This window comes from Eulemur rufifrons, chromosome 5, assembly GCF_041146395.1.
Source record: "Eulemur rufifrons isolate Redbay chromosome 5, OSU_ERuf_1, whole genome shotgun sequence".
NCBI classification, from domain to species: Eukaryota; Metazoa; Chordata; class Mammalia; order Primates; family Lemuridae; genus Eulemur; species Eulemur rufifrons.
The window spans coordinates 33,956,822-34,028,910 of NC_090987.1; the positions used below are offsets into that span (position 1 = coordinate 33,956,822).

General features: G+C 35.8%; 1 protein-coding gene across 1 annotated transcript; it reads right to left on the bottom strand.

Moving 5' to 3' along the window:
* Positions 1-2,108: 2,108 nt before the first annotated feature.
* DSG1 (desmoglein 1) lies at positions 2,109-31,827 on the bottom strand. The gene is made up of 15 exons (XM_069468145.1): positions 31,780-31,827; positions 23,091-23,126; positions 22,690-22,821; positions 21,357-21,512; positions 19,732-19,876; positions 17,917-18,083; positions 16,048-16,182; positions 15,562-15,747; positions 13,205-13,464; positions 11,729-11,868; positions 10,127-10,444; positions 7,491-7,624; positions 7,086-7,158; positions 5,147-5,355; positions 2,109-3,167 (listed from the first exon to the last, which is right to left on the bottom strand). Exons 1-15 carry the CDS (start codon positions 31,825-31,827, stop codon positions 2,109-2,111), a joined length of 3,198 nt encoding a protein of 1,065 aa, XP_069324246.1.
* Positions 31,828-72,089: the final 40,262 nt, after the last annotated feature.

Sequence of the window (72,089 nt, forward strand, 5' to 3'; positions counted from 1 at the left end):
TAATTCACAACTCCAGGGCAAAATTTTTTTTAGTTTTCTTTTGTTATACCCAGTCTCACTTTAGTAAGCTTATAGTAACATTGGATTTTAAAAAGAGAAAAAAATTTCTCTACCATGCAATAGTAAATTTACCTTTTTCTTACAGTGCTTTGATTCTTTTTAGAGATTTTAAATCAGGTAACACTGTATAGCAAACACACAGAAATGGTAAATCATAAATAAGATATTACTAAATTTTGAAGCTAGAAAAAGATACTATGTAATTTGGAAACTATCTATAAATCAGAGCATATATAAGCCAAGAACATATTGACAAATAAAATCAGAAACTTAAAATTTATGCTAGTGGGAAAATTTAGTTAGGGGTAGAATAGACTAAGGAAATAGGTTTATCTAGTATCATTTCATTCTTGTCAGCACAATATCATCAACTCTGTTAAAGGTTCCTGGTTGAACTCTTCAAAATGTCAGCAGAAGGTTGTTAAAAGAAAGTACTGAACTCAAAGCTAATAATTAGTACAGTATTATTTAATAAAAGAATTCTTTTCTAATGCTCCCCATTAAACATTTCACATGTTCTAAAAACATTTTTTAGATCCCCTTAAAAAAATTTCTCCAAAGCTTAACCATACTGCGAGCTTTTTTTTTTTTTTCCTCCATAGCTCAGCTTGAGTAAATCATTTTAACTTAGGAGCTATGTAATAAAGAACTGGATATGCATGAATAATACATACTAAAAACAAAATCTGAAAACACAATACAGTTCGCATCTGCTTACTTGGAAGGAAATTTACCACTAGTGATGACAACCATGTCAAGCGTCACTTGCTTCAATCTGAGATGTACATTTGGCAAGTTTTCCTTTATTCAGGCAGAACCACAGTGGTAAAGAGAAAAATGAGTGTGTTGTTCCTCAACCTTCCCAGTAAGTGATATTTGTCAAGTTACATCTACCACTAAGCACAAACTAGTATGAGAAAAGTCCTTGACTCCACTGGAAATTTAACTGAGGCCCCATCTTGAGATTCGGGCTTAGACATTGTCAGTTTACCCTGAATAAATCTCACCCTGTTGCTACTCTCTAATGGAATTTCTCTCCTAGGAAACATTTTCTAATTTCAAGTTTATTTTATCTAGTGCAACTATTAAGGGTAGGTGTGCTTGGCGGCTTGTGGACTTGACTATGCAGTCAAATTGTTTTTTAGTGGCTAACCTTGATCTTTCCATTTTTATTTACATTATCTGTGAAATCGACAGGGTATTTGTTTTTTTTTTTTTTTTTTTTTGAAGTTTAAACAAGTATTTTATTGTGAAGTTTAATTATGGTTCAGAAAAAATTGAGTGAATAACTTTCTCTGAAAAAATATATTGACTCTGTAGACTGCAGTTATCGGGGGGATGGGAGCTGGTAAGTTAAATTACCACATTTTCTATTCTGAAAATGATAAAAAGTCCCATTTCCAGTCTGATTATAAAGATACATATGCCCAAAATGGCTGAGAATAAATACAACAAGAAAAGCAAAAGCTGTAAAGCTAAGGGCATGCAACAGGCTCTAAGAGAAAATCTCAGAAATACCCAAAGTGGCAACAAGGAACGCTTGGCTGGAAGCTGAAGTTCTTTTCAGTCATCTTTCGACAGGGTATTTGGCATATATTTTAGATTGTCCCCCCATACATGAGCACATATTGCATGTTTTTTGTTCTTTTTGTATTTTGTCTGAGCTACATGGCAAATCAAAACAGAGCAAGGAGAATTATGCCAATTGCCATCTGAAGGACAGTGTTTTTATGTGACCAAATAGTATTTATCAACATGCTGGAAATATACTATAGGCCACGCAGATGCAAAGAAGACCCTGCCTCAAGTTTTAGTTCACTGTCATGATTTCATTAGTCCTGATACATAAGAAAAAGGTTTACAAATGCTAAGGAGAGCTCTTCCTCTACAGGAATATTTCCATTTATTTTTCTCATTGGGGTTTCTCACCTTGCTCCACAATGATTTGAGCACCGAGTTGCGTGTCACAAATCATGTCGTTAGTTTTTTTGGTGGTGGGAATTAGCTCTAAATCACAAAGATTATGAATGAGTGTGCTGGGATCTGAACTACTTGGTGTACTGCACTGTACTGTACTTTGTGATTCGACTTCGAGCTGTGCTAGGGGAGGCGGCTCCGAGGGTCTGGCTAAAGTGATGGTCAGAGGAGCTCCTCATGTGGCCGATGGTGGCTGCCCCCCCCATGCTGCTCAGGCCCCCACCTCCACCCAGGCTGCTCAGCCCAATGCCACCACCACTTACTCCAGCTCCACCCAGGCCCCCGGCCCCGGCACCCATGCTGCCTATGCCACCTCCTCCACTGATTCCAGCTGTGCCAGTTACGCCAGCACCAGAAACTACCCTCTCTGTCACGATCACATTGTGGGCATTGGCTAACTCAGGGTGCATGCTCAGATTGCCTATCATGCCAGAAGCTGGTTGGATTACTCTTTCTGTCACTACCACATTTGAGGACTCTCTAGGATTAGGGATAGTCAGAGAGGTGGGTAGACTTGAGCTTGGTGCTATTACCCTTTCCGTCACTATAACATTCGATCCATCTCTGAGGTCAGGCATCTCTAACATTCCATGCAAATCAGCGCCAGAGATTGGGCCGACCACCCTCTCTGTCACCACCACATTTGATGCATGTCGATTATCGTGAACGTGGACAGAGGGCTTCAGCGTGCCAGAGGTAGTGTAAGACTCGGTCATAGTGACATTACCATAGCCCAGAGGATCAGGAATAGGCATAGGATGCTGTACACCAGGTCCCGAGGGATGGGCACTCTCAGAAATTACTGTGGTTGTACCGAAACGTGGGGACATTGGTGGGTGTCCCCTAGCAATGGCCTCTGTTTCCTGATGAAGGCATACTGGTTCAGTGCTCTGAGGTGGCCAAGAAGGATCAGGGTCTGGATATGATTCGGTGTCTTTTCCCAGGCTGATATCTGCCAACTTCTTAAATTTAGGCCCTAGTGTATCCAAGAAGCTGTCATCCAAGTCTTCTCCAATGAAGCTACAGCAACCCACGGAGCCAGCGGGGGAACCTACACCTTCAATATCATATATGAGCAAACAGTCATTGGATGGGCGTCCTTCATCTTCATCTGCATAAGCATATGCTTTCTGAATATGTAGAGGAAAGAGGAAATGCAACTATGAATACATATTTAATAATAATAGAACAGTTTTTACCATTAGATTTCCTTCCAGAGCATTACGAAAGAGGAATGTACGAAACACATTCTAACATCTACTAGAGATGCTTTAAAAATCATTTTATAACTTCTTGAAAGAATTTAGTTAGAAATTATTTTAACTATAATTCCAATAATACATTTGGATTTTTAAAATTTACTTAGATAGACTTGCTTATAATTGTGCACTTTGGACACAAATATCACAAAAAAACCCAAATGAATTATTTTATAGCCAAGTTTAGAAGGAGGTACATAAAAATGCTGCATTTGAAATACACAAAACTGTGTATTTTTTTTGTCTAAAACAGATAGTTAATTTGAGCTCATTCAAAATAGTGTTTTCTTTCCAACAGACTGAGTGAATATGATGGTTCTGGGATAGTTTATTGCAATGTGGCTTTTTCAGCCCAGCAACAGGAACATTTGACTTTGGCTCTGTGCCACTTTTGGATTCAAAATTGAAGGTGATCCAAGACAATTTTTAAAAATAGTGTCTTTCTCAATTTAAAGTAAAAGCCCATAGATGTGTGCACTTTTATTTCATCTTTGCTGTTCATAATACTGGACGGCGAATTTTCAGCTAAATATCAGAAATACCTGGGAGGAAACCAACTCATTGTGTCATTTCATTAAAAAAAATATTTATTGAGTCCTTGCTATTTGCCAGGCACTCTGTTCAGAACTATGCAGTGATAAACTATACCAGCTGAAGTCCTTCTGTTGTAGGGTGAGACCAACAGTACATAAACCTATGTCAGGCGGTGGTAATTGCAGGGTAGAGGGATAGAGGGTGGTGGGGTTGCCCTTTTAGATTGGATGGACAAGGAAAGGATCTCTGATAAAGGGGTGTTTGATCAGAGATTGGAATGAAGTGACAGGGTGAGTGAAGTAGGTGGAGTGTTCTGGGCAGATGGAGTTGTAAATGCAAAAGTTCTGAGACAGAATTTTACTTTTCATGAGACCAATTTCATATGTAGGGATATGGATAGGAAGTATTCCTGTGGATTTCAATAAGCCTCATTATTATCCATTGCTATGTGAAAGGCTTTTACTAATATTTTATTTGAAAATATCAGCCACCCTCTAAACCATTAGGGGAGTCGATGAAGGGATTTTAGGCCAGAATGTAGAAGGACAGAAATGTATTTCCAGTCAGTATCAGAGACAGGGACTTCCTGAAGGTTTAGTATCCCCTAGTGTGTAACCATGGGCAATTGTGTCTCTGCCTGGGGATGGCCAAGTTAATTCTCCTTCTGCTGCTTCTCCAGGCTTCACACTCTTCCCATCACCTGCAGCTGGTTCCTAGAATACTCTGGAGGTGTACTATGGTTCTTGAACCTACTCTTATTGAATGTTTACTATGTGCCTGGAACTGAGCTAGGTACTGACAATATAATGCTGAAAACATAGGGATGAGACACTAAAAAATGGTCATAGACATATAAATGGACAGATTTTAGCAATGACAGTTTCTACAAAATGTATACAGAAATACAGATGAGGAAGCATTAATCCTATTTTGGATAAGAGGGTTAACTGTAAAAATGTCAGAGGAGCAGTGATATTTGAACTTGGTCTTGAAAGATGGGTAGGAGTTTGTGAGAGATGTGAGAGAGGGTACCATTTTGTCAACAATCTTATCGCCATATTAAGGACTTTGGACTTCATGCCACAGACAAAATAGAGCTGGGAGCCATTGGCCATTTTTAAATGGGGGAGTAAAGTGCTCAGGTAAGAGCTTTAGATATATTATTTAGCAACAATATAGATTGTTGGGTGTAAAGACTAAAGGCTGAGAACCTAGTTAGGAGACTCCTGCTAAAGCCCCTTTGGGAATCAGGGAAAGCTTGGAGTAGAGCAGCGGGCACATGGATGGTAAGGAAGGTATGTGGTTAAAGAGCTTACCTGACAGAAATAACTTTCCATGAAATTCATATTCAGACCTCCTTCTCTACATTCCCTCATAGAATTTCTTCTTAATGTTCCAGAATATTCTTGACATATCTCAGGCATTCCTGGCATTTTAACTCCATCTGTTAGTTCGAATCCTGTTGTTCTTTCTCCTCCTCCCAGATCTTGCATTTCTCTGCCAGAATACTCATTTGTGTAAACTCCTAAAAGTGTCAATGGAATTAAGTTTACTTTCTGTAGTGTATTGTAAACTGAAAGTTAACAACTTACTACAACGTATGGTTTCTTCATTTAGGTATGCATTTGTGAGCAAAGAAATAAAAAGAAGATAAGACGTAAAGAAAGGAGATATAAACATGATATTGAGGTAAAAATAATATTATTAATTTGTTAATTTGGTAAGTATCTGTTGAGAGACTACTATCTGCTGTGCTGGAAGAGGGGGCTGTACAGAAGTTACAAAAACCTAGAGTTTGATTTCAACTTGAGAGAGATTGGGGGAAAATACTCAAATTCTAAAAGTTAAAAAACAGTATAAGAATACCCCATTGAATTATTAGAAGCACAGGGCATCCAGAAGAAGGCATGAGAACAACTGGCTTTTAGAGAGGAGGCCATGGTTATGGGTTATGAGAAGAAGGGTTTTCATGGAGAATCTTGGGTTTGTACTTGCATATGTGGTGAGTAGAAGCCTGTTACAATATTTCAGGTAGGAGAGAGAAAATGATGTCCTGGAGTATGGAACTGTGATGGAAGGGACAATGTTGACATGATTTGTGCAAAGGTTTGTAGACCTAATGAGGGAACAAATGGCTTTGATAATTTGACAAGTCTTGAGAACTGATTGGGTGTCAATAGGGACATAAGGGTCAACAATGAGTTTCCACTTTTGAGATGGGGACGCATTGTTGTTATTAATGAAAACCGACAAATCAGGTTATGTAACTGACAGATCAGATGGAGAAATACATTTAAAGAGGAGTTCTTTGAATAAAGTCCAGCTCTATAAGTTATACAATTCCCATGTCTGTTATAATTTAAAGAGTTCAAAATAGAAAAGTAATGATTACTGTTTTAAAAAGACTAAGAGAAAACTCATCGATAACATTTATTTACCTTGAAAAAGGTAAGAAGGTACACCTATTTTCATAGATATGAGAAGTTATTTTAATTGTTCTTTTTATTAGAGTGGTAGTTATCTACTTTCTATGAAATTCTGATTGTTCCCTGGTTTCTGCTTGTCAACTGATCTAGACTCCTCTAGTAAGGTAAGTTGTATTGACACAGTCTTACCCATGTGCAAGAAGGAACTCCACAACATGCATACTACCTCACCCGAGAGCCTTGAAAAATTTTGATAGTGTTTCATCTACTTTCAATTTAAGTATTGATCAAATTTTTATATAACATTTATGCTGATGCTGAGAATGGATGTAGTTATTTTCTTTGTCATAATAAGCAGTCCAAATCGGAGCAATTTTGAATCATTAAACCAATTGTGCAAGAAGATTTTAGCTTCAATAAATGGGCACAGATGTATTTTAATTGGGTTGTGCTTTAATTTTAATTAATGTATGAGTACATGTATGTATGTATTTTTTTGGGTAAATGACATTTGCTCTAGCCGATAAAAAATTTTGACCAAAATTGACTCACGGCTACAATTCATTACTTCTGTTTATAGAGGTCCAAATTAGATCATCTCCTAAGTACTCTTTGATGATTGAGGAAGATTTTAAAAATACAGCCTATGAGAATAATAATTACAGTAGGTTTTACTTACTACTTAATTTACAAATTAGTTATTTTAAAAGAAATTATATAAACATTTTTAAAGAAAAATAAGATCATTGAAAAATAGTAAGGTATATAAAGAGAGAAAACAGAGTTCCTTCTTAGTCATTTGAAGTGTTAAAAAAATTTTTTTTCTTACCTGAGTTGTCAATGCATTCAATTATATTTGCATTATCAGGTGGTATTTGTGTTACAGGGATGGTAGTCAAACCCTAAAAGACAGGAAACAACATTTTTGCATTTGTAATGACTTTTCTTCTTATAGTCATACATTTGCTTTATTCTCAAATCACCCTGGATTTCCAAAAAGAATACTATTTAGGAAACTTCTGAAATCCATTTAGAACTTGAACCTCATTTAGAAAGACTTCCTAGTTACTGCTATCTAATTTCGATGTACTTTGGATTCCTCTTCATTTTCCCCATTAGTTTTCCCAGGACAAAGAATAGCATAGACTGTGAGTGATTACCGACATCTTGGTTCATGGATAAAGATTGAGTTTAGGTGACCACCAAAGACCATTTCTTACAGATTAGCACTTACCCTGGGTTCAGGCTGTGGTCCTTCTACTGCCCATGAATGAATTGCTCCATCTGAACATTCAGGAACAGGCTCAAAGCCAGCTCCAACACCTGGGGCACCTCCACAATCACAACAGAGCAACAAAAATGGGACCACTGATAAGAGAAGAGTAGGAATACTGGAGTTAGCAGTGGGCTCATATGAAAACAAAACAAGCTGCTTTTTTATGCTTAAATTTGAGTTCCTCATAAAACTCCCATTGGACTCTAAAATTTTTATAAAAGCTTCAGAAAACAAACTGAATAATGGTCAGACACTGAAATAAGTGTGAGCTTCAGTGTAGTAGACTGCAATCAATTTTAATTTATTTAATTGTATTAAAATTACAAGCAGTATTATACTATTAAAACTGATGAGTCTTTTCCTTGTCATTACTCGGGAAAATATTAAAGGAGAGAGGAAAGGTGGAGAGGTCAGGCAATATGTTCGATTCTTTGTGTTCTTGCTTCCATGTCTTTATTTATTTTCCTCCTCTCACATGTGCTTGCCTTTCTTTATTTCATCAATAAAATCTTACTTATGCGTCCAGCAATTATTCTCTATGACACTATTATTTCCCCCTACCCAGATGGCTTTTCATTAAATTATTCTTGTACAAATAGAGAACATCACACTGCTTAGCAATGTCTCTTGCTGTTAATCAATTGGGGTTTTCTTATTCCTCTATTTATTATCAGCCTTTATATAATGTAATCTTGATAAAGGGTTTTGATGAATGGATGAAAGAAAAAATTTGTAAATAAAATTGTGAGGAAGGAAGGAAGGAAGGATATAAGAAAGAAGGAAAGGAGGGAAGAAGGAAGATAGTAAGGATAGAAATAAGGGAAAGGGAGAGAAGAAAGAAGGGGAGAAAAGAGGAAAGGAATCCTATTTGTTGCTTTTCTGAAAATCTACTAGCCTGAGAGAAAACTTGGAATCTAGAGGTAATGACTCTAAGGCCTATATATAATTTGTAAATCTTTTATTAACTACACTAACCAAAGGTAGCCATCAATATGAAACAAATCAGCACCTGTGTAATTAAGTTACTCTTATAATGTATTGAATTTTAAAGTTTTATAATGTTGGTTGATAATCAATATAGCTGAAAAATTAGAGAATTCTCTCATATATATTTTATGTTACATTCTGTAAATTTGCTAGCATTTTTGCTTTTTTTTTTTTTTTTTTTGCCTTGGCTTATTTTGATGAAAATGCTTTCTTTTCTAAAACTTGTTCCATCTTTCATAGAACTTTTCTAGTTCTTACTTCAATTTATTGTGATTATGAGCCAATAAAAATGAACTCCTAATTGTTAAAGTAGAAATTTCATTTTGGGGGGAAATATATTTCAAATTATGGAGAAAGAGCCACAACCTCAAGCTGTGTTAGTAGCATGTCCAAACTCACTGTGGTTTAGATGAACCCAATGGTGATTAAAAAGTTCAAAAGGGTAAGTTATTTAAAATTAGAGAAAATCCAGTTTACGAATAAATGCCATAAAAAGTGTCTATTGATGGCTGTACGTATATTAAGAGAAATGAAGGTAGAAACGATATTTTGTATGTAAATGCGTGACTTCACATTTTGTATGTGTGTTTTAAATTAAATATTCGAGGTGTCTTTTGACAGTAAGATTTTATGATTCTACACTCGAAAATGGCAATATTTGCATTAATGTAATTATAATGTGCAGATTTCAACTTCCTTACTTCAGAGCTTCCCTTCTCATTTCTCAGAGACTTTAGCGTGTCTCTCATCTCTACTCTAATATTTATCAACATCCAAGGTCATGTTAAAGGTCGCCTGGACAATCCAGTAGAGTCTACCCTTACAGCTGGATCCTTGACTAGGGCTACTCTAGTGGCTATAGAATGTGCTAAATGCTTCATGTCTGGCACTTCTTTTTCATCATCAAAGCAATGTTGTGAAGTACTATTATTTCACAGATGACCAAAGCAAGGCTCAGAAAGGTTACGTAATCTTTGAAAGATCCAGGCAATTAAGCTTAGAAACTGGAGTTTAATCCTAGGTCGATTTGACTCCCCTTTTACTATGCTATGCAGCATTAGCATAGCATAAAATCTCTTCCAGGTCTAGGCCCTGCCTATATTTGCATACTCGACTCTCATCGTGCTGTCACGCACATCCTTAATGTCGCTCACGTTGGAATTCTTTATTTCAGTACTTTGCATTCTCATTCTTTTGGATTTTTGCACATAGATATTTTTTTTTCTCCTTGTATTGTGTTCCCTTTCTCTTGTCCATTGGGCTAACTCCTATTCATCTGTTAAAACCCCACTCAGAGTTTACTTTCTCTGTGTTGCCTTTTCTGATTGTCTTCGCCACCCAACTACCCATTTGAGCCTGCTTGTTATAGCACTTTCCCATTACATTGAGACTGACTGCAAACAAGATTTTATCCTCCACAGTCCCATAAGGGGTCAAGAAGTTTAATATTTTCATCTTATAAACCCAGCACCAAGCACAGAAATTTCTTGATAATTGCACAAAATGAGAATTTATGAAATATATTTTATCAAAGAATCAGAAAACTTATCTCCCCCCCACCATTTTTTTAGGAGAGCACATATAGATAGGATTGTTAAAGTACTTACATCCTAAGACCAAGAATCCCATGATGAGCAGTCCAATGCCAGCAGGACCAAAATGTACATTATCTGACATTCCTGAGTTTGAAGTGTCATCTCTAGCACCATTAGGTGTTGGGTTAATGTATTGTGGGTTGGTAGTAACGCTACCAGACCAAGTATCGTAGTCTGAACTGGTACTACCACCTCCATTTATATTGTTTCCATTGCCAGTGGTATCAATGGTACCTGTACTACTAGTACCTGTACTGACATTATTGTCACGGTCTTCCCAGCCTTGAAGGTCGATATTAATAGTACCAGTGCAAGTTCTTTGAAGAGCATCTGTAATAAGGTTCAAAATGGGAGAAATATTTTAGTACATTTGGTATAATAATTGTTGAACAATATAGAACTATGTTCTTTTTACATCAATATCTATTTCTATGTGTTCATTCCCAACAATTCAGTAATTTCACAAATATTTGGTCTGTGACTCGCTTTTTAAATCAATTAAATTACTGTAATATTATTTTTATAATTAACCTTATTGTTACTAGCAATACTATTTATTGGATTATTTCTTTATATTATAAATAGTTGGATATTATATATAATTGGAAAAGTATACAGTTATTGAAAGAAGCAAAACCAAAACCTACCAAAACAAACTCACAGCAGCAGTACTCAAGGATAAGCCCTGTTGATATATTTTTTAATGATCTTTTGTCTTTAATTATAATGCTTAAAAGTTGCTTATTATTTATATTACGTTGAGATGATCATATGGTTCATTCTATTTTATTTATTTTTTACTTTAAACTATAAGCATTCTTTCATGTTTTAATAAACTTTTCATTAACATAGTTCCTGATGGCTACATAATTTTATATCAAGAAGATCATGGTTTACCTACCCAGTTGCCTATTATTGATATTGCCTTCAATATTTAATTATTAAAGATATGCTGTAATTAACATCATGTATTCAGCCTTTTATATTTAGAACTTTTCCTAAGATTAATGAAAGTGAAATTATTGGGTAAAAATAAAGAAATACTTTGTTTGAGGTGATTTTATGTTATCTCTATTTTATATATGTGAGCTCAGTTATCTTACTTTGTTCACTGATGTAACCCTAGAACCTGGCAGTTATATATACTTTCTAAATAAATAAATAAAACACCTCTGGACATATATAACAGAAATAGGTTTAAATCTAGTTTATCTGATACCAAAGCCCATGCCCTTTCAGCTCAACTATGTTAATTCTATTGTTAATTGTTTTTGTTATTTTTATCATCATCATCACATTTTTCTAGATTCATATTGTTATTGTCCCATTTTAAAGAACAGAAGACTGAGGTATAGATAGGCTAAATAACTTCTCTATGATCCTGTAGCTAGTAAGTGATGGTACAAGATAGCAATTCAGTCTTACATCAAAGCTCCTGGTCTTAGCCACAAAATTATACTGTCTCATATCATTAAAGATTTGAGTCTGTAATACCCAACTTGACAACTTTTTTTGGAACAGGGATTACTTCAAAATATAATAATTAAAATTTTAATAGCTGAAGGTATATATAGGTTCCCCTATAAGAGAAAAAAAGTTAAATTGCGTTCTTACCATCTATAGATAGAATTGTTCCTTGGTATTTCCCCCCAAGCATCCTCCATTGTTCCATGGTAATTTTATTTCTCAAAGTGATTATGCCTGTTTTTGAGTCAATAGACAGCAGATCAACTGGATTATTTCCCATTACATATCTGTAATTGAAAGAAAATGATACAAATTAAAGTGAGTTATCTTACTAAAGGAGACATTTTAATTATAAAATGTATTTTTCCAGTCAGTAGTTATAACCCCTGGACATAGTTACAATTATGAGAAACTTCAGTTTTTTTTTCAGGGCCACCCCAGCTGTATCTGGCCATTCAGAAGTAGGCAAAGACTTAAATTTAAAAAAAAAGAAATTACCAAGCAGCCATTACTTATGGAATATCTTTTTATGCCATTTGGATGTCAGAATAATCCTTTGATGCTTGCAGTCTCATTTCATGGGATTTCCTGGGCTTCTCCTAATTCTAAACTATTCTCTTACCAAAGTTCCTTCTCCTTCATCAGCCTGCACTTTTCCCCTGTTTTCACTCCGCCTCCCCACATGCATGATGGATGACTTTATAAGACTTCTGAATTTGGAACAATGTCCTTGCCTTGGGCCTCTATCCTATTCTCCTTCCCTCTTCAGCTTTGACCTCAACATTTTCCTTCTAATTTACATATTTTGTGAAACACACAGTGGGCAGATAACACTCTCTCTCAGGTATTTTGCTAAGCTCAGGGAACAGACTTTTGGAGAGGGGGAGTCTGCCCTCAGTGAACTCACTGCTGTGGGGTATAAGAGCGATCATCAGCTATGGGGGCACAGTGTGGGAAGACCTGTCCCAGAACTACTCACATCACGTGATGAGAGCATGGAGAAAGAACTTTTAACATGCATTTGTGATATCTTTCTTCCACAATTCTTCTCGATCACAGTCACATGTGCAAATACATGTACACATACATTTTCCATGATTAAGTAGAAATATTTGGCTCTACAGAGTTTTTAAAAATGGCGTAGCATAGTTTTTCCTTAATATAACTAATTTTTCATACCAGAGTTACTGACCAATACTAAGTACTGATTAAAGTGAAGAATGTAATTGAAATGAGCTAACTAAATCTCATTGATTTCAAGCTGGGGAGACTTGCAATGGGAAAATCTGATCCTTAAAATCTTCCGAGGGACTAACCTCGATCTGTTATAATCAGCTAATTGATCAATGAGATATATAAACACAGGAGTGGCAAAACTTTCAAGATGTATTAATATTATTTTCACATACTATGTCTTTACAGTTTAACATCTTACATTTTGCACAAATTTTTATATTTTCTTAAGTTAAACACTCGAAGTAACCATTTAGTAGTGAGTACTTTTTACGATTGAATGATGGTTTCAAAAATAATGAAAAATATTTAAATTCAGATACTTAGCATTTCTAAGAAGAATGTATGTTTACTATGTGGCAAAAATTAGTTGGAAAATGTCATTCTTACCTAACCGTTGTTGAAGCTTGATTTGTGTCCAGGTCAGTAGCTATGAAATCTCCCACTTTCTGATTTACTTCCATATTAGGAGTTACGGCATATGTCTTTGAACCTGGACGAAACACTGAGCCTTCAATTACATTTAACACAATCACAGAGATTGCAGTTGCTGTGAGTTTATATTGAGACATAATTGATTGATGAAACTCGGCTTTATTTCTAACACCAATACTAAGTTGCAGGCTCTGCATAGCTTCATAATCTAGGGGCTAGAAAATAGAGCAAAATAGTTTTAGTATAAGAAAAGAAAACATTCTAGATAAAAGAAGAGTCCTTTGAGAATAGTAAAAAAAAGTTCTTATATTTCTTTCTTTAATTAAACATAAATACATACAAATATACAGTCTATTCTTACTTTTTTATCTTTAATTCAATGTAAATGTGCGCAAATAAAGAAAAAATCTAATTGTCCTAGATTCATTGTTGAAAAGTTGAAAACGTGTAACATGAGCTCTAATTGTTCACCAAATTAAAATCATAAAATAATACAGATGGTCAAAAGTGATGTATTTTTTAGTGCAAAGACAACTTATGTTACCTTCAATCATTTCATATTTCTCAGAAGGTAGCTCTATTTATTACAAGGTATGTGTCAAATGTATTAGAAGTTCAATCATTTTACTGGTTTTATCCATAAAGAACTATTCAGAAGAAATTTTACTTCTGTAATTGTGACTCTTTAGTAAGTCAGGTAATAGAACGTAATATATACATAATATAAAGAAATCCTTATTTTCTTCAATATATTCTAGAAAAAGTTTACTTCTTTTTATAAAATAATCAAATAGTGATTTTCATTGTAAAAAATTATGTCAACATTCACAGCACATGAATTCCACAACTATGCCATTATACCCATACATACCAAGTATATTTTTCTAAATTTTCACAAGAGTAATTTAGATAAATACAGAGATTCACACATTGAGCTCTCCTATTTAGCTAACATTTTGAATCTTCATTCTAATGTTGATTTTATTTGCAGTTCAAAGAATGGCTATAAAAATCATATATATTATACACATAACATATATGTTTATAATTATAGCAAAGGATTTAATACATGGTTTCCTGTCTGGGAAAAAAAATCATCATCTCTATTTTACAAATAGGTGTACTGAGGACAGATAGGCTGAATAATTTTCTGAAGTAATATAATAGCTCGAGGTGAAATACAGTAGGACCCAATTGCCCCAGTATTGAATCCTAGATAGTATCGTGGAAAGAATGTGAATTTTACAAGTAGAGAAAACTAGGTTTGAATGTTGGCTGTACCACTCACTAGGTATGAGAACTTGTGCAGGTTATATGCTCTCTGCCTCAATGTCTTTATCTGCATTATGGGCCCACTATAACCTAATTAGCAGGGATGCTGTGAGGTATAAACTAAAGCATCTGCACATAGTTTCAAGTTAAATAGAAACTTTAGGCGTGGTAACACTTTATGAAGACCTAGGAGGCAAAAAAAACATCATTCCTATAGGGACAGAGTTCCTTAGGAGTCTGTTTCCCAGGGCTATTCTGAAAGAAATAGTTGAAAAGAGACTACATTTTACCATGAAGAAAACATATTGCATGCATCACATATAATCCATGTACGGCTACCACAGATTTAAAAAATTGACTCTATAAGTCTTGTAGCTCAGGGAGAGACTTTCACTATCAGCACCCTAGGAGGCAGAAATTTTTTTCTCATGTCTCAGAGGAAATTGTAAGTGCAGGTAAGTGTGGTAGACCCTTAACATGTGGAGGACGTAGGACAACACTGTTGACTTGGACCTGAATCTCCAGTATATCTGTGTTCCTAATAAATCTTGGTCAGCAGCCAGTGAGATGGGAGCATGATAATTTTACAGTTACAGTAATTTGATTTTAGGAAAATTCATTGGAGGAATAAACACATTTTAATTTACATGATAAATATTCTTGGTGCCTAATAATTGACTTACGATGTTGACATGGGCACAATTTTTTAAGCCCATGTTAAATCTGCTTTAAAAATTATTCTTAAAACATTAACCTTAAGGATTAATCATAAGATTCGTGTTTAAAAATGCTTTCAACTTATATGATCTCTTGGGGAATACTGTATTGATAAAATGTTTCAAGTTAAAGTTGAATGCATGCTTTCCTGAAATGCTATAAAGACTCTATATTAAAAAAAGTGTCATATGTCATTTTAAAACACAGTAATTTTTATTCTTTCACTGACTCAGGTTTGCAAAGTGTTAGCATCATTTAATTTTAAGTTTAACATTTTGAATAGAGAGTAAGAAAACAAAATATTTAGGATAATTACACCATACCTTAATAACCTTTAAAATTCCCACATTTGTTCTTTCATTCATTTCTATATCAAACCAATTTCCTTCGTTTCCAGAGATAAAGAAAATCACTCCCATCCAATTAGCTGAGAACTCTTCATCCAAATCAATTACTCTAAGTTCGAGCAAGTTTGAATCTAAAGCATTTTCTTGGATTTCTATAGTATTCTGAAACAAGAAACAAAAAACACAAACTCTGTGAACGAGAGAACTATGCTAGGTTTATACTGGGATGTTGATAGTTATTCATTATTTAGAAATGATATCTTTGTTTACAATCTCACTTTTCATTGTTTTAATCCATTTATTTCCTATTGTATAATATAAGCAAACATAAGAAAAAGGTATGCGTCTGCATTTGGGTTGTATGTCACTAAATATAACATGTACATCTGTAAACAGAATTGTTTGTACAAATCTTAGAATGTGATGAATTTAAAGTTGTTGATTTCAAGAACAAACACTTACCTTAGACAGGTCCAAGTATGGGATGTTATCATTGACATCGAGGATTTTGATGTTGCATTCACACTCCGCTGACAAGCCGTCCGCCCCACCGTCTCGGTCTGAGCCTCTTACAGCAAGAGAGTACTGGCTGTATTGCTAAAAATACAGATTACAAGCAATGTCACCCTTGACCTCAGCAGTCTTCACTCTTATGTAAAGTTCTTTTAAATATTGGCTCAACGTTTACTTAAATCTATGATAGAGGTAGGGGCAACGCAGAATGTTGAAAATCTACAAATCTCACATGTACATTCCCAACGATACTTAATCCAGCAGCATTTAAAAGAAAGCAATACTTTTTCAAAGGTTTCATTCCTTATTAATCATAGTTTTTGCAGGAGTTAAAAAGTTTATAAAGGGTGAAACAAACCAGAATGACCAAGAGGTGAGAGATTAAGGTTTACCAAAAAGTTATGGTATGATAATTCCATACCCTAAATAATCAGCCCGAGTGTGCAAGAAGAATGAAGAGATGACAAATGGTTCATATTTTGGGGAGGCAGTGGGTTGTAACAATGGAGTTATTGATGATTTATCTATTCTTGATTCTATTCAATGGTGGTTACTTTTTTAGAAGCTGGTAAAAGCTATGGAGGCTTTCCTAGACTCGTGTATAAATGCATACTCATTCAAACTTATGGGTCTAATTTTACGGGTTTTATAGTTAGAGACACCTTGAGGTCGCTCCATGGACCCTAGATTAAGAATACCTCCTGCTCTGGCTGGTTTCCCAATGGCTGCAGAGTTCCTTTACTTTTGACAGTCTTTTCTTACAGCATTTTACCACTAAAATTCTTTTCAAGTTAAAGAAATCCCATTGGGTTGTTCAAGAAAGTTTGAGAGAGAAAAAGCTAACTAGTCAATTTCTTCTAATGGTAATTTTCAGACAGGTACAAAGGGAGATTTAGATAATTTAGGAACTGATAACATCTAGATCATGAAGGAGTGTAAAAATAATCTGATTCATCCTAAACCTAAGAGTCATCAGCAAGGACATTGCCATTTTTAAGCAACTATAATAATTAAAATAAATTTAATTGAGTATTGACTAGAAAATACAGTTTTCTCACTGATACCCGTAATGTACATACAGGTCAGCTACATTCTATTAAAAGATAATATTTTTTAAAAATAATGAAAAAGTAGATATTTTTAAATTATGTCATGGTATTACAGGGCATGAGAGAAATCACATAATTCTGATTCTAATCTGTTAACAATGACTAGTTATTTTCTGATTTGTAAATGAAAAGATTGGTCTTAATGTTACTTAATTTCTACTATCCCACCATTCTGATCCCGCGATTCATTTCCCAAAGTAAATAAATAGGTGAGGTATCATCAATAAATGTTACATAGAAAGAAAAAAAAAAAAGAGTTCTGTTTTCAAAGGAGCTTAGGATATGCTGGCTTAAAGAACGATACGCAAGTTTCTTAGTCTTGGAGCCTCTACCATGTTCACATGGATTATAACTTCCCAAGATATGAACATAATTGTGAGTGTTTCTTAAATGTATTTCATTATAGAATATATATTTTTTTTAAAAAATGGAGATTTTGCCTTTACCTTATGCATATTTTTATGCACTTTCACAACATAGTTTTCTTAAATGGAGACAAGTTTTAATTAATTGATTAAACGAAAAATGTCAGTATAAAATATAATTGAGGGATCTCCATTTTTTTCATTTTCCAGATATTTCTTATGTCATTACCATTGTGTAAAAAAGTTATATAATTAAAATTTTAAAATATTATTTCCTTTTTCTCTTTCTCTCTTAGGTTATCATTGCTTTTAGACTAAAAACACACCTAAAGAAAAAGAATTACCTCTCTGTCTAGAAAATTATTCATTGTTCGAATTTCTCCAGTATTTCTGTTGATAATAAACATTGGTGAATCTGAAGGTTCCTGTCTTATGATCTTGAAGGCTATTTTTGAGTTCAAATTATTTGGTTCATCTGCATCAGTAGCATTGAGTCTCATCACCAGTGTATCTAGAAATCAAGGAAAATTTATTGCAAATGGACAATTTACATGTTTTGTTAAAGTATAATATATCACCTTCCAAACAAAGTGTTAGAATTAGTTGGCCCATATAATGTGCATGTCACTATCTTCCCTTTATACTCCTTCAACATATGAATATCTTAGCTCTTTTCTATACCTTTGCCCTAACAGAAAGTTCACATTTTAGTAGGAACCTAGACATCACTGTTAGTTGGAAAACAAAGGAAATGTGTTATTCTGGCTTTCTATTTCTTAGTCTAGTATAATTTTTTCTTCTTTTTTGTTTTTTAGGATGCTATGGCAAAACAAAATGATATTAAGACCAGACCAACTTTTTCCCAACTTTAACACTTTCTAGCTATATCACCTTGGCCTCAGTTTCCACATCTAGAAATAGGATGGTATTAGCACCATCCTCATTGAGTTCATGTGAGAATTAAATAGCCAATAAAAGAAAATGATATAAAGTTCCTATTGAATAATGCACATTTAATAAATATATATTATTATTCCATTTTGGATGGTTCTTTGTTAAATACTAGGTAACTAGTAGATCTAAAGAATGCTCATTTAACTACATACATTGTCCTGTCCCTTATCTTTTTTCATTAATCTTATAAGTAGTTCTGATGAAGAATACTGGAGTATGTGAAAAGCTGCCACTGCTCATTCACAAACTAGAATTCTTTTCTACTCTTTAATTCCATTTCAAACACAATTTTCTTACAAATACCCCAGGGTCTCTCTCTCTCTCTCTATCTCTCTCTCTCTCTTCATTTTAGCATCATTTGAAAAATGTTTTCACTAGGCAACTAAGTAATAATAGGACATTTATATAATTAAATGAATGCAACTATTAACAGGAGTGAAGAAATCTACATGTCTTGATATGGAAATATGTTCAAAATATACCTAAATAAAAATTCATGTTGTGGATTAGTATGTAAAAGATGATCCCATTTATGTCCAAAACCATGTTATTTCTGTTCACGTAATTATTGACTGATTGTCTGCTTGCCTCTGAAGAATGGTACTAAGGGGATCAAAGAATGGATTTCCATTCCCTTTTTACTTTCCATATTGCATGAATTTTTGTGAGCATTTTTATAATAGTATTTTTAGAAGTTGAAAGTATAGGTACAGTACTTTAATGAATAAAAGTAAAGTGTAAGGACTTTTGGAATTTACAAGAAATTATACCACTTAAAAATCACTATGGTAAATTGAAGTTTTTTGTGTGAAAGTGATTTCTATGAGTGACTGTAAAGTCATTAACTTTTAAAAAAGGCAGTATGAACAGAAGCTGGTGGGATTATCCTTTAATGCAGTCAGGCTGGCAGGCTAAATTCTCATCCCAATTCCCCTGCCGCCACTGTGCAAAATACTTTTGGAATTTCTTGTTACCAATCTCCTACAGAACTAGTGTGTGAGTAACGTGAGAAAATCCTCACGGCTTTGGAGTTCCTCCTTGTGTATGACAGAGCTGAGCAGCTTCCATAGTTGAAGGGAAAAACTTTGTTCTGCATCTTCTCTCTAGCTTATCTCTTACATTCACGATGTGTACCTTGACATAGTTTAGCCTTTAGTTAGGTACCTGGCTGTTAAGAGTGATCTGGAAGCCAATATATTACTTACTTGCATTGGAATTTTCTTCTATTTGTCCTATAAATGTAGACATCGAAAATACTGGAGGGTTGTCATTTATATCCAAAACCCTGACTCGGAGCTCTAGAGGCCTCTCTAAATCTTGGCCCAGTGAATTCAGAGCCTGGCAGTAGATCTAGGACAGAACAGAGAAATAATTATACAGTGAAACGCATATGAACAAGGAAGGACAGAAATACTATGACTTCATAGAAGGATGTAATGATTGAGATAGATCTTGACAGAGAATTTCAACAGGTGGAGCTGAGAATTGCCAGGGTTTTCCATGCAAAGAGAGTCATATGAGAAAAGAAATAGAGTAATGTAGTGTTTGCAATTAGAAAGAGGGGCTTTGGGGGTGGATTTGAGAATGCAGTAAAGGAGAATCACACGGGGGCTTTAAAGAAATGTAGCATTCTTAAGCTAGGTAACATGGAGGTTTGTATTATTATTATTCATATTTGAAGCGTGTATAAGTGTAATGTGTACTATTTTACATTTGTGTGTTATTTTATATTCATATGAAAATGCATTGTGCTTCAAGAAAAGCTAATAGGCTATCATGATGATTTAAGTTTGTGGGGGAACATTGTGGGAGGAAAGGCAGGAATATAGCTTTCGAATTGAAGGTTAAGGAATTAAAATTGTCTGAAGAATACAGACAAGCTGCATGAGTGAAAACTGCAAGTGTAAATCCTTATTTGGAGGTGTTTTTGAATATGGATTGATGGGTTTTTAATAGAAGAGGTTACGAGAGCAAAGTAGGGTTTCTTTACTTTCATATTTTATGTTAAATATTAAGAAATGTTGACCACGATTATAGATGGAAATGGAAGTAGCCAATGGACCAAGCCAAAGAGAGATAAAAAACTGAGTTGGCGGAATAAAATTCTTGAAGAAATAGGTAAATATGGGACAATGGAAATGTCTTGGATTAAGTTGTGAGAAAAAGCAGAAAATTGATCCTGCTTTTGGATTTAACATAGAACCTTTCTGAGCTGGAGGAGAGAGAATTAATTGTGGGAGTTTGTGACAGATGGCTTCAGCCTTTTTGGTGAACTTGGTCATGAGGCCAACTGCTTGAAGTGACAGTGAGGTTGAGGGTTTGAAGAGAAAGGATGTATAAGCTATGTGACAGCTCCAGTAAGAATGGAATGAGAGTCAGTTAAGGATGAATGAATTCCCAAGGCACATTCAGAGCTCAAGTGAGCCTGACCAACGTGAATTTACAATAAAGTTGTTTGCTTAGAAAAGAGTCCCTCAGTAGCTCCAGAATGGATACTCGGCATTGGAGTCAAAAAGAACTAACATTCTTAATTGAATTAAAGAAAAAGGAAAAGTTAAAAAGTTAGATATCTGTTGTTCGAAACAAATAGTCGAGTTTGCCAAGGAGGACAGACTAGAGGTTAACATTTTTGCTGGCACTAAGTGGAATACTTCCTTGTCTCTTAATCTCCTCTGCATTTGTTTTGGGTCATGGAATGCTCATGAATTAAGAAATAACCAAAAATGCTTTATATTGTGACTCTTGAAATCAAATGAAGTATATGATCTGAGATTAAGATTTCAAGAATAATTTAGGGTTGAATTTATATGTTGACATGAAGCACACTTACAATGAAATAAGGGGTGACCTCCCGATCAACTATGGATGTTATATTAATTTCACCAGTTTTTTGATTAATAACGAAGATTCCATAAGGTGGTCGATCGATTCCTACTCCAGAGATGCGATATGTAACTTGCTGGTTTGCAGCACAATCTGAGTGAATCTGCACAAAGAACACAAGTGCAAATATTATAGGGAGCACATAAAGAGATTTTTGTTTGATATATGACAACTTTCTTGAGAATTGTTGCATGTGATGACCCTACTATCATTTGTAAAACGTTGAAGTAGAGAATTATTTTTTCCAAATAAGTGTAATAATTACAGCTCTAGTATTTTCAATGGTACTGACAACATAATTAAAAAATTCAATTTCTGTTTTTATCAAACAAGTAAAAAGTAAAATATCACTGTACTATATCTAGATCTATGCAGTCCTCATTCATGCATCAATTCATTCAAGTTATAATTTGATTTTGTATTATTTTCAGACTCTGTGCAAGCACTGGGGCTAGAGCAGGGAACTCCTTGTCTTCTTAGGAAGTTTACCAATGTCATTGCACAAGTCTGATCTTCAGATTAAAAAATTAAAAAAAAATGTAAAGTTTTTGAAGAAAGTTTTAAGTGAATTTATATAGGTGACAAGAATTATCTGATGCTGTGTAGAATCTCTTAATTCTGAAAAAGGCAAGAATGAATTAGTAGGAAAAAAGGAGACCACTCAAATAAATGGATATACAAACCACACCTTTTTCTTTGAAGTAAAATATGGTATCACTGTAAGCAAATCTTACTGGGGAGTCTCTGTGAGAATTTGTGTTAATGTGTGTGTGTATCTGTGTATGTATCTGTACGTGTGTGGATTTGTGTGTGGATGTGTTTCTGAGTGTGTGTATATGTGTGTGTTTAAAGGAAAATAAGGGAAAATGAAAGAAAAAAGTATGATAGAGGGCACATTGTGAATGGTAATAAACAAGCAAACAGGAATTCAATTCTAATAGATTGTGAGGCAAACAGGGCGCATGTTGAAGTAGTTCTTCCGAATGAAAGCTAAATTCATTATGTAAATAACTATATTTTTTTTCATGTAGAGTTTGGGACATGCTAAAAGCACATGATCACGTGTTTTAATCTCATCAGTGAGACGAGTCAGTGTTTAACTGTTTCTCAGAGTGCCTACATTGCTTAATTTATCCTTCTAGGAGCTTCAATTTTCATCATCAGAGTGACTATAGTTCTGTTTTGTTCCATAACTTCTCAGTGAGATATGTGCATAAAATATTTAAAAGACAACTTTAACCCTATCCATTCTGATTTTATGTTTTGGGGTTGATTCTTACTTTGGCAATTGGGTTCCTCTTTGAGTTGTCTTCACCCTCACGACAGGCGGCAGCGAACTTGATCCATTCACGCTTTTGCCTCCTGATGGAGTGCCACTTCACGGTGCCATTCTTCGCGTTATAATCTCTTACCTCGAATGAGGAGAATACAGTAATAGTATCGATTAGCTTCATTCATAAATCATATTCCACTGAGATTTTTGGAGGAGGGAGTAATTGGAATGTCAGCAAGAAAGGATGTTTAATGGGAAAGTTGGTAGTTTTGATAATCTATTCATTTTAGCATTACACTAACTTTACTTAAAAGAATGAATTTCTTTTTGGAAACTATACGGTTCCTCCCAGACCATTTTTTTCTTTTTTAAAAAAATTTGGGAAAACAAGGATTTGCTATATATTACCTGGATTCGGAATTCAGTGTTAACTTCGACCACCACCTACAAAAAAAATGAGATGATCATAATAGTTAATTTTTAATTGAATGCTGTAAAATTCATGGTATCCAATCATTTCAAAAAAATCACACAAAAGTCTTGTGAGTCATTAGAATTATTTTATCTGTCTGGAGAACAGGTGGATCTTGTTTACCCTTAGGTTCTGATGATGATGCTAAGAATTTTTGTTTTTACCTTTCAATTTTGCTCTTCTTAACTTTTTTTTTTTTAGCTTATGCAGATACTTGCAATCACTTGGGTTGGATATTTGAAGCTAGAACCCAGAAGGAATGAGGTTGGAAACTCAGGCTCTCTTAGTAAACCTTGTGCCAGAAGAGCTAGAGAGACTTTGATGCTATTCAGTGACAATCGACAATAAGTTATAATACCAAGACATTCGACTATAGTTTCATGATCTGACTGGCCACAGATGGAAATAGAAAAAAAGTTTGAAGTGAAGAAAAGATATATGAAGTATAAAGATATCTAGAAATCTTCGGAATTTTTGCTCCTTCATATTCCAATTCTAGATGGAAGATTTTCTCGTATTCTTGAAAATTTTATAATTTTTTTCACGTGCTTTGAAATATGAGAATTAAAATTTCTAAAAGAAAAACAATTTTCTTTATGAAAAAATGAGCTCATATTTGATGTTTTATTGTTAGTAATAAAAAAATACATGATGTAAATGTATCCTTCTGTAGTAAGGAGAGGAAAATACAGAAGTGTAAGAAAAAGTTGCTAGGTATACAACTTCCATTAATTTTTTTCCCCCTGCATTAAACAATTTCCCTATCGAACAAGTATGCCAGTCAAGCAGAGCTCTGCCTAGTTACAGGTCTGGCTTTGATCTTCACACATGATTTTTAGTGCAAAATCAAGATAATTTAAATTATTTTCTCTAAAGACCACAGGCATTTCTAAGAACACAGACATTTATATATTGAGTTTAATGTATCCATATGCTTGTTTAAGATGTCATAAAATATCTGTCTAAAAAATGAGGTGTGGATTTGAAGGCTAGTTTGCATTTATTAAATTTTAAATTACACTTAGAATCAATTAAAGATGGTGTAAACCTTAGTTTTTATTTCTCCCTAAATAAGAAATTTTCAACTTCTAATTGAAGTTTTTCAGAATTACAAAGTATGAAAACCATTATCACAATTTGACTTTATCTGTGTCACTGACATAAGAAAATAATAGTTTGCATTTAAAAATACTAATAACAGTAATTTTAAAATATAGCAAATTTCTTTTTATACTTGATTTCAATTTCACTGTTAAAGGAAATATAAAATTTTAGTTTCCAAGTACATAGCTTAAAAAAAATCACCACAATTGATAATTTAAGAAATATGTATTTATGGTTAATATTAGTATAAAAATAATGTTTTTATATTATAGGAATTACATACTTATGATATATATTTAATATTCATCATTATGATTATCACTCTTATAATTTATCAAATGATAACTAGGTACTAGGTAATGTGCTTGAAGAAACCCATGCATTTAATCTTCACAACAAATATATGTGGTCACTATTATTATTCTCTCCATTTTACAGATAAGGAAATTGAGGCTTAGATATTAACTTATGGCTAAATATAATCCAATACAATTCAGCATAAATTTATGCTTGAGTTGTGGGTTCTACTATAAAGTATAAGATAGCATATTCCCTCAAGTAAATTACTAAGTAAAACATGCTATTAAAGAATTGACATTACAACTTTGAGAACTCAAAAAATTCTGATTTTAATCTAATCTTATCCTTCTGATTGGTAGTTTTTCCATACAGCAGTATTAATTCAGTACAAAGGAAAAAAAAAAAGGAAATGGTCCAAATGGTTAGGACATGTAACTGAAATGTGATCTGTAGAGTCCATCTTGGGTGCAGAACTGAAATGATATTAATGCAAATGCATACTTCCTGCTACCTGTGATCTTATGAGCACTTCTGCTTCTCTCTTGTTTGTGAGTGTGGGACGGGGAGATTAGGATACTTTGTCTGTTTGGAAGTCATTTCTTCATAGCTACAGAATTGTGTATGCATCTGTTATCTGTTGTTGCACTTTCGTTACTGCAGCGAAGCATCAGTGCCTGCTGTTTGTTTTGGATAACTATGCCAGATGACTAAGAAATCTTTCCAACTTTATGAAGCTGGGTCATTCTTTTTCCCATGAGAGGCAACTTAGGCAGAAGACCAAGTAGGTTTCGCCATAGTGTCAGACTCTCAATTGGATTGGTAATTAAGAAACTGCCAAGTCTGCTTAAAAATTTGGTGGGTTGACCCAAGCTTATTTTCTTTTGCTCAGGGTCTAGAATAAATTCTGAAATGAAATCACTCCTAGACTTTCAAAGGCAAAAATAGTAAAACAAAAAGAACACTTTAGAGTCAGAAAACCTTCAATCTATTTTCTAAATTCTCTGAGCTTTATTATTTGTGAAATGATGGGAATAGACTAAATTATATAGGTAACTTTCCAGTTCTAACACCAAATTCCTGTGTTGAAGTATTTTGGTCATGGGAAACGCATAATGAGATTTTAGGGTTTTTTTCCCCCCTGTGGATCGATCAGAGATTATTAACTTTTTAGCTTTTCAAAATTACCCTGGAAGTTGGTGGGAGAGGTGGGAGGGGGCAGTGATTACTGGCTAAGAGCAGTTGAGGGTCTTACTAGAGGTGAGGAGGAAATAAACAGGAGCAGGGGCAGTGGGAACAGACAGGAGAAGATGGAGAAGGGGGTACTGCATGGATAGGATTGGCAGGGCTTGAGAGCAGATGGGATGGGGGAGTCAAGAGAGGAAGGAATTTCAGGGAATGGCAGTTTTAAACTGTGGGACTGGGAACAGGACAGTAACAAAATTTCGCAGATTGGAACACATTGAGTTTGAGATGCCAGAGAAATGCCCAGGTAAAGACGATCAGCACTTTGAAATATGCATCAGCACTTTGAGCAAAAGTTCCAGTTGGATATGCAAATTTGAGGTACATCTGCTCAGGCAGGATAGTTGAAATCATTGGAGAATTTGAAATTCCTAAGGTAGAGGATAAGCGAAGAAACAAACTGTGGCTGAGGATAAAACTAGGGGAATGCCTACATTTATATACCTGAGAACAAGGACAAAAAAAGAAACAAAGAAAAAAGGAGGGAAGGAGTGGCCAAAGAAACAGTAGGAAAATATAATGCTTTATAATGGATGTCAGAGGAAGGGGAAATGGAAAAAGAGGTGGGGTTGAAAGAGTGTCAGAGGTTATTAAAAAAAAAGTGGAGCAGAGTGAATCCTGAGGAAATCCTGAGGTTTTAAATGACCTTCAAGTGCATCTTTTCAGTTAGCTGTAGCAAGTACTTGCCTGACCTAAAACGGATTAAGGAGTAAGATGGAGGAGGAAGACATAAAGATGGTTACTTTTTCAAGAAATTTGTTTATTAAAAAACCCCAGAAAGATAAGATGGTAGAATTTGACATAGCATTCAAGGACATTTTAGCTGGGAGAGGGATACCTGTGGATTTTTGAAAGTTAAGAAGGAGAGTAGGAGATTTTGATTTAAAAGAAGAGAGGTTCAGAAAGAAGATACACAGGAGGGAATAGGTAGAAAAAGAACAGATTTCCAACACAAAAGTAAGGAAGAGAGGAAGGCTGGAGATTAAAATCAACCAACTAGGAAAGGGATATTGAAGGACGTTGTCCTAAATGACCTAGACCCTGTCTCTGGACTAAGGGTGAGGTTATTTTCTGGCAATTAGGGAGTAGTTGGGATTCAGAAATAAATCTGGAAAGTGCGCTATGAAGACTGTGATGAAGATTCACTTAGAGATGAACACAGGGATTGTCAATCTGGCTGAGTGTATCTCAGCTCTCTTGCCCAGTGGATGTGTGTGTTGGGGTAAGTCACTAAACTGTGCCTCAGTTTCCTCATCTGTAAAAGCCCCTTCTAATCCTAAAATTCTATGAAAGCAGTAAATAATTCATCTAAAGTGCATCCTTGGTGAGTCTTTCCTTCCTCTCCGTTTTAGGAACCAATCCATTTTTTTAAAAAGCCATAGGGTGCAAAACTGCATGCTACTTTTAATGATTACCTAATTACAATCAGTTTTAGTCTTTTTTTATACTGAAGTTTAGACTTCTTTGCATATTATAAAAATGGATTTGAGAGTAATAAGTAAGTTTTTTAAGAAAAATTTCTTGCATTTAATAATTGTGAGATGGTTTTCCACAGTCACTTTGTAGTTTTTGTTCAGCATTAAATTCTAATGTATTTGTTGACTGTTATATATCTCACAGGGATGAACTTGAAACAAAACCAAAATACAATAATTTGCTTCTTTCTAAAACCTCCTCTCTTGTCTTTCCTTTGCACTGTTCTGACAAAAGGTATCAATCTGGGGTTGACAACACTTCAATGGGTTGACTTCTCTTCTCGATTCATTAGTCTGTTTATTTATTTGACAAGTACACATTGAATGAGTATATTGTGGATCCAAGGCTAGAATATGACTTTTAAAGGGCTGAAGCCCTAAAAATATTATAGTAAGCTTCAGATGAAATGCAAAGTAAATGTAATACTATACCATAAAAATATTAGGAAACTCCAACATACATGATTATTTCTATATCTGATACTTTGATAATTTTTTGGAGTGTGTGGGGGAAGAGAAACAAACTATCCAAAAATTTCCTTCTGGTACCTCTGCTGGCGTGTGATTAGATGTCTATGGTGCAACTGTGCACTGGAGCAAGGCAGTATGAGGGATACAAAGGTGAATCTGCCACAGAATCTGCCTTCAAATAACTTACAGTCAACTAGTTTTATGAGCAATAGGCAGCCATTAATTTGTGGAGATATGGATTCTCATTAGACAAGTGTCTATGGCACTCTATTCTCATAGATCAGTTAATTAAGAGCAGGAGTTAGCAGCCCGTGACATTTAAAAAAATTCAGCCTGAGTAAGTCCATTAAAAGAATTTGCGTGCCAAGCATAACCAGCGAGGGTGGCATGACCCAGCACTCTGCAAGGGTGTTGCCTCAATGGAAGGAGCATATTAAGCCTAATTGCAAAGCCAAGCAGAGCGGGCTTCCTGCTGATGCATTAGGCAATATCTGTTAGGACACAGGGATAATCAGCAAAAATGTTTTTGATGAATGTATAGTGGAGAAAAATTATCAGGAACTAAGTGCTCTGGGTATAGACCAAGAGTGTCATTTTTCTAGATTCATGAGCTTTGTTAAATAGGTGAATCTTGTCCCTTAAGGCCAGACCTTCAGATTTAAGACAGCATTCTCCGGTGCTTCATATTTTCCTATCGTCTAAAACAGGGATGACAAAATGCGTTTACTCTGTGGCAACTCAAACCAATTGAGCGATGATAAATTTGTACTCTTTTATTTTTGTAAAGGTGTAGGAAGATGTTGATCCTAAATCTGCAGTGAAATAACACAGCTTTGACGAACACCGTGTAAATGGAAACGACTATGCTTACATCCAATTTGTAAGTTTCACTGAACAGGTGAATAGACATATTCCTTCCATTTTCCCTAAAATATTTTACTGAAATAATCACTATAATATGTACAAAAGAAAGCATAAAGAGTCCTCTCTTTGCTTGCCTTCTATTGGTCTGTAGTAGTTTGTTAGTGCTTCTCTTGCTTTAGGTATCAGTGAACACAACTATGGGAACCTAAGATGTCTGGTTCAAATAAGTTCATGAACTATGTAATCAATTGTGTATTATTTTCTGTGTATTTTAGCCTGAGTGCTGAGAAGTGCTCTGAAAAACACCTGCTCAGATCCTAAAGAATTTCAGCTAAGTTCAGATTATGGAGTTAGTGTATCAGGTGGTCAGAGGGTTTTTTCAAAATGAAATATTAACCCGTAGAAAGAGGGGAAGATCAGTTAGTATGATAAACTGAAGACATCACATCATTAGTGGTAATAGATAAAAATAATTTTCTCTGCCCTTTGAGCTTGAGCTGCAGAAGTTTGCCTTTATAGAAAAAGACATCTTCAGATTTGTATTGATTTGAATGGACTAATTGAACCTGGCAAAGTTCAGAAATCATTAAAACCACAGAAATGCCCCTGGCTCTCTTTTGCTTCCTCACTGTAACCATGCTGTACTTTTTACCTTTGTCACAAGCATCCACGTAGATTTCCTATATTTAGTGCCTAGGTAATACTGTTTTCTGGCTTACAGAAAGTACTTTCCAACTCCTCCCTTCACTCCATACATTGACAGTAGAGAAGAAGAAAAAAAGAAAAGAAAAACAAATGCAAAGTTAACGAAATGTATTTGGCTTGCAGTGTGTTAAAGCAAGTGCAAGCTCTTGTCTGCCCAGGAGCCTTGTCTGGGTAATGGAGTGGCCATGAAGCAATCTTGGTCACTGTAAGAGCAGCTCCTCCAGCTTTATTCTCCCTGACTTAATCCACTCATTCAAACAAGATCTAAAACCTTCACCTATATTAAGCAGAGCACACAATAGGCTTGTAAACAGATAGTTGCCCGGCTCTCAAACAAATTGGTTTTAAAGTTACTACCAGCTTAAATGTCACAAAGGTCTTAACAGTTGTACAAATGTGTTTCCTAACATGGATTTGCATTTATTGACTTTGAGCAGAGATGAATATAAAGACTTTATATAGATTTTTTTTCTTTTTTTGGTGAAAGCAAGCTTTTATAGTGAGACTAGCAGAAAGATAATTGGAAGAGTTTGCCTGTAGTGATGGTTGTTTTTTGGAGGAAAAAAGTATTTTAAAGCAAAAAAAAAAAAAAAAGACACCCCCAAAAACCAGATTAGCTAACTCCAAAGGACAATTATCAAAATCACCTGGTAAAATTGGTAGTTAAATTATGATCTCCACACATTAGAAAGTGAAGTGTTTTACCAAAAAATGTTATGATGTCATGTGAAAATGAAACATTTTAATTCATTATAGTGTAAGTTCTTTGAGAAATAATTTTCATGAGGCAGATGGGAAACTTGTGATGGATTCCAGTATAAAATATGGTGGCCTCCTCTTCCCGTGCCCAAGGAAACCAACCCCCCATCAACAAAATAACTATCCAGGCTCAGAAAATAAAATACAAGTGACCAGAAACCTCACTCCAAAGAAAGTTCAATAAAGATATATGATTTTGGTAAGGATACATTTTAATGAAGAATGACTGAATAAGAGGTGGCTAGTTAAAGCAGTTTTATAGGATGTAATTAATCAGAAATAATCACATAAATCAAAATATAAAGCACATCTTATAAATTCCATGAAAGTTAGTACATAAGTGTGTGAACAAACAAATCCGCTGAAACTGTAATAGGCCTTAGTGGATCAAATTTATATGAAATTAAGAATAAAAGTATTAGATTATTGGCAATACACAAATGCTCCTATGTTCAAATGATATACTGTATAATGTTCATTGATCCCTCCTCCCTACTAAGTTATGATAGCTACTGATCCTAAATATCCATAAAAAATCCATGGAGTAAGACTAATGTTTGAAGAACAACTTAGAACTAAAACCACCAGCTTATCGATGCTCATTTTTAAGTAAACCCACTGATTATGATCCATCCTAATTAATAAACTGAATTCAAACTGTCCAACATTCCTTGAATCAAAGATCGGACTTGTTATTATACCAACCCAACATTCCAGCTCAAAAATTAAGCAAGTAGAAACACATGTGAACCACAGCTCTGCATCCTGCCAAGCTGGAGGGCAATTTATCTGGCACCTGCTTTTTCTGGATTACATTAACCTTACTATGAGAGAAATTGTGATTTTCAAATTTTCACCGAAAGTGAAATTGATGTAACATGTTAGTGTTGCACGTAGCATTATCTCTACAAAGAGAAAACTAATAACATGTAAGGGGAACAATGAGAAAGCATTTCATTACATGTGTCTGACCGTCAAATGTAGAACTTTTATATCACAGTCATTACTGACATTCCAGTAGTAAGAACAAGTACACTAATAATTATACTGACTCTTTAATTACAGCCATTCCTTCACCTAATATGTCATTTATAAACCTCCTTTACTGCCATTTTTTGAAACTTAAAGTGTTGTTTTAAATAAAATTATAGTTAAACAGTGTGGGGCTTCCAATAGTTGTAATACAGGTTCTAACCACACAGAACTAATGAGATTATTTGCATAGTGAAGTCAGTCACAAACTGCTATGATTTTAATTCATATGGATACTATTTTTGTGTTTTAAAAATTATAGTGACCTGACCAACAAAGATATCAAAAGAACGGAAAAATATTTAGGTTAAAAATGAAGACACACCTGTGATTATTTAGTTCACAAGCTCACCTGCAAACGAGAATTTGAACAACAAAATACTACTAAGCAGTGATGTGAATTTCCTAAATTCAGTATTTTCCCAGCATGACTTAGCAATGACTTCAATGTCAGAGATGTGATATGATGAGTTGACACTGATGCATTAATATGATCTTGAGTCTTCAATTAAAGAAACACTATTTAAAAATCTAGTTCATAAAATCACCTCGTCATTAACATAAACTTTTAATGGGTTTAGGTTAGAAAGAACACCAGCTAACATTTTCCAAAAGGTTCTCCCTTGTTTACAATGAGGATGATTATGAAGGATTTTTAACAGAATCCACTTACCAGAAAAATGAACAACACAGCAGCTGTTCTGAAGAAGCTCCAGTCCATCGCTGCTGGGTTCTCTTACATCCAAGACCAAGGGAGTTTTGTTTGTTCTTCTCTGTTCTTTTTCTTTTCCCCCACTCAGCTGGTGTCTGATTAAAATAATTTCTCAGTAGATGTTCTTACATGCAGGCTTTGAGGTGTTTCTGCCTTCCTCTGGGAGAAGGACTGCAGGTACGTATAACCAGTCTGTATCCCCACCCTAAAAACTTGGGCTGGTCTCACTCAAATGCTTGACAAGATCATCATTGCTCCCAGGTAAAAGCTTAGGGACACACCCTGCTTCTAGCTGAAAAGCAACTCTCTATGGGGCAAGGAAGATTCACTCCTTTACTGAAGGTTTTCAGTGGCAGGCACTTAAAGTGACCAAAAATATGGAAGGTTATACAGTGGATGGAGGCTTCTCACCCTATGCGTTATATACAGGTTGTTTCTTTCTCCCCACATTAAAAAGGCAAAAATAGTTCAGGTACTCATACTATTCAAAGGATTATCCAGCCCATGTCACAGTAGCCAAACCCTCAGGTCACAGTAGAAAATTATAAACTTTCCATTTCAGTAGATGTTAGGAAAGATGCAGTTATTTTCAGTTGTTAAGAGACAGAAAATTTGCTGATATTGAGAGTGAGGATTTTTTTAAGTATTATTAATTCAAACAAGTAAAACTATGATACTTACAATTATTAGATCCTCTGGATCAGTCACACTTCCCTTTAAGTGACCAGCCTAAGTCCAGGAAATCCTTTTTCTCTCTAAATGAATATTTTCTCTCCCTAATTATTGTTCTCTCTTTAAGATTCTTTTTTTTTAAGTGCAATAAAACACAATTTAAAATATTACCGAGCTTGATAAAAGTAAACAATGGGAACCACCAATTAAAGTCCTGTTGATAATTTTAAAAACACGATTCAGTGCCTGAAATACTAGTGGAAACACAGAAAGCTGCCCTTCAGGTGAGGTGGGTTAAAAGTCAATGACGATTCCCAAGCACAGAGCCAAGAACTCTGTACAGCGAGCCAATTAGAACATAGGGAATACGCTGAAGAAATGGTTGCCCACACATGCAAATGGGAAGCCGAATGCAGCCCTGAGGTTTGCGAAAATAAACAGTGACCTTCACAAGGCAGTGTTTGAACATATTCTTGGGATATCTTCTCCCCACTTGGCAATGTCTAGTATAAATATTGTGAGTGGCAGGAAGCCTAGAGATGCTGAATGCCTTCAGAATTTGAAATGGCGCTCTTGAACAAGAGACCTATTGGATAAGATATTGATTATGGTCAAAGGGATACTAAAAATGTTCCTAAAAGGAGGACTATCTCTGAGGATCAGAGGGTCTGGAGAATATTATCATTTCACTACATATGTGTGGCAAAGAAGGTTATTCAACAGTGGCTCGAAGTTTCATATTATTCATCATAGAATGTAGAAGGGAGATAGGCTGCCTATATTTACTCACAGTGAATAAGAATGTTTATGATTGAAGCTGGTTGATGTGAATCAATAAAATCAAAGGTGATAGACCAAATTTCTCATTAGTCAACTAAACTAGAATGTGAGCGTCAATCTGTGACTTAGTCTGAGCAATATATGAGTAGTAGGATTGTCTGACCATGAATGACAGAAGACTCCCTGGGCACCAGAGATGAAAGAGCCTACTCTTTCAGCTTTCTAGTGGCAGGTCAATGTTTTGTCCACCTTGGATTCTGGACATGATGCTAGGGTGTGCACAGGCCCTTTTCATCCGTTGAATTGCCCTTCACTAAGCCCAGCCCTGGCTCCACCCCTGATTCAATGCCCTGCTCCAGCGATCCCAATTAGAGGCTTCGTAAGGCGGCAACCTCTTCAGCAGCTTTCTGGAGAGGAGGTGTGGTTGAAATCCCATGTTGCAGAGTAGCGTCTGTCTTGACATTCCCATGAGAGCTAGTGATGTTAAGCATAGTGGGAGAGGGAGTTTATGGATCACTCTCTCTCTGCCTTTGCCTCCTTCCCTGTCTTTTTTTCTTTCTTACTCATTTTAATGTCCTTAGAGACCAGTGCTGTCCAATGGAACTTTCTGCAATGCAAAAATGTTCTCTATCTGTGTTATCTGACACAGTAGCCACTTACTATATATAGGTGGCTATTGAGAATTTAAAATGTGGCTATGATGACTACTGAACTGAATTTTTAAATTTTTCATTTAAGTTACATTAAATTTAAATAACCATATGTGGCTGGTGGCTGCCATATTGGACAGTGCACAGGGGTTAGAACATCATTGCTTTTATTGTCTATCTTCTATCTTACTCCAAGCCTTAACTCCTTCTGATCTTTATTAACTCAACCCCCTTTAATTAAATCTATCTTATGTCTTTTCTTAACTGGGAGAACTCTATCTTTGTTTTAATTTCCAATGAGCAGCTTTTAATCCCCTTTCCTTTGTGTACTATTATCTCAGTTGGTCCAGTCTCTTCTCCTGACTCCTTCTGATCTTCTTTCCTAATGCCAGTGAGTTAAGATACTTTGAACCATCACAAGGCAACACACATTCCTCTTACTTTCGTATTCATACTTTTTCAATTCTTTCTTCCAGCAACCTCAACTGTAACCTCATAGCAGACTGTGGCTTCTTCTATCTGGTCTCAATGCACCCTGTTTCTACTCTGAATGTTGGTGTGTGTACCTCCACATACACACCAACAGTTATCATTTCATGGAAATTTTGTGAAACTTGGGATGATTTTTGTGTCTGTAATTTACATATCAACAGTTATCATTTCATGGAAATTTTGTGAAATTTGGCGTGATTTTTCTGCCTGGAATTTCCCTGGTGAGCTGACAAAGTTTCCCACAGGGATCAAAATGTACCAGAGGAGAAGATTTTCCTCTTTTTCATAAGACATTGTAAATTCCAGAACATCATCCCAAATATCTGCATTTTTATATTTGTTCACAGCTTGGGATAATGTAATGCCTTCTTGGAAGATAAAATAATCAGCATCTTTAAGGGATAAATTTTATTGACCTGGGATTTGTAAGCCTAATGATAGTGACTGACTGTTTTACCCACCTTCCTTTACACAGCCTCCATAGCATGAACTCCTATTTCAGAGAAATCCTTTGGGATATGCTTTTTATTCTTTTAGCAATAAAGTATTTTTAATTGATAGCTTTAATGTAATAGCTGTACATATTTTTTGGGTTCATGTGATATTTTGCTACCTGTATATGATGTGTAATCATCAAATCAGGGTCATGGGTATCTCCATCACTTCAAACATTTATCAATTCTTTATTTGGAAACATGAAAATTCTTCTCTTTTAGTTATTTTGAAATATACAATAAGTTATTGTTAATTATGCTTTTATGTTATGTGTGAACCTCTGGTTTTATATGTGTGTCTAAATTACCCTAATCAGCTCTACAAATTATTTTAAAAAGAGGTGAAAGGTAAAAATAAATCTTAAAAATGGAGAAGGAATTGAGGTAAATATGTCAAGGATAACATAAACAAAAATTTTTGTATTTGCCTCTATCCTGTATTAACGTTCCTATGTGATCATTGGTTCCAGATCTTGTTCACATTATTTAAAATTAGACTATTCCTCAGTGAGTCACACACATAAAAAAGTCTGAGGGATGGGGGCTGTGGTTTTTGATTAAAAGAGATTTTTCTTTTCATACATAACAATCAAATGCAAAGCCTGTTACTTAACTGGATTCCTGGCTTGAACAAAACAGCTATAGAAGTAATTTTGGGAATATCTGGAGAAATTTAATTATGAACTGTTAGGGAATTGTATAGTTTATCAGGTTATGTAGTATTATGTCTTTATTTGTACTTACGTGTGGTTAATTATGGAGGAGTGAAGTTTCATGATGACAAATTTACTTTATTGTGTTTCAGCAATAAAATAGAAAAAATAAATATGGCAAAACATTAAAAATCAGCCGGGTGCTGTGGCTCACGCCTGTAATCCTAGCACTCTGGGAGGCCGAGGTGGGTGGATCGTTTGAGCTCAGGAGTTCAAGACCAGCCTGAGTAAGAGTGAGACCCCGTCTCTACTAAAAAAATAGAAAGCAATTAGCTGGACAACTAAAAATATATAGAAAAAATTAGCTGGGCATGGTGGCACATGCCTGTAGTCTCAGCTACTTGGGAGGCTGAGGTAGGAGGATCACTTGAGCCCAGGAGTTTGAGGTTGCTGTGAACTAGGCTGATGCCATGGCACTCTAGCCTGGCAACAGAGTGAGACTCTGTCTCAAAAAAAAAAAAAAAAACAAAAAAACCCAAAATATTAACAATCATTAAATCTAAATGATAATATATGGCATTCTCTTTGTTTTGTGTTATTTGAAAGTTTTCATAATAAAAGTAAAAATAATGAACTAAAGTAGGCAAGTAGGTATTAGTCAATTATGGCCATGGGCCAAATTGAGCCCACTGAGTAATTTTTTTTGTTTTAATTGTACACAGCCATAGTCATTTGCTTATTGTCTATGGCTACTTTCACTCTGCAACAGCAGAGCTAAGAAGTTATGCCAGAGACCAGGTGACCTGGAAAGCCTAAAATAATTGCCTGTCTGGCCCTTTACAGAAAAAGTTTGCTGATGCCTGGACCAGATGAATACATTGCTGTACAAAATATGATTTATTAGTAAATTAGTTGATTTTAGGAGAATCCACAAAATTGATCTAAAGAGTGGACAAAAATCAAGATGACTAAAAGTAACTACCAAAATTAAAGAATTGAATCACCGAAGAAAAGATATATCTTTATAATAAAATTGTATTTTTAGTTTTATATTTTTAGAAAGACTTTTTTTTAATTGACTAGAATAATCTACAGCCTGACTCTTCTTCCTTTCTTTTAAACCAGATCAAAGGAAAACCTTAATTTTCTTTTTTTCTAGTTAATTCTAGAATGAGAATTCAACAGCATCACATCTTTACATATTTTCTCTACGTAGAAAGAATGTGTATGAACAGGGGAACATCTCAAATGACTTTGAGAACCCTGGGCCCTATCTAATATTTAATTATTTTATAATAAAATAAGAGTGGTGAAAGAGACTAAGCTATTAGTGCTTGTGTTTAAAAAAATTTAAAAACAACAATTCTAATTGAGCCTCCAGTGCATGATCATCACTGTGGTAGGCAAAAATATTTTTTTTGTCTCAACTTTGCCTTTCTGTCTTTATTTCTGTTGTTGTAGGTCTTTTCCAGGTCCTCTTCGCCTTGCATTGCTGTGCGTACTTCTAATGGTTCCTTCTGCATCCAAACTCTTCCTTTCAATCCATTTTGTATTCATCTTCCAGAATAGTGTTTCTGAAGCATTAGTTGTTTCCTGTCATGCCTCTTCTCAAGAAAGTGCAATAGCTCCATGTTTCCTCCCTCCCAGATCAAAATGTCTTTATATGGTAACCCCTTGGCAGCAAACTTATATCTCCAGGTTATTTACTATATCTGGTGGAAACAAAGAGCCATCAGCTTCCACAGTCTTCAGATTTTCTACCATTGCCTTTCATTTTTGAAGAGCCTCCTTTTGGTGGTGACGATGCCAGTATGTTTCAAGGTAACAGTGATGATTGATGTTTGTCCAGATTACTTTCTATTCAGGTGTCTGCATATAGTCCATGAGCAGGTAAACAGTTATTTCATTTTCAGTGACTGTTTTGACTTCGGTTTTTAAGATTCAATTCCACCAACATTTCTTAAGTCCTGCAAGGGACTGTGCTAGTTGCCAGGAGAAATAAACAATAGGTAATAAAAATTCCTCTATTTAAGAAGGCTATACTCTTGACTGGATCTCAAAAGGGTGACGAGGCTTGTCTCTATTACAAGGCAAACTGATACATGTGCTATGGGAAAGACCTATGGTGTTTCATGAGCCCCTGCAAGAGGGAAATAATTTTCCCATTGAAGGAATTGGAGAGCACTTCATGGAAGAAATAGATTTTGAAACTTTCAGGAGCACTACATTTGCAACAACTATTAATAAAGACACAGATGGGAAGGAAAGTAGAAAGGAATGTGTGTTTTTCAGGCCCAGAAGGAGTCATATTGGACTTCAGTATACTACTTGTGAGAGGTAGCAGGGCTGATGAGTTAAGAGAATAGAATGTGATGGAAGATCTTGGGGGAGAGGGCTGGAGGGAGGGAAGAAAATATTAAAGTCATTAAATATAATGGACATATTCCATAGAACTATGGGAACAGTAAAAAGAAGAGAGAGCTGAATAAAAAATTGGTGGCTTTACATATATTTGAACAAGAATAATTCAAATCTGACTCAGAAAAACATTTCAGAATATTTTTCAGAGATGTATTTCAGTTATTTGAGACTTAGTGCTATGATAGATTTTAGCTATATTCCAATGGATCCTTATAAATGGAGTATGGCTAACTCGGAACCCCAGAGGAAAGAAAATGTAAGAAAAAGATGTAGTTTGTTACAAATTCAGAAGCTTTTTTTTTTTTTAGACAGAGTCTCACTCTGTTGCCTGGGCTAGAGTGCCGTGGCATCATCATACCTCACTCCCCTTCTTCTGAAATTTGCTGGAAGAGGAAGATACTGATTCTGTTAACAAAGAAATAGGAATCTACCTGAAGTTTTCATGGACAAACTGATCAGTTTTTAACATTTAATTTGTGTTTTCTTCTCCTTTTTAAATTAAAAATCTTTGTTCAGATTTACAATATATTAACATTTTGCCACATTAGCACACACTCTCTACACATTTTTTTTTTGCTGAGTAATTTGAAGGTAAGTTGCAGATATCATGTTATTTTGTTACTACAGTATATATCTTCTAATAACATAGAAGATGTATACTGCATTTATGCTGCAAATCATAGTTTGTGTCTCTGTGCAAAAAGTATCAAAAAGAAAAAGGATGCTAATGAGCTATGACAGGCTGAATGAAAAGGAATACATGAGCCCATGATGTTCATTGACAGCCAAAAATTATAGAAAAAAAATTAATAGAATTAGAAAACTTTAATATTGCACCCAGCAATATAAATAACTGATTCAGGTAAAGATCATCATCAATGGGTGTTAATACTATGGAGTGAGTTTGTCAGGAACCCAGGAGTTTATACCGTTGCAAAGTATCACACCATCTTACCAATTAATAAAATTTAACATTGTCAATACTGAGACAAACTGACAATATGCACCTCCTTTCATGACTCAATGAAAACTATACAATGTCACACATGTAGTATTTTTGCCTGAAATGTTTAACCTGAATCTTCAAATGAGAAAACCATCAGAAAAATCTCAATTTTGGAACATTCTATTTTAAAAATGGCCTGGATCTTTAGGAGTCTCATGCTCTACCGACTGAGTGAGCTGGGTGCTCTAAGATATTTTTACAAAAACAAAATCCAGTTTCTAAAATACATATAAATAGATCTTGCAAAACTGTAAGAAGAAGTTAAGGACTCAAAAGGAGAATAGGCAAAACATAAATATATCTTTCAAGTAAATGAACACAAATAGGTCTTTCACTTAAAAGGGCATAAAATGGTTAATAGAAGAAAATATACTCACCCTCAGTCAAAATTAGATCTATAAACAACAACAAAACAAGTAAAAAACATTTTACTGATCAGATTGGCATTTTATAACACAAACATTAGATAATACCTATTGCTGAGGAGGAAGTATGGAAGCAGGAAATGAGCTCCTTGACTGAAAGTGGTAGTGTAAGTTGGTATAATTTTTGAGACAGCAATTTGACATCAGATAACAAAAGTTTAAATAGATATAAACTTTAATGCCACAATTTCTAGTCTCTAAATTTAGCCTTAGATACGTTGATTAAAAATTACATACGAGGATGTTCATTCTGTTATTGTCGTGATAATGAAAAATTGGTAACAACCCCAATGTCTATCAGAATAAAATTTGTTCAGTAAATTAGGGTACATTTGTATAGTGGAATAAAAAAATGAGACAGATCTCTATTTACTGAAGTGGAAAGATGTCCAAGTTATGATAAGTGTAAAGTCCAAGACATAGGATCATGTGCACAACATGAATACTTTCCCATGCACGTATTTTTATATATGCATAAAAATTTTCTGAAATTATTTACAAAAATCTGTTTACTAAAGAAGGAATTGTATGTTTAATTTTGCATCCTTCTGATCCATTCCTATAGTTTAACATTAGCGGGGCTTTGTCTTATAATAAAAAGTGAAAATATTTTAAGCTTTGGAATTGACCTCCTGGTATGGTATGTGTGTGTGTGTGTGTGTGTGTGTGTGTATACATATATATATATATATATATTAATAGTACTGGTGCAGCAGCAACTAGGTGACACTAAGTGTCCATCTGAAGGCAGAGTGATAAGGATTAAAGATACATATGAGGGCTGTCCGGAAAGTATCCAGCCATGTTGCACTTTATTGTTATATTAACAATGGCTGGATACTTTCTGGACAGCCCTCTCATATCAAAGTTGTCAGTTTAAAGGTGTTAATGAAATTGCTAAGTAGAGGAAATCACTTAGGGGAGAGCAGGAAGAGAAAGACATGAAAATATCTCAAGGGCAAACTGGCTTGTTTACATTTGCTTTAGTAAAGGGAAAGAGGAGTCAGCAAAGGAGACAGAAAAGATGCTTCAAAGAAGTGGTAAAATTGGTTCAGTACAATGTAATTTAAGTCAAAGGCAGAGCTTCTGAAGATAGAAGAAAAATAGGAAGAACACTAGTAGTCTCCTGATTTTCTTTTCAGCTCTCTCATTGTTACTTTGCTGTTTCTTTGCTTGCATATTCTTCCCTAACCACCCAGTCCATGTGTTGTCTCGTGAAACTTGGTTCTCTGTCCCTTTTCCCTGTCTATAGTCTCTTCCATTAGTGATCTCATGCAATAACAACTTATAGATAGATCTTTCTGGTCCAGGCCTTTTTTCCCCTGAACTCCAGAACCACACATCCAAATGCTTCTTTGACATTTCTCTTGGAAGTTTCAAACACAATTCAAATTCAACGTGTTGAAAACTCATGTTCTCACCTTTACCAATGTTCACTTCCCAGGGAATAAGACCACCATCTATCTAGTTGGGCGAGACAGAAGCCCAAGTGATATCATCAGCACCTTTTTCTTCTTACTCTTCCATTTCCAACCTATCACCAAGGTCTATTGATTTTACATACAAAATATCTCTCAAGTGCAAACCCTTTTCTCCATCTTGACTACCTTAGCCAACCAGTTATTGTTCCTCCCCGGGGTTGCTGCTGTAACTTTCCAACATGTCTGCATCCATTCTGGCCAAGCTCCAATCTGTTTACTGCATTGGTGGTGGAAAAAGTATTTCAAGGAGCAAATCTGAGTGAGGCAATTTCTTTAGAAAACTTTCAATGACACTTTTACAATAAAGGGGACCAAAAGTCCTTCATCTGAACTGCAATGCCCTGAATTGTCTATCGCTTGCCTACTCCCCGGCATCACCCTGTACCACATCCTGTCCATAGGAGCTCTCAGAGCTCTTGTCCATTTCCTCCTTTGCAGCCGTCACAGTTGCAGGTTTACATGCACATGTGGGATTGTTACTCTCTACACCACTGGACTGTCATGTCCATGGGAATAGGAACAATGTCGTTTTGATCTAAACTGTATTCTTGGAACCTAGCATATGATATTGTTCAATAAATATTTTTGAATTAATGGATAAACGAATGAAAGCAAAGTGGAGTTTCAAGAAGAAAGGATGTGTGTTTTAAACTCTGTTGAGAGATCTTAGAGGATGACAGTAAATACTAAAGAAGCCAACAAATTTGAAAATAGTTGATTTTTAGAGAATTCCAGGAACACTTAGAATTATGTGAAGGTGAGTATTGGTAAAAATACCCAAACACACAGATTTTAGGGTACGTTTTAAAAAGGGAAGGAAGTGAGGAATGGATTCCCTGTGGAATTAATTCTGAAGAAATGCAAGGTATAAGAGTCTGAGATCTCAATGAGGACATACATATTAGAAGCAAAGGAATGATATTTCCAGAAGGATAAGTAGATTATGGTCCTAAAACTTTCATGTTAGAGTTTAAATGCCTAGAAGTGGAATGGTTTTATAAGGCTTAGGTGTGGTCACGGGAACTGGTGTTTACGATGGTAAGAATTGTACTCTGGAGGCTGCATACCTGCTCCCAGGGAAGTTAAAAGGTCCTCAAATTAGGGGAGAATGTCTCCTGCTCTCTGCTTCCTTAGCATTGCCTGAGACCCAGCATATGTGCAATAAATATTTTAAGTTAAATTGAAGTAAATCTGTATTTTTCAAAAATTCTGTCACTTTAGTTCTTGTAGAACTCTCTACAGACTCTCACAGTCACCACCATATAAACTCCACTTCATCACGACTTCGTAAGTGAATAATTAGTATTTGTTAATGCATCCATTTCCTCATCCCTTGATCCCAAGCAGTGGGACCAAGGGATGAGGAAATGTCACATATATCTAAGGATATATATGGCATTTTTTCTACCCTTGAGGACTTCAGGAGTTAAGTTGCATTTGCAGTCAGTGAGCAGCAAATGTATTTTTGCAATTATGACAATAGTTATAACAAGAAATCTGGGAACAGGTTTTTAGAACATGTTTCTGGTTCTTGGGAGGGTTTTTCAACTGGAGCAACTGCAGACATCATCAAAATCCCATGATTTAATCAGCTAAGGACTGTGAAATGCTGATGACTAACCTCTGGAAATGCACATGCAAGCAGTCAAACTTGTATACTGTGAGTCACAGAACTGTGGACTAATAGTCAGTGAGAAGAACACCCAGGAAAATCTGCATACATTCAGAGATATTGATGGAGAAGTAAGTAGAATAGCAACGCCCAATTCTATCAGGAACCTTGTGTCACTGTTATATTATCAACTCTAACTCGTACTAATCATATCAAGGAGTAACTGCAGGATCATAACAAAAGTCTTTTACCACTGAAAATATTTACTTCTATCCAGAAGTATTAAATTTGATGGTAATAATAGGGTATATAGAAAATTATTTCTCAAAGTGGGCTTAAAATGTTGATTCTTAGGCCATATTTTACATTAAGTCCATGTTTCTAGTAAGTGGGGCCCAGGAAACTATATTTTTAGTAAATACCCAAAGTGGATGGGATGTACCTTAAAGTTTGAGAACCTCTGACATAGAAACTTGGTTAATAAGATTTTACACCCAAAGTTGTCCTGGTGCATTTATTACAATTGTTACACAAATGAGTAGAGAGACAGTGATTCAGGGAGTATTCTATTATTTAAGCTGTTATTGCCAGTTTATGACATTCTCAGCAATGGAAAACAATCTGAATGTTGCTGTTAATTAGAGGAAATTGCTTGACAAAGAGGGAAAGAAGACAAGCTTTGGAGTCAGACAAAGTTGAGATCAAATCCTGGGTCTTCCACTGTGTGACCTTGGCCAAATGCATTAATGTCCCTGAGTCTTTGGTATCCTAATTTGAAAAATGAAGATAATATGTTGAATAGGCAAGCAAGGGCTTATAGAAATTAAATGAGGGGAATGAGAAATCCTGGTGTTCATATAACCTCAAGTGGTTTGATCAAGATGAAATGAAACGTGAAGGGAAGTGGTGAGCAGTAGACCCTGAGATATGATTATGAATGCTCTTATCGTCAGCAGGAGTCATCGGAGCCTGATGATATCAGTTTTCCAAATCCCAGAACATTGTCTCATGGTTTTTATTTTATAAGAGATATCTGAGGAGTTTTTCTGCTCTCCCCTTGAATAATCTCAGCCTTGTTTAACCCAAACCTCACTATCTAAGAATCCTGAAGAAGACGATAGGGACATTGCTTTGGGAACATAAGGGGCAAAATGTTGTGCTAACCTTCTTGCCAGCAAGAAGGGTTGCCAGGGACAACTTGAGCACTCCCAGTGGGAGCTGCTAAGGAGTGAGAGAGTTATACTCACGGAAGCAGCATGCATCAGCTATCTATGGAGCACACTCTGTGCTGGGATTTGAGGATATGAACGTAAGTGAGGTATGTGAACTAACTAACAAAGTCTACTGGGGGAATATATGCATGTAAAAATGAATTAGAATGTTACGTGATGACTTCTGTAATAGAATTTGTACAAAATTCTATAGGAGAAAACAAAGAGAAAACATTAATTTGTTTTAAAGAGTGAGAGGAATCTTCACAGAGGGGCTAACATTTGAGCTGGACCTTAATGAGATGGCGAGGATGTCTGCAGAAGAAAGATGTGGGAAAGTGCATCAGCCTAGAGGAACAACTTGTGCCAAAGCCTGGAGAGTTGAAAGAGACAAGACTTGGCAAGTGATTGTTCTTGGTGTTAGCGTTGCTGTAACTAGCCCAGCCTTATTTTATTCCAGTAGGAGCCACAGGTGACCTTCCTTCTCCAGCTGTGGAGTGGGTTGCAAAGGGCCTCACAGGGATGGTATGTTGTGTGGGTTATCATCCTCTTCCTTCTACCATTTCCTTACTAGGACACACCCTGGCAGGTGGCTTTGCAATCATCTCTGGCTTGCTCGCATCAGCCCACAACAGAATTACTTTTCTGAAGGCCAAGTGCTACTTTCCTGGTGCTTGTTCAACAGTTGGTGTATGTTACTCATCTGCGATACATCTTAGGATGCCCTGTGATAAGATTTTTCTCTTCAGCACAAGTTCAGAATGACAGTTCTGATTAGAAAGTTTCATATCCATTTAATTTATGCAATCAGAATCCAAAAACATCGCTTTTAAATGCTAGGTATTCCTCTACAAACATTTGCTTAACAATTTGTTATTGTTACTTATCTATTCTGTATCTTTCTTTCAGAGGATGTTCTCAGCCTCTGTGTGTTTGTGTGTGTGTGTGTGTGTGTGTGTTGGTGCATATGTGTGTGTTATCTTTTGTGTGTTGTTGCAAACTCCTCATGACTTACTAGAGATTCTCCTTCTATGATTGCTTTTTGTTTATCATTTTTTGGATTTTGAAAAATGTCTTATTGGTATTGGGCTAGATATCCTATTGTGAAATATCCACATCTTTCTCCCTAATTTTAGAAATAGAACCTTTTTGGCATTGGATGAGGCCCTGCCCAATAAAGCTCTGCTTGAGCCAGGGTTCCTTCATGCCAGAATCCTTGGTAAGAAGCAGTTTGGCCTTTATGAGTTACTTCCTCTTTAAAGAGAGCATTTCCCAGAGGGGTTCTTTGTTGTGAGGCAGGTGGTACAAATAGGGCCACACCCCTATGGTATAGTACAGTCTAAGTACCAGCAGGAATTCTACCTGTTCCTCAAAATGCCCTGTCTTCCACCCATACTCAGATCCAATTAACGCTCACTTTGTGAAAGAATTCTCATCAATTATTAAAACAGAAAAAAGATCCTGGTAGTGGAATAATTTGAAAAAGTGATAGATAATAAATTTATAGAGACATGTCAGTTAGTGAAATTTAGTAATTTATTTATTCATGCAATAAACATGGATTGAGTTCTTATTATGTGTCAGGTGCTATGCTGGGTGTTGGGGATCCCAGACACCAATAAGGAGGTCACAGTCCAGAGAGCATGATGTCCTTATGGAGAAAATTCAAGCATTATTTTGTATTTATATGTACACTATTTATTTTTCTCAAGTCAAGTCAGAGGAACCCAACTGTTAAGCCAGGAACTTGGAGGGATGAAATTATTGCAAAGAGCCTCTAAAATGTTACATTGACTCATCATTTTCTATATACTAAATAATTGATAGATCCAAATTTATATATCTTCCATTCATTATTTCAAGTAAACAGTACTGCATCCAAATATTTATACAAATTTTCAAATATTTATAAAAATTATCCCATTTGTAAAATATAGTAAAATCAATAAAATGTACATTAAATTAATTGTAACTTTGCTCATTTTTCTTGATAGATGTTAAGAGTAATATTACAATCCAGTAAAAAGCTTTTATATAAATATAAACTATATAATAATCTAAAAGAATTAGAATCTTGTAGTCTAAAAGTAGAAACCACCAAAGAACCACTAACCATTTAAGCTTCTAAAATAAATGAGCCTAAGATATAGTTTTTAAAACAAAAAATGAGTAATTCATTAACATTGTTTTTTTACCCAAAAAGAATTTTTAAAGTTTTAATATTTAATACTATTTTTTCATTTATTCCACTAGTATTTATTGTCTACAACTAGATGCTATACCTAGCACAGAATATTGCATGAAAATTTGATAAATATTTTTGAGATTAACTATTTAACAAGATATATGGATACATTAATTCCTCTGCAATGAGTCTATTTTTCTAATTAATTTGTATAAAAATTATTAATGTTTCAAATAAAATGTTATTGATGTTGCTAAATAATATGGTCTTCAAGTAGGAATACAGGAAAAAATGGGTAAAGCACAAAGTATTTTTAATTATAAAAATTGGAAAAGACTTAGATTTCCTCTAATCTGCTCCATGACTTAATGTTTAAATTACTCTCTTTAATCACGTTTGATCGGAAGTTGTGAAAAAGTTATTAAACTTTCTAAAGTTCAAAAATAAGTATATGTGTTGAAATAATCCCTTATAATATTGATTTATATTTAAATAAGTAAAGGAATATAAGTACTGAAAGTGAAAATGTGATATAAAGTCAGAAATTCTGTTGGTGTGATTATCTGCCATATGCATTTTACTGCAATAGAGGTAGCAGTTCAAAAGATTTTCAAATTTAATGAAAGTAGTTGAAAACCTCTTTAACTACATTTAAAGTATATTTTATATGAAATATTCACTTCTTTTGCACTCCTTATGAAATGAATCAATCACCATCTTCTGAAACATCTTTATTTTTAAGGATGGCAATATATAGCTGATTTAATTGTCCTTGAATTTCAGAAAGCTGTGGCACTCAAAACTTGTTAAAATGTAAGTGGATGCCTTAGTGTTCTGGGTCATGTCTAGAACCAGCCAATACTTTATAGCAATGAGCAAATGAGTAGATGGTGACAGTCTTATCTGTCTTCTCAATCTAGCTGCTTATATACTTAAGGACCTGTTGGTTACTGGGGGCTATTAACACATCAAGATGGTATCTGCAGAATCTAGCCAGGTAGTGACCTTCCTGAACGCTGGACAGTTGATGAATGGTGAAGGTGATGCACACAAGAGTTTCCCAGACCTCCACCTGAAAGCAGTATCAGGACAAAATGGTGATATATGATTGCCAAATCCTCAAAGTTGGGATGGATATTTGATCTAAACAGTAAGCCCTTAATTTCAAAATGATGTTGAAATTAGAGATATTATTAGAAGCTGAATGGACTTGCTTTTACTGTCTAACTGTATATTTGTTCCTTTAGAGATACCTCCCATATGTAATCATCAATGCTACCTCATTCTGAGCTTATGATGCACATACATGTTGAATTGAAATAAAACTTGTGAAACTTGGAAAGGATTTGACCATTATCTTATGTCCACTGCTATGTTATTACCCTGCTAGCTGCCACAGTAGCTTTATGTCAATATTACTATAATTTTGCTAAATTAATAGGTCCAATAAATGTATGTTCTCAGCAAGAACTTGTTAAACTTGTTTTTTTTGTTTTTTTTTTTTTCCTGAGTAGGTGTGTCCAATTAGTGTAACTTCATTCTCATATTTGTTGTTTCCCTGGACCAACTTAAGTTTTTCACATAGAACTTAGTTCTGAAGACAAAGTATTTTCGATACTTCAAAGACACGAAAGCTTTAAGAGAAATGAACTTTTAAAAGTCTCAGTATCATTTGTGACATTATAAATGAGGTTTTCTTGGTAGTATTCAAGAAAGTTGTGGTTAATGTTTACAAAGTCTTCCATTTGTTCTTAAGGAAATTGTACCTTTAGCAGAGTTTCCATGTCTCTGGATCTCAGAGTTCTTTTCCACAAAATGGAATGGTATGTTAGATGCAATGAGATTGTTTCTAGCTGTAATAGTTTGTGATTCCAGGAAATAAATATTTTTGTAATAAGTACATTTTCTTATAAACTTAAGGGGAAGAAAACTTTGGAATTGCATTAAGAAAAGCTGAACAGTTGGTTCTTATTGTATTGTGTAATTCCAGTGTTTTATATTCAACTAGAAATAATATGCTAATTGTTAACATCAATTTATTGCATTGAGATAGCTCAGGCCATCTTCAAAATTGGAAAAAGAAGTGTCTGTTTAATACACATGTTTCCTGTGAATTTCATCTTGCAGAAAGTAAGATTGTAAAATAGAAAGAACCAGAATCACTTTGATCATAAAAACCTATGAAAACCATTAATTTGCTGATAAATAGCAATATACTTTGTTTCATGAACATAACCCCATGTTGTGATATAAAGTTACACGTTTGTTGTAGTTAGTAGGGCAGGGCAGTAGCCATGGAGTGTGGATTCAAACCCTGGTCCAATTATTTCCAACCTATGTGCCCTGGGAAAGTTATTTAACCTTTCTGTGCCTCAGTTTCCTTATTGGTAAAATAGGGCTAATACCAGCACCCACCTCACAGTGTTAGGAGAATTGCATGATTTAATATATATGCCAGGCACAGAGCAAGTGCTGAGTAAGCGTTAGCTGTTATAACACACAAATGTACATAATATAATAAAGAGTACACATACCCTATCGAAATTTCCATTACTTTTTAAATGTGTGGTTGAATTCACGTCAATTAATTTTGCACATGATGCAGTTGGTATATTTGGTTCCTTGCTCTGGTGTGTTGCATTAATTTGTATTTTCTTCAATGTGTGTGCGCGCGTGCACTGGGTCAGAGTGTAAAAGGCATTCCTTGTGACAGTTGTGGCAAAAAGGATTGAAAGCGACTTGCCCTAGAGCATCTGAATTCCTCCCCAGGTGCCTCTTGCAAGTTACTTGAGTGCTGCCTGAGTCTTTTTTCCCTGTCTAGTGAACAATGAGCAGTAAAACTGGCTCTAGGGATGGGGAGTGAAGATAAGGGTATAAGTAGCTTGGGTGAGCAGGCGATCACCCCAGGGTGTCGACTAGGCGAGGGGCAGAGGCGGCGGGTGGAGAGGTAGAACAGGGTGGAGAAGTCCCAGAACAAGCAGCAACCTGTGCTTAGGCTCTGGGCTGGGCTGTCCTCAGGGGTGGGGAGGCTTCCCCGAGATTAGGCATGTTTGGTCGTTGAAAGGGCGAGATACAGTTTTGAGAGAAGGAGGGGGAAATGTTAAAGTGTGAACTAGCACTGGCACGGCCTGTGATGTAGTTCTAAGCAGAATAACACTTGAACGCTTGGTAGGGAATGAAACAGGGGAAATGGTGAAAGAGACTGGGGGGAAGATATAAAAAAAAGATTGGAGTCAATTGAATAAGAATTTGGACACGTTAGACTCCGTATGACAAATGATGTGTTAGTGCTCCTCAGGCCAATTAAGAGCTAAATTGAACAACGACAAATCAAAGTGATGTTGCTATTCATGGTTTGTATGGTTTGTGGTGTAGAGGAACAAAAAGCTGTTGCAGCATTAGGAAGGTCCAAAGTTTGGTTTCTGTTGCTAATGATGAGCTTTTGTCTACATGTATTGTTCATAATGGACTGAAGTGTGATTTTCAGTGTGAACTGTTTAGGGATTGTTCTTAGGAGATATTGAACCACCCAAGAAGCTAGCCAAAGGTGATAGTTACCCACTACAACTCAAGCAAACTGTAGATAAGCCATGAAGGATAGTCTATGGGGAAAAGGGGTGAATAAATGGTTCTGATTTTTTAAATTGTGATTGCTCTTTTACCAGATAGTGCTCCCATCTGCTAATTCACAGTCCTGAAATCACAAAAAAAGACTATCCTCTCAACCCCCAAGCATTTCTGAGATTTCTTGGAGGATTTCATCCAAGGTTTCACGAGCAGAACTAGGTCTCAGGATGCAGCCATCTGGGATGAAGAAAAGAGAATGTTGCCGTCTTTTGTTATGGAGGAGTATCAGATTAATGATGCACTATAATATCTTTCAGAGGTGAAGATTTTTGTGCCACAGTCTCACTAAATCTCAGGCACGGGCAGGCCGGGAAGAACCGTGAATGACACACTCTAAACTGTTCTCAAGTGTGCTTCACTCTCCCAGAACAAAGCCTTTGTTCCTGGGCTGAGCTATGTCTGCCTGTCTCTTCCTTTAGGATGAATTCTCTGCCTCCTTTTTTGCGACCACATATTGCCAATGCAACCTTTTTTTTTTTTTTTGAGACAGAGTCTCGCTCTGTTGCCCAGGCTAGAGTGCTGTGGCATCAGCCTAGCTCACAGCAACCTCAAACTCCTGGGCTCAAGTGATCCTCCTGCCTCAGCCTCCCGAATAGCTGGGACTACAAACATGTGCCACCATGCCCGGCTAATTTTTTCTGTATGTGTTTTTAGTTGGCCAGATAATTTCTTTCTATTTTTAGTAGAGACAGGGTCTCGCTCTTGCTCAGGCTGGTCTCAAACTCCTGAGCTCAAATGATCCACCTGCTTCGGCCTCCCAGAGTGCTAGGATTACGGGCGTGAGCCACCACGCCCGGCCTATGCAATCTTTTTTTAAATAATGTCATTTGATTGTAAAAAAAAAAGTTTCAAATGATACTAGAGGGAAATAAATAAAATGATATAAATTCTTTGATTTTAGGGCTTCCAAAGCATTTTTTCTCACAGAGAGTTCTTTTAGCATTTAGTAATTGCAATGAATAAATATGCAACGACATAAACTGTATCCTCTCCTTTTGTGGCTTCTCCCAAAAATGCAAGGGCTGCCGCCGACTTGTAGGAAGCATGAATTTAAATATAGGGAAGGCTGCCTTTCTCTGCCCCAGTTGTGTGCCTCTGGGTTCAGCATGTGTGGGATGGGGCCATTAGAAATTCAGTTATGCATGAGGGACTGACAAGCTACCTGGGAGAGAATCCCGCCTGGAAAAAGAGTCAGGAAGACAAGTTTGGTCCAGGAAACAAAAGATTGATTGCCAGAGAGGAAGAAACAATCATCAATATACCATGTTGTCCAATGTGTAGATTTATCTTTTGACCTCAATCTGTGCTGAGGTGCTGATTGTAAAATTGAGATTTTTTTTTCACTAAGACCTATAAACATTGATTACTGGCAATATTGATACATGGCTCCCAATTGGAAAAAAGTCTGATAACTTTTTGCAGAACCCATTGTAGCTTCTATATTTTGAAGCTTGTAGGCACCTCTAGGAGTCCAGGAGCAGATGGTGGTGTGTGGCAGAAGATAATGATAACCCAGCAGAGGTGGCTCATCTCTGAGCACCATCTTCCACAGCAGCAAATATTATGGTGGTGGTCAGGGGAAGGAGTGAGGCAAGGAAGAAGATGGTAGGTGCTTGAGTTGACCAGTTCATGAGCATACATGAGACATCCTGGGGATTCTCAGACACAGCTGGGGTGCAGGATAGATTTCACAAGGGCAGGTGGTTCACTTATAACAGCTCAGAAACAAGAGGCAACAGAGGTTCATGTGCAGGGATGCTCAGACCTTTTACTCTAGTAAATCAGTCATTTAAAAGTATAAATTAGTTGAATGAGATTCAAATGTGTTCTATATGTCGAAAAATACCACATATGCCTCTCCTATGAGAAGGAATATATAGGATGGCTGAGAAATACAACTCTATGCAAATACCTGTAGGGTCTCTATGGAACTCAGAGCTAGTGCTGGAAATTGCACCAAAACATCCTTTTTGTGTCATCCTCCCATTTCATCTTGAGCAAAATAAATTGAAAATGACAACTTGGATCCTGATTATTAGAATGCTACCCAATGAGGTTGCATTTCTACAAAGTAGTGAAGAGGGGAAGATTACTAGCTAGAAGAATATTGTTCTTCAATATGGTATCTAGTCTTCATAATCTGACTGAACCTTCCTCCCTAGCCTCATCACTTCCAGCTTCCAGCTTGCATTTTAGCATGTAAATATTCTTATACTCAAAGGCTAAACCCTTTTACTCCTCTCTGACTTTATTCATGGAGCTGCTTCTTCTTGAAATGTCTTCCTTCATGTCTCCATCTTTTTTCTCAGCCTGATGAATTCTTTCTTTCTTTTTTTTTTTTTTTTTTTTTTTTTTGAGACAGAGTCTCACTCTGTTGCCCAGGCTAGAGTGAGTGCCGTGGCATCAGTCTAGCTCACAGCAACCTCAAACTCCCGGGCTCAAGCGATCCTCCTGTCTCAGCCTCCCGAGTAGCTGGGACTACAGGCATGCACCACCATGCCCGGCTAATTTTTTCTCTATATATTTTTAGCTGTCCATATAATTTCTTTCTATTTTTAGTAGAGATGGGGTCTCGCTCTTGCTCAGGCTGGTCTCGAACTCCTGAGCTCAAATGATCCGCCCACCTCGGCCTCCCAGAGTGCTAGGATTACAGGCGTGAGCCACCACGCCCAGCCTTGAATTCTTTCTTATTCTTTAAGATATACCTCAAATGGCTTCTCTTTGCAACCTTTCCTGACTCCCCAGGAAGAACTAGTGTTCCAATACTCATTTTTATTATAACATCAAACACTTTCTGTTATATGATTATCTGTTAATCTGTCTGCTTCCATACTAGATGGTATTCTAGTCATATGTTTTCCTGGGGCCTAGCAAAGGGACAGGCTAGGGCCCACAGTAAGGGTTCATGAATATTCAATGCCTGATTGGCTGATTGAAATAGGAAATATAAGAAGTAACTCAAAGGTCTGTATTCTCTAATTCCTGCCTAAGTTTTTCTGTTGTTTTTGCATTTGTAATATTTCATCTTGGGATTAATATGATTTGACAGGGATCTCTGATCTCTGTTTTTATTTCAAATAAAGATGATTAAAAAATGAGATTTCATTTCCTCCCTGTAATTCTAAGCTCTTGAGGAACAGGCTATTGAAAATAGGTCATTGGCCAAATGCCCAAATGAAAATTATGTATTATTTTCTAAAAGAATACATTTATCACTTTGGAAAATAGGGCATGACTGTCTTGAGTTAATGTTGTATTTTGAATCTTATCAAATGCATTTAAAAAGGGTTACTATTCAATTAGAGTAATGAATAAATTTTTTTCTTTCCAGAATGTTCTAGGAGAACTGCTAGTTCTGCGTTCATTGTGCACTTGGTCTGGGTGGGGCTACCCCTCTTCCTGGCTCAGTGTTGAGACTACATGGAGAGTGTCTGCTTGAAAATAATGCTAACAGCAAGGACAGCACCGAAGAGAGTCAGGTCAGGGGGAAGGAGGGAAGGGAAGGTGAGAGAAGAGCAAAACAAAAAGAGATAAGAGAAGAGAGAAGAACAGAGAGAAACTGATCAACTACTGATGATACCACTGGAGTCCTTGAATCCAAGTCAAATCAACCCTTAGATTTTTTTTAGCATTATGACCCAATAAATTTGTGTAAGCTAATTTGAGTTATATTTAAGCTGATTTGAGTTGTATCATTACCAAAATATCCTACCTATTAGGTTTAGGAATTCAAGATGGAGATTAGAGTCAAGAATCTTACAGTCTGTAGACTGACATAAGGAGATGGAAATTTTTCTTGAGATATCACAGTTTGAACGAGAAAAACGATGAACAGCAATAGTTTGCTTTCACCACTCTTGCCTTTCCCACACAACTGTCCTTTAAGACACTTTAATTGAAACTAAACTCACTGCCACTGAACCTATGATCACTGCCACACCCGTGTATACACACGCAGGCATATGTGCATGAATACAAGGAATGGAAAAAATTAAGACAAGAGAAAACCAAAGCAAACATCCCTCTAAAACTATTTGTTTAAAAGTGGTACATTAAAAAAAAAAACATTCTGAATGCATATAAGTAAAATATACAAATGAACGTTGCATATGAATGAACATAGTAGTCTAAATAGAGGATATCTTTTGATGCTCAAAAAGGACAAGTTTTGGATAATTAAAGGAAGTAGAACCATAAAATCTTGCAACTGTAAAGGAACATTGTTTTTAAGGCCGGGCGTGGTGGCTCACGCCTGTAATCCTAGCACTCTGGGAGGCCGAGGCGGGCGGATCGTTTGAGCTCAGGAGTTCCAGACCAGCCTGAGCAAGAGCGAGACCCTGTTTCTACTAAAAATAGAAAGAAACTATCTGGCCAACTAAAAATATATATAGAAAAAATTAGCCGGGCATGGTGGCACACGCCTGTAGTCCCAGCTACTCAGGAGGCTGAGGCAGGAGGATTGCTTGAGCTCAGGAGTTTGAGGTTGCTGTGAGCTAGGCTGATGCCACGGCACTCTAGCCTGGTCAGAGTGAAGACTGTCTCAAAAAGAAAAAAAAAAAAAAGGAACATTGTTTTTAGATCAAGTTCTACTTTCTTATTCTCTGTATGATGCAGACCTAGAGAGGTGAAGTGAATGACTCATCTTCTCCCCCAAATTTAAGATAGCATCAGTTTTACTTTCTTTCAAGTGCTCTATCCATTACCCAATAGAACATTTCAGAAGGAAATTATCCCCCAGAGGTGCTGTGTGGCTAGACATTTGTTAAACAAATGCTTAAATAAGTTAATCAATAACAAATTAATAATGTGAACACTAGATTGGAAATGGTTCGTGGAGTCGTTGTTAGGTAACACTATGTAAGGGATGGGATACCATTCACCCCAAAACTGAAAAACTTAGCACTGGACCTAAGTTATCTTGGTACTTTACATAAGTTATCTCAAATTCTCAATTACACTACGAAGTTTAAGCAAAGAGGTTAAAAGTGTAGGGTTAAAGAACAAGAAACTCTTGTTCCTTGAGAACTATTTTATCTCCTGCATCCAAACCAGAATTAGCATAAAATAGGTACTCAATGAATATTTGTTGAATGAATGAAATGGTACAGATGGTATTCAAATCAAATTCTGAGTGATCATAAAGGCGTTGTTGATTTCAAGATGCCCTCTTGACTCCCAGGCTCTGATTAGAACAGAGCTAACTGAAGATGAGGCAAAAGAAGCTGTGCTTCAGCTGCTGTCTCTGAGATCTCTTGTAAAAATCCTAACAGGGAAAACTGGTGTGCACTTTTAATCTAATAGAAATTTATTAGGAAATTCTGCTTCTAAAAACAATGCTTTAAAACAATGCATGAAATGAACAATAAAAACTCCAAAAACTTTGCCTAAAAATTTAGTAGTCATTGGTGTCTACATGGTTTTTCAGGTCATGTGACAAGTGGGTATAATCAATGGTGTATAGCAAGAAAGAAGAAGAGAACCAAGGGCTGAATCTTGTGGAATTTCAAAAATGAGAGCTCAGGGAAAAAAGAAACAGAACCAGCAAAACAATCTATGAAGTGGTGAATAGTAAGAGGAGAAAAACAAAAAGTGTAGGACTCATGTGAGGAAAGTATTTCAAAGAAAAGATGATCAATTATATTGAATAATGTGGATAGGTCATATATATGACTAATGAGAAATTGACCATTAGTTGGATCCAGCTTCTGAGAAATCGTTGGGGTGAAAGCCTGGTTGAAATGGGTTTAAGAGAGAATGAGAGGAAATAAAATGATGAAAGTGAGTATGTGCAACTCTTGCGGGGAGTTTTGCTCTAAAGGGTAAGAGAGATGGGGAGATAGCCGGGAGGAGAAGTGGGAATAACAGATTTTTTTTTTTGGTATGCTTAAAAAAATTTTTTTTAAGATAGGAGAAATGGAAATACACATGTTAATGGGAAGGGTCTAGTAGAGAGAGCATAATTGAAAACATAGGGCTTTTGTTGTGTCCATTGAGTATTGAACCAGAGGGAATGCATTTTGACAATATTAAGAAAGATTAAAGATAAATATTAGAAAGGGCTTCCTGACCACATAGCAGGGAGACCAGAACGTATTATCATAGAAAGTCATTAAAAGTTATCCTCTGGCATTTGAAAGTATAAACAATAATGTAACCGACGGTCATAGAGTATTTCCAGCACCAGAGCTACTGGGCATACAGGGATGGATGAAACCTGGTCTTTAGTTTTCAGCCGAGTTCAGCATAGGAGAGTCCATTGTAGGAGTATAGACCCTACAGCCAGGCTGGCTGGGTGGCATCCTGGCTCTACTTATTAGATGTGTGGCCTTGGGCAGGTTACTTCAATTATCACTGCCTAAGTTTGCACATTTGTAAAATAAGGTAATAGTAGTGTGTACCTCATATGTCAGTTATGACAATAAGCAAACTAGTATAGTTAAAGAAATGCCTTATACATAGCAAGTAGTGTCTATAGCTATTTACTAGCTATTATGAGTCGTGTTTAATTGCTCATCTAATGGAGGAAGATGACAGTACCATGGCAGAATAGAGGGGACAGTTGTTCATTTTGATGTAGAGGTCATAGGGAGTCCCAGGATGCTTTACATCAAAGGCACATTTAAATGGCCCTTGCAGATGAGCCAGACTTGAGCAGGTAGAGAAAATCCCAGCTGAGCCTGGTTAAGAACAGGCTCTGAGTTGCATGGTGCACTTGAGAGCAGGCTGAGCAGGAGTGAAAGGCCAGGCTGGGAAACTCTCTCTGGAGCCAGAATTGCAGGGCCTTGCATGCCTTCTATGAGGTTCGGACTTGCTCCTTGTATGGGCAGCTCTCAGAGTTCAAATAGGGAGTGAGTCCAGGGAGGAAAACCTGAGTAAACAGGGCTGGCCCCAGGTAGCAGGAGCTCAGCGTGCTGTCCTCTAACTGGCCACCATCCCCCAGCGCATGGCACCCCCAGCCCTCCACCTGCATTTTTAGCTCAGTCTCTTGGTTGCGCTTTTCTGTCCTTCTCAGTTTTTCACATTTGAACCTTTTCTCTTGCCTTTATATACTTTTACCTTCTGTGCCCTCTGCTTGACTACTTATCTTCAAAGTCAGCCTGGGCTGAGGTCTGGAATCCTTCCCAGCCCCTCTGGACAGGCAGTAAATACTCTTCCTCCAGGCTCCTGGAGTGCTCCGGACCTCCCCTGGCAGAGCATTTATCCCATTTTATTTAGGTTTTAGTTTTAACCTAAAAAACAAAAGCAAAACAAAAAATGACAAACAACAAAAATACCCTTTAAACTGCTTGCATTCTCACACAGTGCTTGGAGCACAATATGCTATCATAAATGCTGAATAAAGGAATAAATCAGTGAATCAAAAAATTACTTGTAATCCTTTAAGGAAAAAAGTGATCAGAGTCAGGAGAAACTGATGTTGAGAATCCACGAAAGAGATTCAAGGAATTCTTTTTCAGGTCCCCTGTATCTCAAAAATCCTGGGAAATCACCTTGCATCTTCTGGATTCATGCTTGAATATTTTTAGCTTTGATTAAGTGTCTTTTCTTTTTTTAAATAAGGACTTAGAAAGCACATGAAATTAAAGACTCAAACCCGGTCTAAAAATATTATCTTCCTAAGGTCTAAACTCAATGAGACACTTTCAACTACACAAGAAAATGGTGTTTGCATGGGAGGTTACTTTCTCACGGGGAGGAAATGCAGCTCATTCAGGACTATGTGTTAATGTTAACATGACCATCGTGTGTGGTCATGGAGGTCATCCTGTGGAGACAGTCAGTTCCCTGGAGATAAAGGCAGTCAGGAATGCACTAAATCACCTCCAGAGGCAGCTCAGCTCCCTCACGCAGGGGACTGACCACGCCCTGTCTTCAGCAGAGAAGGGATTCTCTTTCTGTCATGATACTACCTGGCTTCCATCTCTCAGCTCGTGGGTGGCCTCCTTCACAGACCTTGTGGATACCTGTCCTACAGTCAGAAGGAACACACCTAAAATACCTCAACCACTGTTCTCGCTCTGACTTGAATTGCAGCTGATTATTTACATATATGTCCTCTGTGTATTCACCCTGTTCTTTTACAGACACACACACACACACACACACACACACACACACGTAAGTTCCCAGAAGAAAGGGGAGGGGTTGGGGCCTATACATCTTTCATGGAGTTTTCATAGTGTAACTTTAGTGTTCAAAGAAAGAAGAAATCAATACTGGAGAGTAAATATTAATACGTGGAAGGTGCTTAGCAAATTCTTGTGAATTATTTCTTGAATAGAAGATAACAGTATGGAAAAAAGGAAAAGAAAAGAAAAAAGAAGCAAACACAGAGCAATGTGGGTATGCAGTTTATTAAGTTTTGCAAAATGCAATCAGGTAGCACCACTTATATGGTCTTGAAATTGAGGTATTAAAACAGGGTGTTTACGTATCTCTCTTTTTAATCAAGAATATACTAAAAAAAAGACGTAAGATAAATGAAGAAAAGAGAAGATGGTTAAGGCAAATGGAACCTTCTACTCTGCTGTTTTTAAAATGTTCCCAGAGATACATTCATAAACAGGGTGTGGTTTGTGAGACCTGGCAGTATGCAAGTTTGTGCTTACTGTATTCTGTGAAAAATGAAACAGAAACTTACCTAGTTTGATTGAGATCTTAGCATAGCTAAAGAAAATTAAAGACACCTTGTTTTCTTAACTGGATAAAGTTATACAATCAGGGTAATGTTCAGAAAAAAGGGGTCAGATAATTTTTTTTAATTTTTCCAAACCAGAGGTTAGTTGGTAAATACCACCAGAACATTTATGCTGCAGGATTGTGTACCTCCTCCAAACTCTGAAAGAGTGCAAATGGCATAGTTATTTGATGTTGATGTTTTGTCTTAAGTCAGAATTAACATAACACGAAAGGAAGTCACTCATTTCCTGGGTCAAATGTAAACTCTTAGGACCTGTGGAAGACAGAATGTTTTCAAATTTCTGTTTCTATTCTTACATGCACACACATTGATTTCACCCAGCTCTTCTCCTTTTCAGTGGCATTCATCTAAAAATCCTGCAACTAAAATTCTTCTCTCATAAGCCCACTGAGCCTGTAATCACCACCATTTTCTTTTTTTTTTCTTTTATTTTTCCTTTATTTGCACTTTTTAAAAAACCATTTTTGTTATTTTCTCTTAATATACCTATTGACTTACAAGCCTTATATTGTCTCATCTGAATTACTAGATTAAAACCTTGAAGGTAAGAGCTGTTATCAGATTTATCTTTTCTCTTACCAAGACTAAAACTGTGCCTTCCATGTGTGTCTGCTCACAAATCACATCATTTACTAACTTGATACATATATACATTTTGACTAATGAATAAATGAATTAATCAATGATGACAAATTCTCCGCTCTGGTAAGTCTTTACATGTCATTATTCCAGTCTTGTTTTTATTGGTAATCCTATGCAATATTATGGATATTTGTGGATGATTCAAAAATCTGTTTCTAGCCCTGAGCTCTTGCTCAAAATATACTCCCATATTTTCAGTTTCTTGCTATCTCTCTCAAATTTACTATGTTGAAGGTACTCATTTCCCATTTCCTGGTGTTTCCCATCCAAAGCTGAGGCTAAGTGTAAACACTACCACTTCTAAATGACTTCTCTATTCTAGTCCTCACTGATCTAGTCCTAAATTCTTTTTTTTTTTTATCTTTATTTTTTTTATTTTTTTTTATTTTTTACTTTTTTTTCAATTTAATTTTACAGAATCAAAGAGTCTAACAGTATATCTTGTTAGATACAGTATGTCCTCATAATGTATACATTATTTCTTGTACAATGATATGAAATAATATGGGAAATATTCATGATAAATTATTAAGTGAACAGTGCAAGTTAAAAACAATAGTTTCATATTTTTTTCCCCACCCCCCCTTTCCCGAGTCAGCACCTTCAAGTGTTACCACTCCCCAAACGGTGCGCAATGCACTCATTGTGTAGGCATACCCCCATCCCCTCCCCCACCCCCCACCTCAGTCTGATGTCCAATTGGTGTCATTCCCAGATTTGTATTTAGGTGATGATCAATCACCACCATTTTCAAAAAGTGTTTATGAACCCTCAAGTGGAGTGCTTTGTTAGCCACCACTGCAGAAACCACTCCTGAGATGAGTGGATTGTCTGATTCATCACCTTGGAAAGTGGCAGTGATACTTCCTGAATGTAGGTTTGGAGAGAAACTGGAGGCTCTAAAACCTGACCAGTATGTTCTCATTTTTCTATAAAAACCTCTCCATTTTATCAATGTAGCTCATAGGCATTTTACTCTTTTCTTTTCTGTGAGCACCCAATCTATGTTGTTCTCCCAAAGCCAAGAGATCCTCAGACACTGTTCCCAGGTCAAACTAGATAATAACTGATCTTGGACTTCCATATTCAGAAGGTCAATGAAAGGTGGTCCTACTAATGACCTATCTAACAGAGGAAAACAAACTATCAAAAAGAAAGTAAGAGAAATAGACTCACAGTACAACTGCCTTTTGTTTAGTTAAAACACCTGTGGTCTAACTCATTATCTCTAAGACTTCATTTTCTCAGCCTTGAAGAGCCTTAAGTGGACCGTAGGGGTACAAACTCCCCACTTCAGTTCTCCCCAGAACCAGATTCCAAGGACTCAGATAAAGTCAGTCTCACAGAGAAAAAAACAAAGAGCACCTACAACTGCTCCACTGCTGCTTTTGTTATCAGTCTGCTGAAGCAGAGGGAAAAAAGCCACTCATACCCTCTAAAAACGCCAAGCAACTTTCCTCAGCTGCCCAACACTACCCTCTACTTTTTCTTCAATGCGATGGCCACACTCTTTCACTCCCTTTCTCTCTTTCTTTCTTTCTTTCTTGAGAATGTAAAATGAACTTTCTTTCCTAAAACTATTCTGCTTCTGGTGTTAGAATTCTTTCTCCAACCTGCTGTGAGCACCTACTAAGTTTCCATCCTAACAGTCAAGAAACTATGTAAGAAATTCTGTGCCATGATACTGTCAGGACTTTTTATTTGTTTTAAACTGGAGCACTAATATTTCCCTTCTGGAAAGAAAGAGCTAACTCAAAGACATGTGCATTTAGAATAGCATAAAGGATGACATTATCAAAAGAAGAATATGCTCCCAGAAGAGTACAGATGAAAGTCAAAAAGGAAAGGAATAAGATAAAAATTACAATTTGTTTTTTAAGAAAACTGTTTCATATGAGGAAAAAAACCAACATGTTATTTGGGATTTTAAAAACTCGGTAATAAAGATTATAAATTTCAGAATGTTATTGCTAGGGAAAAAAAAGGAACAACAGGATTTGGTATTCTTCTACGTGAAAACTGCTTTGTTGACTTAATCTACAAACAGATATTCATTAAAAATACACATAAATACCAAGCTAAAACTGCTTATTCAGTGACGCTGCTCACCAAGGGAATTATTCTTTGACTCTGTTTTTAGCTGGGCGTGGAAAGATAATTTTCCCCCTTGGCTGGAAGCTTGGAGAGGAGCCAAAGTGAACGCCCATGTGAACACAAAACAATTAGGAAAGATTCATTCCAAATTAGCTGGTTCCCATGAATAGGCTGGGATTTATCAATCTGTACTAATTGAAATTGCTTGAAATATAGACTTGGGAGTAGATAAGCAAGCAGACAGGAGAGAAGATGACTAAATCATGGACAGCTAAGGGTCTAAGTGCTCTGAGAACATAAGGAAATTAACAGGAAATATAATTGGTTAATATTTTTTTATTAATCATTATTTTAAAAGAACAAGAAAAACATTAGTGTTACAATTTCTGTCTCACAAACTTGCCTTTGTGAAAGCATAGATAGATATAATTCTAGAAAATTAGTTCTATTCCATACCATTAGATCTACTCATAGAGTTGGTAAGTGTTTTGTTTTCTAAGAGACTTGTTTCAGTTTTCAATTTAGACTGTGCAAAGTCAAGTAAATAACCACATGAGGTATTTTTTTTTTTTGAGAAATTAAAAATCACTTATTTGAATATATAACTTTCTTTTCCAACTTTCACAGAGTTAAATATTTCTATAAGAACACTAGAGTACGTAATAACTTTCTTTTATACAACACTGGCTTAAAAGCTAGAACAAACAGAAATTGTTATAAATAATCATTTAAAATGTGCCTGTTTTCAAAGTGGTGAGCAAGAGGTCAAATCCTACCCATTGACTTCATACAGCTACAAATAGCTTTGGGGGGAAAAAAGGCACAACCCAAGCATTGTTATTTAATTCACAAGTGCAATTAGTTATAAGTGTTTCCAGGCATAATTCTTTAAGTCTTGGAGTATTATTCCAACTAATAACAGCAGGGGTCAATGCTGAAAAGTTGATCCAATTATAATATAATTCTGAGAGTTATTTTTCTTGTAATAATATTTACTCGCTTTGATCATGAAAAGATTTTATGTGCAGCTATTGAAAACAAAACCTCATCGGATTTTGTCTTCTTGAAAATTTTTACTGGCTCAAATTTATTTTCAAAATTTTATGTCTCTCAACTTTATAGAAGGAAGTGTCATAGTTAGACTTTCAGAATGACTTTGTAGTGCTATAAAATAATATCTGGTGGAAAAAACACTGTGTTCCATATTTAAAGTTTGACAGATAAAGAACAGGTTACTTTTAAAAGTTCTGATTAGATACTACTGAACTCATTGGAAATCATAGTTGACATAAAGAGGCCTCTGCTCTTGTACGTGTCATTAAGTAATCTGTTTCATTTTTCTTACATGAAAAATATAGAGATAGCCACCAACCAACACACATTTATTTGAGAGAAATATTGTGTTTATAATGATAATAATTTAGAGGAATTTTGTACTTCTTGGACTATATAGTACAAATATAATATTAATTTTTCTTAACATACTGCATTTAACATAGCAGAGTTTTTACTTCAACATTTAGAAATAACCTCTTTATTTTATAATTTGAATAATTTTTTCCCTTCAATTTTCCAAGAACCATCAAATGAATAAGTTTACCATTTACTGGAAAGAAAACATAACATTAAATGCCATTTTTGATTAAAATATTTTTTCTGTTGAGCTGCTCCATTTTTATTTATTTCATTATATGCTATCTGAATGTTTTCACATGGTCATAATATTATATAAGCCATTTTATGTTATAATATTTTTATTGAATATGTTTTTTTCAAATTTTACAAGGCTTGTCATATTCTACCTTGTTTTATCAGAATGCTTTTAACTGTCTCATTAAGCCAATGTATTTTGGGTTTTTGAATTTTTTTAGCCCCTTGACTTTGTTGTTACTGCAAACATCTTCATGAATCTATCGTTTCTTGTTTAAAATGATTTCCTAAGGGTAATTTATTCTTAGTTTTCTCTTTCTTCCATACCTACTATACTTTATAGAAGCCATTATTCAACTAAAAGCCTGTGTTTTATTTATTTGCTTCAAGCTCTCAAGTAGTGTGTTACCTTTTTGAAGGAAAGGGTTGTATGTTGCTGATATTTATGTTCTAGGTTCCTAGCATGAGTGCTCAATAAAAATCTGTTGAGTAAATAAATGAGCAAATTTTCAGAAATGGAATAACTATGAGATGGATTTTTTTCATGATTATTGAAATATATTGTTTCCAAAAGCATTGTATAGTTTATAAAGTTACTAACAATATTTTGTTGGGAAAATTTCATCATAGCATAGCCAGCATTATCATTGAAAATACTGTTGGCGCTCTTCTAGGTGCAACATGCATCCTAAGGTTGTTGTAATTTACATTGTTTATGTTTTGGGTTATAAGCAAATATAAATATTTCAAAGTAATTTTGGGGTGCTAATTTTAAAATATCTTCACTGTTACTTGTTTATTTACTCATCTTATCTTATATCTGCTCAATATGTGTTATTTGGAACATACTTTATATCTATTTCTTCTCTTTAACCCTAAAGTAATATTTGAATATCTGGGGGTCAATAATTTCTTTAAAGTATTTAAGATGCAAAAGCTATTAGATGAAGATAACACTATTGAAAGCGATTTAAAATTTGGCCTAGTTTATATGCAAATAAATTTAATGATCCTTTGGCAAAACCACTCCCAGAATTTTTTTTTTTTTTTAATTTCATCTTATTGTTATGGGGGATACAGAATTGCAGGTTACATACATTGCCCATGTACCACCTTTCCCCCCAAGTCAGAGCTCCAGGCATGTCTGTTCCCCAGGTAGTGCGCGTTGCACCCATCATGTAGGTATATATCCCTCCCTTCCCCACCCCCCCTTCCTGAGTCAGCACCTTCAAGTGTTACCACACTCCCAGAATTTTGAAATAAGTTGCTTCCATAGAAGATCCCAACATTATAGTATAAAATAAATTGTACAGAATGAGAAGTTTTGAACCTTATGCTGAGTTCCTATCCTGGGGTTATGTTGACCCACTAGTAATACTGCTTTCCCCAATGTTCGCTGCCATCTACCTTCACCCACTTATGTGTTCATTCGTTTTCTTGACTGTTCATTCTCTTGCAATTCATTCATTCTCTTGACTATCGGCCACAGTGAATTGCAGTGTGGCCACAGGATGCATATAATGCCTGATATGCTCCACATTTCTATGTTCATTCAACATCAGCTAACTCATAGACCTCTCTCTAGTCTCTCAGTTTACAGTAACAAAAAAAAACACTCTTCTTTCCCCCAAAGAGCTTAGAGCCTGTATTATTCCCTCAACATGAAATTCCATTTCTCTTCATTTTTTTCCTTGAAAGGTGTACCTAATTTTAAAAACCCAGCTCATTTTATGCCATTTCCATAAAGTTCCCAACTTTCATAGTCTGAATATGTCTCTCCCATTTGTATCTTTTAGATAACTTCGGTTTTAGCCTTATTTTGAAGCACATATCCTAGTCTACTTTTTCTTATAGTCATAGGGTGGTGTCATGTTCAAGAGTGTACTCTGAATTCAGACTTCCTGGATTTGAATCACATTTCAACATCATTGCTACCTTGGGCAAGTTTCTTTACATCTCTGTGCCTCAGTTTCCTCATCTATAATAAGGGAAAATAGTAGAACCTACTCGTATGTTTGTCGTAAGGATTAAATGAGATAATAAATGTAAAGGTTGTAAACACTCAAAGAATGTTAGCTATTATTATCTTTTGTTTTTTTTTTGAGACAGAGTCTCGCTTTGTTGCCCGGGCTAGAGTGAGTAACGTGGCGTCAGCCTAGCTCACAGCAACCTCAAACTCCTGGGCTTAAGCAATCCTACCGCCTCAGCCTCCCGAGTAGCTGGGACTACAGGCATGTGCCACCATGCCCGGCTAATTTTTTCTATATATATTTTAGTTGGCCAGATAATTTCTTTCTATTTTTAGTAGAGATAGGGTCTCACTCTTGCTCAGGCTGGTCTCGAACTCCTGACCTCAAGCGATCCTCCCGCCTCGGCCTCCCAGAGTGCTAGGATTACAGGCATGAGCCACCACACCCGGCCTATCTTTTTCCTTAGTTTGTGAGTTGCTGAAAAAAAAAGACTCTATTTTATTAATCTTTGTATCCCTGATAATTATCACAGTTAATAGCATGTATTTATAACTTAGTGAATCACATTATAATCTAGACAAATTTTTTAATGAATTTTTTCTTGGCTCTGGAAAAAACTAAAGAATTTTTGGCAAACTCATAAAAAAAAGCAGATAATTAGACTGGTTAAAAGTAAAAATATTAGGAATAAAAATGAAATTACTTTAAAAAATATATATCCTTGAAACTGGAGGTTTGTTCCACATAATAAATTGAATTGACCCCTCAAGTGTTTTTTAGACTTTGTTGATGAGTAAAGTTGGCTTGCTAGGTAGAATTTTTAGAAATCAATTTATTTTCAATTATCAAAATCACATACCAAAGTGCAATATGAGACCTAAACATACCATTTACAACTTGAATTTTCAAGATTTGGTCTGTCACTCCTGAACTATTGCTAAAGTACAGCTCTAATCCCATGTGGTCATCCATTGGAAAGGCTAAAATAAAAAGATGGAAAATAGCAAGAGTTACAAAAAATGTGGAGCAATTGGAATGCTCATACATTACAGTTGGAATGTAAATTGATAGAAACACTTTGGAAATTTATTAAGCACTATCTACTAAACCAGAAGAACATACACCTAACCTGTGGCTTAGTGATTCCACTTCCTTGATATATCCCTATCAGGAATGAATGACTATAGGTACTCATATATGAAAGACATATATGAGAATGTCTATAGCAATGCTATTCTAAGTATCCCCAAACTAGAAAACTATTCCAGTGTCCATCAATAATTAAATGGATAATGCATTAGAACATATTCATATCATGGAATACTAGAGAGCAATGAAAATAACTGATCCACAACAACCCCCAAATATATGAATGAATCATACAAATGTAATATTGGGTAGACGAAAACAGACACAAAAGAGAATCTATAGATTATTTCATTATTTAAAGTAAATAAACAAAAACAGATAAAACTATGCTGTCAGAATTCAGGCTAGCAGTTACATTTGAAGTTAGTGATGGAGAGCTTTCTGGTAATGTTCTAGATCATGATTAGGGAGCTGGTTACATGGGTGTACTTACCTGGCAAACCTCATGGAGGCATATGCCCAGGATAGGTGCACTTTGCCATATTTATAATATATGTTAATTTAAGAAGTAATTAAACCTTCCTGGTGAGTCTGGACAGAGCTTCTTACAAATTTGCTTTTATAAAGAACTTTTTGAATCCCTTTAGAATTGACTAAAGGAATAGGCCAGCAAAATTCACTGCAATGTCCCTTTCCTAAGCCCAAGACTCTCATTCTCCTGTGTCCAGAGGCATCTACATGTACTCTTCTCCAGAAGGGTCCAGAAGGGTAATTCTAAGCCTGCCTTCCTAAAATTTGAAGGAAAAAAAATAGCCCTTTCCCTAATTTTCAGTGTTCTAACAGGCACAGGAGAACTTGGCTATGAGCTGCAATGCTGATCTATCCTATCTCTTATTTGGCTTGGGGTCTTTACATGAATAGAATTCCTCTGACACCACACGTAGATACAAAAAGGTCAAGCATCTTGGGCTGCTTAAGGAAAAATCAATATCAGCTATTATCTATCCATTGTAAAAACTTCTTGTATTCTCATTTCCTTGTACTGGAAGTCCACAGAGGAGACCCAGTACTCTAATGGTGAGTTTGAACTAGGACAGAGCCTGTGGCTACTGCACCTTTGGTGTGACTTGCCTGTTCCACCCACAGGCAAATGAGGAGGGAGTGTGCTTCGAGTGGCTCTGGCCCTCTTCTCCTTTCTCTGTTCACTTTGGCAGAGAACTGCATATAGACCTTTATTTTGAAGGGGTGGAATCAGGAAACGAGTAAATGCATCTCAAACGCCAAGTACCTAAAATTTTCCAGGTAGCTAATATTGAATAAAAACACAAATTATTGCCTGCTAACTCTGTTTTATTTTTTTTTTAATCGTGGGACTTTAGTTGAGCACCAGAAATGAACTTGAGACTGTCCACAGTCCACTTACTATCACATTTCATGAGATTAGGAAGAGTTGAACACACAGTTAGTGTCATCTCTGGTTTCAATGATAATTAAATTACATGTTCGTTACCCCTTCACGCTTGATGTGAAAATCAGCTTGTTGGCAAGAACTAGTGTTTTCATTTTACCTGGTTTATGGCAAAGCTCCAGCTCCTCACTCAGCAGTCACTGATGTTTACTTCCTTTGTCTGTCTCAGATGTCCAAACCTTCTCCACTTGGCAGATGATCTCAGATTAGCCCTCCCTTCTATTCATGGCAAAATTTTACTGCTTCTTTCCCTATGTTACTTTCCAAATTTATTTCCTCCTTACTACCTCAATCAACAAGAATTTTTTCCTCCTGGTCTCTTGATCATTTCGTCTCTCTCTGCCCTCCTGCCCCCTTCACCCCTCCCCCACCCACTGGTTGTGTGTGTCTCTTTCTCTTTCCCAAACATTATAATCCTGTCTTTTTTCCCCCTTTGGTCATGTCCTTTAATTTTCCTCCGAGGCAATTGTCCATTACTTGTATGAACTTTTTCTTCCCTTGTGTCTTGTATTTCAACTTTGGTTCCTCTTGTTTCTCTCACATCCCTCACTCTACCGTCCCTCATGTCTGTTTTCCCCTTTTTATACTTCTGTCTTCTATTTTATCACTCACACTTAAGTGATCCCATATCCGATTTAAAATAGCTTTCTCATTCTTCTTCTGACATCTTTTCTTCTTCAAGCCCTCTTCGCAAAATATAGAAGAGAGGGGCCCAGTTTTTCTTCCTACGCTCCTACACCTGAATCTATACTATACTTGCGGTGGTACTACCTTGTCTATATTAGCTGAGGAACTTACAGCAAATATTTTATGAATGTTTTAATTTACTAGTCCAAGATATTTTTTAAAAGATCAGATTTATGGGATGAGCATGTTGGAAATTTGGGGTTTTCAATTTATAAGTGGACTGCATAGACTTTTTCTTGCCTTCATTTTCTATTTTTCCTGTAATCAGTAACATCTGCGTAAGTCATGACTCCAGCCATCCCCCAGCGCCCCAGTCTGGGGTGTTGCTGCTTCTGTGACTTCAAGTCCCAGTCCGGGTGCTCTTCTCAACCTCTGGAAAGTCCCCCAGGAAAATCCCTTGTATCCGCTAGGCTCACAGTCAGAAACTGCAGAGTGAAAAAAGTGAAAAAAGAAAGATAAATGGAAGGAAGAATAATGATATGCAGTAGAGTAAAGGAAAGAGGAGAAAAGAAATGGAAAGAAGAAAAATATGAGAATGTAATAGGAATAGGGAGGAAATTTCTGGTTGGGAAAAGTCTGAAGAAAAAATAATGCCAAGATTGCATCTATGGCCTTCCAGAGAATTTCTCTTTGCTAAACTGCATGGTCATGCGCCTGTTAGCTGGCTTGCAAGTTGCCAGTTGCAAAGAAACACCGTGTTTCTGAATCTGCGAAACAAAAGCTTCATTATTTTTCTGAGAAACACTTGATTATATGGCAATCCAATTTAGTGTGTATATATATATATATATATGTGTATATATATATATATATATGATGATGATGAATGGGCATAAAAATTTAAATAGGAATCAGTAACTGACAAGCACTGTAGAATTTTAAAGTTTATCCACATTTTTAGATATGGACTAGCAAACAAGTGATGGAATCAGCCAAGAAATTATTAAGACTGGGGAAACATCTCATTTTAAAGGAAAAATATTGGTACCAACCAAATGTCTTAAAAATTTTTTAAAAAGGGGAAAATACATAGATTCAGAGGAATGCTGTTAACAAATGCTATAATAAAGGATTAATATCTACAATTACCAAGAAAATGCTGGTTCCTTCTTCAGATGTTGTATGAGTGGGGGAGAATTTAGGTGCAACCTGATGGAAGATCGATGGAAAGATCTGTGCACAATATGATTCTTAAAAATGAAAACTTATGTATCAATTGTACCTACAGGAAAACATTTCCCTTGAGGGGACTTTGATCTCTAATGGGGTATTTAATCAGGGATGGCAGTGATCAGCATGGTCCTGGCAATAGCCTATTTCTTCCTAGAAGAGTCTCCAGTCACAAAGTACAAATCAGGACACTCGCCATTTACAAATAATGATGACAGCCACAACCATTGTATAGTGCATTATAGTTTCAAAAGTACATCATCAAACAACGTTTTACTGGCAGACAAGAAAACTGTGTTTTTTTTATTTAAAAACCACCTGTGAAGTGCATTGAATAAATCCTTAAAAACCCAGTGTTTAAATTAGGATTTATCTCCTGATTTATGGGGCCATTCTTAGTTTCAAAAATCATGTTCATAATATTCACCATCATTATTTTCCTCATATTTCAAGAAATACACGGAAAGAATTGGCAATGAAATTATTTCCCTCTAGAAAATGACATAAAGTGGAAATTGGGATGTTGAAATGAATGCCTGCCACCTTCTTACTCCAGTAATGTTTATTAGTTAGAAAATTAGTATATTCAGTCAAAGAATCAACAGAAATCTTTGCAGATATCAAAAGCCTTGATAAAAATATTTACATTGAATTTAACTTATATATTCATAAGTATAGACTATACTTTAGGAATCTGCTAGAAATCATGTCATGATGAGTACTATTACATTGTTTTCATAATTATTAATGGTCTGTATAATTGCGAGTCACTTTTACCAGTAAATGTAATAATATTTCACAAATAACAGCAGCTTGCTGCAAAGGTTGAAGATAGATTTGCTTAGGATGCTGCCACCTTCAGGAGATTTTACCTTATGATAATTTATATCTATGATATTGGGGAACACATTTCTGTTTAAAGGACAATAAAATGATCTGTACTCAAATTATGATTTTTTAACCTGATAGCAGAGAGTTGAATACTATTGTTAATATGAAAAAATTCTATTTTGGGAAGCATTTAAGAAAAAATATTTCATTAATAAAGATATAATGTGGATTTTATATATGTTTAAATATTATCCCTGAATTAGCAAAATATGTATACTACCACAAGTGGTTTGATAAATAACTAAATAATATTCCTACTTAAAAGAGATTACATAATAAAGCAATTTACTTATAATGTCTTATGACTTTAATCATGTGGCTATTAATATAGTTATGCTTAATTAATTCTGTAAGATGTGGTCAAAAAATCATGCTTTTATTTTGAAAATAATTTTCACTCAATATTGAGTTGAAATATGACTGATTATTTTGAGGCTTGTTCAAGGTCATAGCTCATTACAAACATAAATCTACCTAAAACTGAGGATTTAAATAAGAATTGGCGACATGCTCCTCAATTTTCTCAACTCTCATCATGCCCTGGAGACTAACAACGTACAAAAACAATAATTAAATAGCATTTCTTTACACATCTTTCTATGTATAGGAACATTTAAACTTATGTTTCTATGGAAGTGACATTCTTCCAAAACACACATACCCAATACAAGAGGTGTTAGCTTATGAAAGTCTTTTTTTCCCACAGTAGGAACATACTTATTTTAACCACTAAAATTATATAACAATTACATAAAGTTAATCATTTCTCTCCACTCTACCTCTAAGTCCCCACTTCACCCCTCTTAATTATCTTTTTTTGCAACAGAATGAGAGAGCATGACTTTATCTGCGTATCCTCTTCATAATGCAAAAAGTTTGAACTTCTTATATTTGTCAGTTTGATGGATGAAAGGTTTGTATTCTTTGTGGTTTAAATGTGGATTTCTTTGATTTTAATGAAGTTGAGGATTTTTGATATTTTTATTGGGCATTTGCATTTTCCTTTCATTGAGCTCCTCAATTTGTAGGAGCTCTGTAACTGTCCAGTTATAAGCAGCTGTTGTGATCTTGAGTAGAGATTGTTTCACTCTCTGAGCCCACCCGTGCTCCTGTGTGAAACTGTGGAAATACTTCTCCACAGAGTTGCTGTGATGTTTACATGAAAATCACACACGTAAGTGATGTGTTATAGGAGGTCAATTGTTGCTAAACATATAAATACAACACTATTTTGCTGTACTATGCCACATTTTTATGTCGGTTATTATGATCCCTTTTATTAGAATCTAGTTGCTCCAACACATTGCTCCTACATGGTTTGAGTATTGTTTTCATTGCAATTGAGACACTCAAGAACTTTTACTTATTGTTACTTATTGGCTACATTGTTACTTATATATAACAATGTAGCCCTGCACTTAGGGAGTGATCAAAAGGGAAACGGAGACCACTGACTTACATACAGGAAGGCAGCAAAGAGGTTGGTATCCGGGCCTGGAACTGAGCTCTTGATTTGAATCCTGGTTTCTTTTTTTTTTTTTTTTTTTTTTAAAAACAATAGTTTCATATTTTTTTCCCCACCCCTCCTTTCCCGAGTCAGCACCTTCAAGTGTTACCACTCCCCAAACGGTGCGCAATGCACTCATTGTGTAGGCATACCCCCCTCCCCTCCCCCACCCCCCACCTCAGTCTGATGTCCAATTGGTGTCGTTCCCAGATTTGTATTTAGGTGATGATCAGGGAAACCAATTTTCTGGTGAGTACATGTGATGCTTGTTTTTCCATTCTTGGGATACTTCACTTAATATAATGGGTTCCAACTCTCTCCAGGAGAACCATAGAGATGTCGTATCTTCATCATTCCTTATAGCTGAGTAATATTCCATGGCATACATATACCACAGTTTACTAATCCAATCATGTATTGATGGGCATTTGGGTTGTTTCCACATCTTTGCTATTGTGAATTGTGCTGCTATAAACATTTGGGTACATGTGCCTTTGTTACAGAATGACCTTTTTTCCTTTGGGTATATGCCCAGTAATGGGATTGCTGGGTCAAATGGCAGGTCTACTTGAATCTGTTTAAGATACCTCCATAATGCTTTCCACAGGGGTTGCACTAGTTTGCAGTCCCACCAGCAGTGTATTAGTGTTCCTGTCTCTCCACACCCACGCCAACATGTGTTGTTTTGGGTTT

What these genes read in the sequence shown, in the direction of transcription:
- DSG1 (XM_069468145.1), bottom strand. Translation starts at nt 31,827, where the DNA reads ATGGACTGGAGCTTCTTCAGAACAGCTGCTGTGTTGTTCATTTTTCTG. An exon ending in AGGTCACCCCTTATTTCATT is followed by an intron (nt 19,877 to 21,356) that starts GTAAGTGTGCTT and finishes GTTCTGTCCTAG; the next exon opens with ATCTACTGCCAGGCTCTGAA. An exon ending in TGGAAAGTTATTTCTGTCAG is followed by an intron (nt 3,168 to 5,146) that starts GTAAGCTCTTTA and finishes CTACATATTCAG; the next exon opens with AAAGCATATGCTTATGCAGA.